This window comes from Podarcis muralis, chromosome 6 (genome assembly GCF_964188315.1).
Source record: "Podarcis muralis chromosome 6, rPodMur119.hap1.1, whole genome shotgun sequence".
Lineage (NCBI taxonomy): Eukaryota > Metazoa > Chordata > Lepidosauria > Squamata > Lacertidae > Podarcis > Podarcis muralis.
This window is the reverse complement of record NC_135660.1, coordinates 67921771-67975427: the sequence shown is the minus strand read 5'-3', so window position 1 is coordinate 67975427 and position 53657 is coordinate 67921771. Positions and strand designations below refer to the sequence as shown.

The following is a 53657-nucleotide window of genomic DNA, read 5'->3' as shown; positions in this document are numbered from 1 at the left end:
CAGCAAGAATGCGGGTGCAAGTGTTTGGATCAATATGCCAGTTGGGTTTTTAAACTTGTTTGTGTTTAAAATAAGGGTTTATTTGATACAATAAAATGAATTTTGAAAACAATCTTAGACAGAAATGACCTTGTTCTGATTTGAATAAAATGAGAGGAAAAAGTGATTTATATCAAACTTGCTAGTTTTATTTTTTCTAAGCAATATAAATAAAAGTATGCATTGTCGGTACGTATAAAAATTGAAAAACACTATTGAAAATCTGTAAGTTCAGTAGTTCTTTAATTACAAGGCTGAAATCAGCAAATATACATGCTTTCTCCAGTGATTACATGCATTTACACACAAAATAAACTTGCAGCCTACATTAAATTTCTATTTCTAATTAGCAACTAGACATTATGAATTTATACAGATCACAGGATCTGCGAAAAGAAAATTTATAAGAGAATGCTTATTTACACATTTATGGAAAAAGCACCTCTTCTCTCGTGATTAATCACTGCTTAAATTCTCTCAATCTTGATTTACTCTACTTACTTGACAGTTTCCAAAATAAGTCTAACCTCTGATTTGGGAGTCTTTCCTTTAATGAATAGACTTCACTTCAGTCTCTTTCCACTTGCAATCAGAAATGATGAAATCCAAGTATTTTCCAACTTACTCCTCAGACTGCCTTGCCTTTACTTTCTTTTTTGCTGCAGCCGAGTCAACTTTGCTTCCCGAAGGCTTCTTTAATGTTTTAGCCCTCTTTTTTGAAGCAACCTTTTTTTCAGTTTTCTTTCTTTTTGATAGTTTCCTTCTGTTTTTAAAACGTATAAGATCTTCACGTCCAATTTCTGCCATTTGCTCCTCCCATGATTTCATTTCATTTTCATAACGGATCTTATCATCCTCAGCAAGTTGCTGATATGTCTGGATATGCACAAAGAAATGGAATTCACATACTGAAAAGTTGTTTGTACTATGGTAATATACTACAGAAATGTCAGGAATTTACTTCCCACTACTAGAGACATCTCTGAAACATTCAAGGACTAATATTTCATGTGAAAAGTATTTACACATGTTTGTTTCATGCAGCAAAACACCACAAGCTGGTTATTATGACCCCTTGTTTTTGCTATGACCCATAATCTTCCTTATGACAAGCACATGCATTTTAAGACACAGTTTCACGTATGGCTTAAAGTGATGCCAGGATGAATCCCTGAAAGCATGATTACTCATACAGTTCCTTCAGGAACACAACCTGAGGCATTTAAACTTTTGGTGGCACAAAGTGCCAAATAGGTAACTGACATTCTGATTTGTATTTCAAATATTACAATTTGAATCAGAATTTGAAACAGTAATTCAGCCATACGTAAGTAAGTATTAAGATTTGGCTTAGATTTCTAAACATATCTACAGCTACACAAACATATTCATACACTGACTTGATTCAGACTTAACAAGTAACAATGGTGTCGTCCTTCAATGTACTGGCTTACATTATTGAGCCAGAGGAGTTTGAGAACTTTGCTTTTTATTTTAAAATGAACTGTTATCTGGACGCAAGTGGTTGGTCTCCACGGCCAGTTCTTACTATAGGCGAATGGCATGTATTGAATTATTTCACACCTGTACTGCACCTTGACTGTCACTACTAGAACACTTGGCTGCACATTTAAGCATGATAGATTCAAATTCCTAAATTTAAATGTCAATTTATTGGAATTCAAAGTCACTTTTATGACAATACCTTCTTTTGGGAACTGCTCATTTTTTGCCATTCTTCAAATAAATTTTTCATCTTTGCCTACAAGAGAAACGAAAACATACAATGATATTTGCTGAAGTTCTGTAGCAGAAATCTCCCTACACCCACCCACCTGCCATATATTTATAATGCAAGATATGCAAAATATGGGTGCTCCCTAAAGTCAGTCTTACTCAGAATAGACCACTCAAAATCTATTATTAAACAATTTAAGTCAATTGAGAAAGACTTAATCCCCCTCCTTACAGCTGCACTTGTTTTATTTTTAAAATACCTGCAAGAGAGCTGGCCATGGATCTCCCATTGTCCCAACGAATTGGGCCCTTACTCACAGGCAACATTTAAAGTTTTCATATCCATTAGCTGCAACTATCAAGCTAGCTTGGAATTTCAGTATATGTAGCCTGATAATGCCAGATCTTTGACAAGCTGTTCAACAGCTATTGTGTGGAAATCTTGGTCAGGGACACTGCTATGAAAACCCATGAGGCACTCAAAATACCGTAAAACTCCAACTGGACCTTCAACAGATTATGGTAATAATGGGAAATAGCCATCAAATCAGTTATAATTTTCATTCTCAATACAAAAGACAGAATCTTCAACCTTGTAGCTGTTAAAATGAACAGCCTCCCTTGGTTTACCTGAATTGAGATTCCTTTAGCTTCTTGAAAGTGTTCAGACATAAAAATGTTGAAGGCACTCCGAGGTCTTTTAGGTTTTCCAAGCATTGTTAGTTGCTAAAATTACAAAAGGATATCAGTGAGCAGTTCTCTCAGGTGTTACTAAGTTCAGCCATAGAAAACACCCCCACACCCCTTTATGTCTAGGATTTAGGGAATGGCAGGCTTGGACATTCAGCAGACCAAGACTTAGACTTGTACCCTATGAAGTGCTGCTCTGAAGGACCCTCTGACCTTTCAGGTGGAAGCTTTTTGAAGGAGGGGTATAAGAGGGCACCACAAGGAAGGGGAGGCTGAAAAGCTCCATGCATGCGAGAACACCAGACACTTCTGAATCCCGTACCAGACATACAATTTCCAAGACAGATAGAATTGAAATCAGAGTTCTTCAAGTCACATTAAAAAGAATATATTGTTAAAATCCAAAGATTCCTATTAAAACTGGATTAAGTTAGAAAACCATTGCCATTTCTGTGTAAAGTGCTGCAGTGCTTTATGTTGAGTCCTGTAAGACAACAGTAGGGAAAGGGAAAGTCCAGCCACACTGCTGACATGATGACACGGAGATCTGTCAGGGATGTTTTAGCTGAGATTCCTGAATTGCAGGGGGTTGGACTAGATGGCCCTTGGGTCCCTTTCCAGCTCTTATTCTATGATTGGAGCACACAGCACCAATTCTGTGCCAACAGCACTGGTGGCTGTGTGTTTCCATGCCCAATTCAAACAGGTAGTTTTAACCTCTAAAGCCCTAAATCAGGGGCCCCCAAAGCTTTTTGAGTCTCTTGAGCACATTTGGAATGCTGTAGGTACCACCTGCTCTGGTTGCTTTTCTACCCACTTCCCTGCTCCAGACAGAAAAAGCACAGGTCCAAAGGTGCTTTTTGTTTTCATTTTGCTTTTCTAGCGGCTTTGGGTAAAATTCAGACCCAGCAGAATTAAAATAGATGTTATAGAATCTGCATGATTTTACACAGATCCCCCCAAAGTCACAATCAAATCAAAGTTTAAATTGGTAGATGTACAGTAAAAAAAAAAATCTGCTCCCTTAGAATTGAAGCAAGTTCAAACACTTAGCTCTTATTCCAATGTTAGTTTTTATGCTTTAATACCATTTTATTATTTGTATTGTTTGAAACTCTGTTTCTGTACACCACTTGTGTACATCCTGAATGTAGAGTAGTTTATAAATTCTGGAATAAAAAATAGAATAATTTAAAGCTTTTCCCTTTATGCTATTCGTAAGCAGCAATCATAAAATATTAGGGACCAGTTGTAAGTATACAAAAGGGAAAAAGTTGTGAGTAGCATCAGAAGACACACCACCTTCATGTGTAACTGGTGTGAGCTTCATGTGTTTTGTACTGAAACCTTAGTATAAGGTGGCAAACGTTCTTCAGGTACTTGGACAATGAGATCATCCTATTTCATGACCTAACCTGTTCCTGTGACTGATTTGTTTTAACTGTTTTTATTTCTGAATTTTAAAATGTAACCTGCCCTGGGACCTACTGGTGAAGGGTCGATAATAAAATTATAAAGATTATTTAGTACTAACCCTCTTTTTTCTTGCTGCTCTTCTTTTTTCCACTCTCCTTCTCTTTTCCTCTTTCAAAGCTGCCTCCTGGGCAGGAGTTAGTTGTGCTTTGTATTTGATCATTTGTTCTTTGTAGATCTGTCTGTCAGTCTTGGCGGCTGCTTCATATGGCTAGAATATGAACAAACAGAATTTTACTAAAACTTGTGAAAAGTATATATATCTGTTTCAGATAACACAGAAGCCTAGGCATTAAGGAGGTCTCTTCAAACCAAGGAAGCAATTTTATTAGTAAAATAGAATAACATTCTGTTCACATGAACACCAAAATCCATGCTTACTTGTTTGTCAGATGCTGGCAGCTCCCTCCAAGCGTGTGCTATCTTTTTTGTGATGTCCACAACACTTACGTCTGCAGAGTAAAAAAACAACAACAAAAGCTACAAGGATGAAGATCCTGTCATACTTGGTGTCAAATTTCAAAAAGAAATTTAAGGAATCAACAAATTCAAATTAACTTCATCACTGATATACAAGTTGGGTTTGACAGACATATATCCAAACTATTTGAAACAAAGCTAAAATTTGGTGTACATTGTACAAAATGCCATTGTTACTCTGAAGTTAAAACACAGGATTTATAAAAATATTTATATAATGCCTTAGAGTTCTCAAAAGTGTGGTTTACAATTATGAACATACATTTTAATACAACAGAAACAGAGCAATAAAAATAGTGAAAACAATACTTTAGAAGACAATCTCAAAAAAGATTAATCAATCAAATACTATCAAAATCTTGGCAAAATAACATCATCTTGGCCACCTACCAAAGCCAGGGGCTGATGAAATCCCCCCAGTAGATACCTTAATAACTGGGCTGTGACCAAAAAAGTCTCACTTCAGCTGAAGCTGGGCAAAAGCACTCTTAGCCACAGCAAGGCTACCTGGATATCCAGCAGCACCCCTAAACTGCTAACCTGGTCCTTTAGAAGGAGTGGAATCACACCTAGAACAGGCCATACTTCCACTCTCAGTGTGTCTACATGCAACACAAAGTCTCATAATATCAGCAGCTAATCAACTCGTGCAAGTTCTCCATACTTCCGGATGCAAGTCTCTGGTTCCCTAAATATATATGTCCATTATATTGCTTATTCCCAGAACTGCTGCACAGTGACACCACTCTATTCCTTCAAACAATTCCTCAAAACCTGCCATTTCTGGGCTGTTTCACCCGAAACTGAAATGAAGCCTAAATAAGTGAGGTGTGTTACTTATTTGCTTGCATTCATTCTCTCCTCTTCTCTACTGATTTACAGGGTAAAATAAAATTTCAGAATTGTTTTTGAGTATATTACTCAGCAAAGTGATATACATACTGATTTTGTGGTATACTTATGATTACCTAGCCAAATTTAGGAACATACCACATCCACTTGGCTCTTTCCTTCCAGCATTCTAAATACAGTAAAACCTATTGGTTTTTGCAGAATGTGGGCTCACAGAATATCTAAATACAAGTGTACACTATACTTAATGTAATGAAAAAAGAAGCTTTGGGGATTAATTTGCTGCACACACAAAACCAACGATTCAAGCACGTTAGGAGAATCCTGGCAAAAAAAATAAAAGGCCAGTCAGTCTTTTAACATATTTTACAAAACAACAAAAACTTATATTACAGTGAAGTCTCATTCTTAGTGAGTTCCTTACCTGGATTTTGTTTCTTATAAAAGGGTTGCTGTTCTTTATAAAAGCGAATGTATGCTGTCAGTGGCTGCTTTGGACGGTTATCTGAACTACTTTGTTTTGAAAACCATTTCTCTACTGAACAAGTCGCACTGCACCTTTAAAAAAGCAAAATTGATACCTATTAATAGAACAGAAGCTTCAGATAAAATCAGACATTACTCCAAGGAAAAAAGAATAGCCTGAAATCTAGTGGAAATGAATAATGCAGCTACATTCACAAATATAAAAAATAACAGCCTGATGTGGTATAGTGGTTAGAGTGTTGGACATGGGAGAGCAGGGTTCAAATCTCCACTTGGGTTGTTGTGATTAAATGAGGTTGAGGAGAACTATGTCACTTTGAATTCATTGGGAGAAAAAGATGGGATATAAATGCAATCAATCTATCTTCTACCCAATCCCACTTTTAGCAGACTTCCAAGGGCACATTTTGAACTTGAACTTTTCCTAGACTCACCTAAGCATTGTATGACCAAGCCCAAATGGGTCAAGTGGACACAAACAGAAAAACCTGACACAAAGTTACCTCTATGATTTTGGTTTCTACAGCAGACCAGCTAATGCTAGCTCTGCTTTCACCTCTATCCTCTGTAACAAATTGTCATAGGATCAAGCTCAGTTTAGAGATCAGATGCAATCACACACACTTAATTTTGTTGTTGTTGTTTAGTCGTTTAGTCATGTCCGACTCTTCGTGACCCCATGGACTAGAGCACGCCAGGCACCTCTGTCCTCCACTACTTCCCGCAGTTTGGTCAAAACACACTTAATTACACCCCCCTACAAGTCCTATGCAACTACAGAGTTAGCTAATGATGATGTAAACCGCTTTGAGGTGTATGTTTTTAAAGCAGTGGATAAATTTTATGAAATAAAATAATTTATTTTTGTTTGGATGCCATTAATTTCAGCAGACCAACGGCTTTGAAGGTGAACAAGAGAAATGTACAGTCTGGACCAGATAAAAAGGTACAGTGGTACCTCGGGTTACAGATGCTTCAGGTTACAGACTCTGTTAACCCAGAAATAGTACCTCGGGTTAAGAACTTTGCTTCAGGATGAGAACAGAAATCGGGCTCCAGCGGCGTGGCAGCAGCGGGAGGCCCCATTAGCTAAAGTGGTGCTTCAGGTTAAGAACAGTTTCAGGTTAAGAACAGACCTCCGGAACGAATTAGGTTCTTAACTTGAGGTACCACTGTATTAACTAAATATAAAACTCTATTACCATGCTCCCTTAATAAAAACCACAGCATTACTTTGTGTTGTTGAAGGCTTCTTTTTCTTAATAAAAGTTAGAACCAACTTACTCAGGTGAAGCATGTTGGTGGAGAATTAAGCTAGAAGAAAATAGGTGAGAAATTCCAGCTGAAATGATGAGGAAAATATGGGTTTCACTTTGATTCCCCTCCAGTCAAGAACCAAGTCTCAAACAAAAATCCTTTCTAAATAAAAAATATAACCATAAGGTGGGCAGTAGCCAATTCTGGCTCATATTCTGAGCAGGGAAATACATTTCTGCTCCATAGCACTCAGAAATGCAAGTCAATTTTCAAATAGGTAAGAGTCATCAAGCCTCTTGAGACTCTGACACTAAAGGCTGAAAACAAATTTATGTGCTGGTTGTGTGGGTTCTTCCCAAGGAGGATGCAATTATACTGAAGGCACGGGATATAGATTATATAAATAGATAAATATATGGATGGTTAGCCAAGATTTATGTTGGGGGGCATGCATAATGTTGGGGGGGGGGGCGGAACTGAGTTATCTGTGACACAATTGGTTATTTTTATTTAATTGATTGGGGGGGAGAGAGCAGCTGCCCCCCACTGGAAATGCCCACGATTGTGTGTATCAGGTCAGAGAATGATTTTTGAAGATCTCATTCATATGCACGTCAAGTACAAAGTTATTCTCTCCCTTGCCTGCCAACTTTCACCAGTGTTTCCAAGACAGGTACTAAGCCTGGTAAGAACACAACGGAGAGAAACAAAGGGTGGTTCAAACTTTTAAAAAATAATTATTTTATTGTACAAGAGCATGTAGACACCCAAAACGAAAACCAGGTAGCAGAGTAATACAGAATTGCCGAATAAAACCGCAACAGCAAACCAGGGTGCCCATGGTGATGATAACGCCAAGGATGCAGGTTCGATCCCCCCCATACGGGGCAGCAGCATTGCAGGGGGCTGGACTAGATGACCCTTTGGAGCCCCTTCCATCTCTAGAGTTCTACGATTCCTTGAATATCAGATTGTATTTTTAAGTATCGTAACTCCGCCTTGAAGAAAGCTGGAAAACAGCTTCCCCTCCTTCCTATTTCAACTCCTTCCCCTGGAAACATCCACAGGGAGACTTCAGTCTCCAGACACCCAGAGCTCGAACCTCGAGATCTGGCAACGGCATGAGATCTGGCAACGGCAGTAGAGAAGGGCACAGATCAATTCTGTGCTCCCTTTACCTCACCGGTCAGCGGGCACCGGGTAGGACCGAAAATGGCTTTTTCTTTCATCGAGAAAAGTGAGGGGGGAGATGCCAGGAGAGGAGGCCGCCCCGCCGCGGGCAGTGTTACCTGAGGAAATAACGCGGTCCAGAGACAGACGACGACCACACGCGGGACAGCAGCGCCGCCGCCATAGTAGCGCCGACTCCGCTCGACTCCCCTCAGCCCTCGAGCCTCAGAACCATCGCGCGCCACTGGCGCGGGGCATTGTGGGCAGCCGAGGAAACGACCCGACGCTCTGCTTATCTGCAATCCGCGCAGTCGCAGCCGGGAGGAGGGAGGGGCGGGGGCTGGGGGGGAGAATGACAGGCACCTGCAAGTGCATGCGCTCGCGAACCTCGAGCAGGAGGGGTGCGACACAACTATACAAGACCTCACTTCCGGTTCTCTATCGGCGCGCCGCCATATGCGGGGACGAGAGCATATATCTATACATAGGGATGGTGTGCTTGGGCATAGCCAGGATTCATGTTAGTGGGGGGCAGGCATTATGTTGGGATGGGGGAGCAGAACAGAGTTATCTGCGACGCAACTGGTTAGTTAGTCAGGGCTTGGAACCTTTGTTCCGCTCAGTTGGGGAATCGCGGGTGTTTTAATTCTCTCGTTACGCCGCTTCTCTTGGGGAAGCGGTAAACCCAGGCGCGTGCGCGTCCATCCCGTCGGCGGGAAGGAATGTTTTGAGGAGCGGAGGGAAGGGCGGGAAATCCGGGTGGGAAGGTAGTTTTTGATTGGAGCGCCGTCGGTGGGCGGAGCCAGCGCGCCCTTCTCCGGCTGTGAGGAAAAGGCGGGTTTAGTTGCGCGCTTTTCCCTAGTTGCGAAGTGAGGAGGGTTTGGTTGGTGGAGTCGGATGAGAGGTTCGGAGAGCTTCTTATCCCTCGCTGCTAATAGGAGGAGGAGGGGAGAAATAAAGGCAGTTTCGATCAATATGGATTCGCGGCAGGGAGAGCAAAAAAGGAGGGAAATCCTGCTTATCTGCAGTAATATAATAACCTGGCTATTCTCTTAAGGTAGGAGACCCTGGGCAGCCAGTACAAAGCAAAGCCGGACAAATGGATGATGTCCCAGGAAGTTTGCTTTTGCAAATTATTAATTATTATTATTAATTGACCCATCACCTCCTGGCAAATAGAAGGAGAAGAAATGGAGGCAGTGAGAGATTTTACTTTCTTGGGCTTCATGATCACTGCAGATGGTGACACCAGCCACGAAATTAAAAGATGCCTGCTTCTTGGGAGAAAAGCAACGAAAAACCTAGACAGCATCTTAAAAAGCAGAGACATCACCTTGCCAACAAAGGTCCGTATAGTTAAAGCTATGGTTTCCCCAGTAGTGATGTATGGAAGTGAGAGCTGGACCATAAAGAAGGCTGATCGCCGAAGAATTGATGCTTTTGAATTGTGGTGCTGGAGGAGACTCTTGAGAGTCCCATGGACTGCAAAAAGATCAAACCTATCCATTCTGAAGGAAATCAGCCCTGAGTGCTCACTGGAAGGACAGATCGTGAAGCTGAGGCTCCAATACTTTGGCCACCTCATGAGAAGAGAAGACTCCCTGGAAAAGACCCTGATGTTGGGAAAGATGGAGGGCACAAGGAGAAGGGGACGACAGAGGACGAGATGGTTGGACAGTGTTCTCGAAGCTACCAGCATGAGTTTGACCAAACTGCGGCAGGCAGCGGAAGACAGGAGAGCCTGGCATGCTCTGGTCCATGGGGTCACGAAGAGTTGGACACGACTAAACAATAACATTATTAATTGAATTTATATTCCACCCTATACCCAGATTTCTCAGGTGGTTTTTAGAAAAGATCAGGGTGGTTCAAAGCTATTCTTTGCATAAGAATGTAAGAAGAGCCTGCTGGATCAGGCCAATGGCCCATTTAGTCCAGCAAGCTGTTTTCAAAGTGACCAGCCAGATGTCTCTGGGAAACTAGCAAGCAGAACATGAGCACACGGGCCCACTCTCCCCCTCCAGTGGTTTCCCGCACTGGTATTGATTGAATTGGCCAAACCAGCTTCTAAAGCCCTGCAAGTTGGTGGCCATCACTGCCTCCTTCTGAGGGAGCAAGTTCCATTGTTGAACTATGCGGTGTGTGAATAAGTACTTAAAAAAAAATCTGTCCTAAATCTTCCAGCATTTCCCTTCATTGGATGTCCACGAGTTCAAGTGTTCTGAGGGAGAGAAAAAATTCTCCATGCCGTGCATAATTTTATAAGCTTCTATCATGTCGCCACTTGCTCTCCTTTACACTAAAATGTCCCAAATGTTGCAACCTTTCTTTGCAGTGAAATCGCTCTACCCCTTGATCACTTTGGTTGCCCTTTTCTAATTTTTTCCAACTCTACAATATCCTTTTTGAGCTGAGGCGACCAGAACTGGGCACAGTACTCCAAATATGGCTGCACCATAGATTTGCATAACAGCATTATTAATGCTGCCTACACATGCACTTTCACATTAAACTAGTAGTGTTCTTATATAGTAGGAAAGGCTTTAATCCCAATTCCACAAGCATGTAACAGGAAGTCTTCTTCCTGTTACATTTAAGATAACTGCATCCAATGTATTAAGCTGTTACTGCCTTAGGTGACACGCTCCTGGTTCATAGCTGTCAACTTTTCCCTTTTCTTGCGAAGAATCCTATTCAAAATAAGGGAATTTCCCTTTTTAAAAGGGCAGTGTTGACAGCTATGTCCTGGTTTGTGTCTGTGAGAACAAGCTATACCCTTAAGGAAAGAACCATGGGAATACAAGAGAGTTCAACACAGCTATTGAGTCACATCTTAAATATTTAGAACCTGGCACTTTCAGTAATGTTTTGTTTTGCCAGCAGTCTAGTACACGGCTCCAAAAGAACTCGGAGCCTCTAACAGCTTGGATAGCAAAACCACACCTACCCTCCACCAGACAACTGTCACTTGCAAGTTTAAAGTGCTACCACTCCTTTTCTCACTCAAAAGGGTGAAGTTAATAATAAAACTTGACACACTCAGATTTCAAATCAAATCTTTATTTTCATTCAAGCCTCAGCTGACATCTTTAGGCAGAAAAAATACCACATCAGAAGTAGCTAGAAAGTACGCCTTATTTAACAACTAGAATGACTAAAGATTACACTTCAAGAATTTCAGTGATACAGAGATCCTTTGCTTTAGTCATGCCAATAGTGCCAAGTGAGGAATATACAGAGAATGAGATGGCTCAGTTAGTGCCCTCGCTAAGGCATTGTACAGTATAAACTGGTATTTGGTGGAGGGGACTGAAGCACAGACAACATTTATGCCACCATAATGGAAGCACCAGGACTGAGCAAATGTTTGATACAAGGAGCGGGGCGGGGAAGGAACCTTCACAATGGATCATTTAAACAGCAAAAGAACATTTACCAGGAAATATAAAAATACTTAAGAGGGAATGCTTAACACCCTCAGAAGCTGTGGTTTAAAGAAAGCCAAGAGAATGGAGTTCTTGTCTTCTTAAAGGCGCTACGATTGGCCTGACAGTATGTAAAATAAGTCTCTGAACTTCAGTTTTAAATGTCACTGAAAAGAGAGACAAGAATGGGCTCAACACATTTGTTCACAAATAACTCTTATGAAGCAAGAATAAGAGGCTTGCTGATCTGCACCTTTTGCTCAGCCTGAAGACTTTGCATTATGGTAAGTAAATTCCTTTTTGTATGATGCATACTTCAAAGCATAGTAACATCTAAACAGTTTCAAACCAGCCTCCATATAATTTTAGCAAAGCAGAAGATTAAATGTTCTTTCACTTAACAGGCATGCAAATCAAACTACCAAATTACACAAGAGTTTATTGTAAGGGATTAAAGGACTATAAATTATTTAATCCGGGACAAGCCTATCATAAACATCTAAGACAGATAGGGGCAAAAAAGTTTGGGAAATCACTCCATCAGAATATTTTACCAAGGGGTAATTTTTTAGTATTCATGTCAAAATATGGTAAATAGTTTTGCTTTTCAAGCTATGGCATCCCCTTTTTCAAGTACATTGAAGCAATCATATACTAAATTGAAACACTTATTGGCTATTTGTAGAAATTGTTTTTTTCACAGCAAGCAAAGTCACTTACAGAATGCAATGAATTTTTTTTCAGTGCTTATTTCAGAAAGCTTCCATCTTACGATTGTACAGATTGAGGTAAACAACTGAAGCCTAGATGACCATTACGGTAAGTAGAGACTTATTTCCTAGGCTGTCAGAACTATCCAAGAGTTTCAAGATTAAAATGCTGCACAGGTTTTTTTATTATTATTTAAGTCCAGTAATACAAAAAATAGCCACTGGGATGCTTGCCACATTTCTACCTATTCCAGTTGTGAGCTTTTTGTTTAATTTTTCCTTGGTGTAGCCAAACACTAGGACTCTATTCCCTTCTCTGAAAGGGGTCAAATGGTGTTTATGGTGGCAAAACCTCCTAGTCAAGTAAGTTGTGTTTAGTTAGAATTGCTACAGCCACAAAATAAATGCATTCAATAAGCATTTACTACCTCAGAAGCAACATACTTTTTTAAAAATTAAAGCACTCTTAGTCCCTAAGGCTGTTTTTCTCCTTACATGCAAGGTGAAGTATACATATAATGGTTTAGAGGCATCAGCTTAGTGTGTGGAAGTATAACATCAATATATCGTTATACATGTGAGGGAGAGAAGAAGCATCAGTGACATTTCAACATTAGTTGTTATCAATTTAAGCAAGATTTGGAGATCAGAGAGAAGATTTTGTAGTGGGTACAAGATCCAGTAACTTAGATCATATACACAACACAATGAATTTGCATGTAAAGTTATGCAACAGCTACCATAATATCAGTTCACAGCAATTTCAAACACACAGGCCAATTCCTCCCAATAGCAATTCACACATTTAACAATAACTTGATCTTTTCAGAGCAAGCACATGTAAAGGATGTGCAAGAGTTAAAGAACAGCCAAGACAAGTAGTAAAAAACACATTTTATTTATATGGAAAAGCTTCAAGTCAATTTTGTTAAAAGGTCAGAGATTATACTGCCCTTATGGGATAAAAAAGTCAGCTGTGAATAGAACAAAATTAGTTACATTTCTTTCTACAGAGTAGTGCAATTAGTTCACATTGCAATAAAATTAAGTATGCAACAGAATCAAAACCAAGTGTTTCTCCATAATCAGTATACTGAGAATTAGAGTGCAAAGTTTGTTTTAAGAAGTTTATCGGTTTATAGAGCATTCCTCTGGGGAGGAATAGTTCACTCATTTAATAGCAGTTGTATTATTTTTTTTCAATACTGTGCAGAAAGTCTAAAGTGAGTTGACTTGCATGGTAAATAAAATATAGTCTATACAGTAAAAAAATACAAATTATACAATGAACTAACAAAGAATGAAATTCAAACACAGACTTACAGGACTGACATCTCAAAGACACACAGAATATCTCTCATGTAACACCTAGTTTTTCAGCAAAAATAATTTGGTTGCTCTACAACTGCATTATGGATCTTGTAGGCTGGAGACAGAGATGTCCACGTATCTTTAAAAAACATAATAAATGTCTTTTGCAAAGCATACAAAAAGGATAAATACTCTCATCACAGTCTTCAGGTTAATTTTCGTAGTTATTTCCTTGTTCCAGAAACACACTTATATGGGTGAAAATCAAAAAGGGCTTCATGGTACACTGAAACAGTAAACTGTGCTCCATTTACTTCTAATTTTGAAAAAACCCTAGAATTTACAGTACTCTGGTATATATGAAAAAGTCTTCAAAGTTTACATTGCATATTTCTGTGTCCATTCTCTTGCATGTCTGTTGTATCTGTAAAAGGAAATAAAAGTGAAAACACACAAGCTTAGGATTCAGTGTTGCCAACAAAGTTATTCAAGGGCTTATTTAACAATCCTATTTGGTTATATGTTACTTATCTTTGCTTAGAAAACAAGGTATAGATTCAAAGCACACTTGGGCAACCTGAGCATTGATAAGTAGCAAGCACCCATGCCCACACTTGGGCAAAAGAGGAGGTGCTGAGCAGAAAGCAAAACAGTCTATGGACGGTGCAAAGTCTTAATCATAGAATCATAGAGTTGGAATAGACCACAAGGGCCATCAAGTCCAACCCCCTGCCAAGCAGGAAACACCATCAGAGCACTCCTGACATATGGTTGTCAAGCCTCTGCTTAAATGTTAATGTTAACACCTAAGAGTAGCAGATGGTTTTGGTGCATTTTAATGGTTCTGCATTTTATAGATACAGTATTTTAAACTGTGTTGGTTACTGTTATGTCTTATTTATTATTTTCTATTTTGTGTTTTAATATTATTATTATTATTATTTGTATATCATTCTGAAGTCTTTGGAAGGAAGGGTGATTTGGAAATGCAGCTAATAATTAATGATTTCCCAAGGCAAGAGAACCCAATGAATGCACACCTATTGCTTCCATTGCATAATATCATGGCTGTCTGCACACAATCAGTGTGTACATTTGCATCCTTCCTGGTCCGTCAGAGCTTAGGATACAAGCTGAATAGAGAGTTTGCTAGCCCAGCTGAAAAGCTGTGTACAGATAAAGTCACGGAATGAACATGGTGATGTGGGATGTTATCCAATGCTAGTGGAGTTTAATGGGTATGACTAATTTAGATTCATTAATTTCAATGGGTCTACTCTGAGTTGGATTTAGTTGACTACAAGACATGAATTGCAACTGATTGGACAGTAACCTGATAATAGGCAGCACCACTATGCAAGACAGGGCTGCACAGAGATTACAACAAGGGATAATTCCGAAGTACAGATTTTGGAGTAGCAATCTGTAACCTTTACAATGCCTTCATATTGCTACACCTCAACATCTTTCCCCCTTTCTCAACCTTACAATTTAAGAGACATACGTTTACAAACTGAATTACAACAAATATTATCTAACACGTGGCAGGATTGTTGCCATCTTCCTGAATCAAACATGTACACGAATTAGCCTAGTTACCTTTTACCTTCATTAGGCTGAGTACGATACTTACAGTCAGTCGAACAAGCACCTACAATAACAACCATCTCAATCTGCTCACAAACTAGGATGCCACACAGGTAAAGACAGTGAACCTCTTAGCTAGTCTAAATTAGCTTAAAGTCTAGCTCAAAGCAAGGGAAGTATGCTGAACCACAGACTAAAGATGATATGACTGAACACAAGGTCAGTTTGATGACACCCCAAAAAGTTCAACGAGGTTCTCTTCCAAACATTTGTAGGGACACAAAGGTGGATGTCCAGAACTTTGCAAAGCAGTTTGTTATCTAGAAATTGGCTCACACATTAAAGCCAAGCTGGCAGATCAGTGAACTTTACGATAAGTAATACATCAGAAAAAAGGAAAGAACAAGGCTGACATGGTATACAAGTTAAATAATTCTACAAACGATAACTGCTACTTCAAACTGAGGAATGCAAATTTAAAATTTTCTACTTCTGTCCTTAGTGGCCCAAATATGCAAGATGTCAAAATGGAACTCTGTAAACATTCTGAAGTAGTACAATTGTTTGTAAGCTTTTTTAAAAAAATCAATTTTTATGTTAAAAAAAACCTTATGGGTGATATCCAACATGAGTCCTATTCAAGAGTACACCCGCTGAAATCAATGCAGCTCCTCTGTTGCATATCACCCTATCAGAGTAGTCAAATCGAAGTGTAGTGAGAGGCTAAGAATATAAAAACCAACTGATTCAGATTTTTTAAAAAAATATATCCATACTTACTTTTCCTTGTCTGACTTGTAGATTTGTGCAATATCTGGTACTAAAGGGTCATCTGGATTAGGATCACAAAGTAAAGAGCATATGGACAAAAGAACTATATTAAAAAGAAAAAAGATCAGTTAAAGAGTATTTATGACATGAATGTGATAGCAAAGGTCAAGAGGTAGATGCAAAGTTTTTCTCCTTTATAGTAATGCAGATTTTCAAACTTTATTGAATGATATGTCTTCCAAATTAGTAGATGATATACATGGTCACACAGCCAACGCATCTGGGTATAAGATCCTGTGGAAAACTTTGAAGATCAAACACCTCTGTCTAGATAATGCCTTCCTTTAAACTAGATGTATTTTCAGCTATAAATCATAATCATAAACAGGGATGGTGGCGTTAAATTGGGCATAGTAATTCTCCAAATAGTTACCTTTAGATACAGTCAGAGCAGGTGACCACTGTGACCTCAGGATATCAAGACAAATACTCCCATTACTATTTATGTTTGGATGGTATATTTTTGTTGTGAATGCAATCTGCAACAGAAGAATGGTTACATATTTTTACAGAGTTCTAATCACACGCACTGTCCTTTTCTCACTCTGTATTTTATTTCTCCATCTGACATCTCTAAAAGCCGAATACCTTGGCTTGATAACAAGTAGTGATACGTTCTGTTACACAATCTGTTACGAATGCACAAGGAGTATTAGCTATAGCTGTTCCCTGGGTAAGATGATATAAAAAGTGCCTTATGGGCTATGTAGAACATGACGATCCAATTCATCTAGCAGCACCTAAATGCAAGCTCCACAGAAAACATACGACCACTTAAGCAGATTTAAGCAGTAATTCCTATTTTAACTTTATATATGCAATTCTAGCAAAGTGAAGACTGTCAGAAATTAAGATTAGCAGTGGGATAGCGCAAAGATGCATTAAAGCAATTTGCTTATTAAAGGACCAATAGTTTTTTAAAATGCATTTGAGGAAAATGGGGTTCGTTGGAAACGTACCAAGATCAATAATGTCAGAGAAGCTCTGCGCAGAGACCAATAGGTTTAGGTTTATTAAATTTATACATCACTTCCAACTAAAAAAACCCCAAAGTGATTTACATCCAAAGTAAAATAAAATAGTAAAATCACAAGCATGGTTAGAAATGTGTTTTAACAGAACAATAGGCCAGATCGGTATTCCGCAAAAACCAACTGTGTGCTTTGTACACTTCACAGAATTTCCTACATCATGGTTACTTTACCTTTTAACTTCCATTGTCAATAAGCTGTGTGTGGAAAGAGTTCCTGGAATAAATAACTCATTTTAAGAGTTTCACAAGGCTCTTGGCTAGGCCCTCTTGCTTCAATAAGTTATCTATGCTATTCTATACTGATCCTTCTAATGTATTTAGCCTCAAAACAACGAATACATCAAAACAGATGTCAAGCCCTATTCTAAAAAGCGCATGCTACATTTAATTTTCATTTATATTTGCACATTACACTTAATTCTGAAAAGCACATATCACATTTAAAAGATTACCTTTGGTGGTTTGAATGGGTAGTCTGTTGGAAAATGTACTGTGAGAAAAAAGACTCCCCCTTGATATGCACTATCAGGCTGGAAAGCAAGCAAATTAACAGGGTAATGCTTTCATTCTTCACCAGTTTCTCCCTAGTACACTTTGCCCAAGTTCAAAGCCTTAGTCCTCCTCTTCATCAACAGACATAATCTGTGGCCGCCACACTCTATGTTACAGGAACCCACACCATGCAGGGCATGATGCAAAACCTAAAATGTAGTATTAGGTCATCATGGATTTTTTGCAAATTCTGCTAATTTTTATTTTTTTTTAAGAAAGTGTTTGCAGGCTCAGATCTACTGTGTATAGAAGCATAACCCAGAAGAGGTTTCAAAGTATATTCTGCAGAAATCCCCCCTACCTGAGAAAAACAAGTTAAAGAAGTTCAAAAGGCAGAGCATTGAACACATAGAAACTGGAGAATACCACAATGTGATGCACCTTTGAGGGGCAGATTTAAAGTATCTTTCCCCACTTCCTTTTGATCAGGGGGATGCAGCTCAAATTACTGAAGAGTGTGTGTGTGTGTGTGTGTGTGTGTGTGTGTGTGTGTGTGATGAACTCAATGGCCATATCACTTTTAACCATAGAGAAACAAGTGTATCACTTAAAAAAACAACTCCTCAGTATGTTCTTTTTAGGCCACTTCCTTCTCTGCACACCTTAGACCACACACAAATTTCTGACTATATGCATCTTTTTAACTTGAGGTTTTTAAAAGCAAATAGGAATAACAGCCCATTTTATTATGAAGGCACATACCAGAAAGTATATATTAATTAGCAAATTAGGTTTTGAAAACATGCCTATGTAATTCCTATCCAGATATGGCTCTATTTGTTCATATTTGACCTATCATGATATCAACACTATTTTTGTTGAAGATAATACAATAAAATGCAAGCTTAATCAAAATGAACTGTAACAAAGCTGAAACTTGAAAGAGAAAGGTTATAATGATTAGAAATATACTGTACTTCTTGCTACAAAGGAATATAGAAAGGGCAAATTAATTATTTCTATAAGCCATAATTATAAGCCTTGCTATTAAAATATAACCAATGTTATGATACTATGTGATTATGTACCAACTCTATTCTGTATCCTACTCATTAATTTTTACCCCCCTAATTGTCTTATATGCATTTTGATTGCAAATGGCTCTGTTGTCAATACAAATACGAGTGGGGCTAGAGGATAATCATTTCTAGCTCTGTGTGAAAAACTGAGTATTTTTGAAGCAGTCTCATTTATATAGACTTTTGCTTTCAGATTTCTGTATATAACTTGCACTCATGTCATAGATATTTCTCCAAAACAGAAGGTGTTCAAAAGTTTGAAATAGGAAAGACCTTTCAATTTTATCAAAAGCTTTTCAGTGTTGAGAAATAACAGAGCTGTTTCTTGCTCAGCAATAGAAATAAAATCTATAATATGTGGTTATATGTATTCCATAACTAAAATAACCTTTCATCAGTCTGATTTTATAAATTCATTTTTATGCATAATTTCTGCATGCCTTATGCTTTACTAAAATAACACTTGTCTGAAGGCAGCTGCTGGACTCGGATAGTAGTACATTTACGTAAAACAATGTATGACTTCATAGTACAGGAATGTGAATTAGGGAATTCTGAAATAGGGATTACTCTGCCACAGCTGGATATAAACCTAGTAGTAGATTGATCACAAATAGAAACACCAGTGGTCCTTGAACCCATCTTTGTTAGCTCACTTGTTATTTCACATAGCTCTCCACTACCATAGGTCTCTGCAATCCCATCTGTTGGTCCTATTTATTACAGTCTTTGGACTTATCTCTTATATGAAAAACATGATTCAGGCTTTAAAAGCAAACAGTACCTTGGCTCAGAGTTCTTGAATGGCTTAATCTCCAGCCCAGCTCTGGAGTTTATTTTTTAATTCCCTATGTTGGCCAACGTGTATAAAGTGTGATAGTGTCTCTCTCGTTGTGTATAAAGTACATCTCTGGTCCACAAATAATCACAGTCTATTTCCTCCTCACATATGATTCTACGATCTAGAAAACATTGACATCTATTGTCTAGAATACAGAAATCCATTAAAGCTTGTTACAGAAGAGGAATCAGAAGATCAGTTATGTATAAATTGCATACTTACAGGTCCCATAATTGTTGCTTGCCAATGGAACACTGAAAAACACAAAATATTATTCACCTTATTAAGTGTTTAAGCATAACAAAATAGGCAAAAGTATCTTGCCATCAACTATAAAGATCTTACAGTCATCTCCAACAGGTCCTGCTGAACAGTGTGCAGGTGGGTCACGTTGCAGATCACTTAGCTCCTACAGGAAACATGAAAACATTTGCAATGTTACTTAAACAAACCCAAGATTAATTATCCAAATGTGGATCCTCTTTAGGTTTGATCAAGTGCTCCCACAATTTACAACAAAAAGGAAAGAAAAATTTCAATGAAGACAGAGTTTTCCAAATACAATGACAACCAATTCAGCATGAAGCGCTACAATTAAATTAGGCAGCTGATCACCATACTTTACTGCATATAATTTACACTTCATTTCCATTAACATGTTATTCAACAAGAAAGTATGCATTCCACAATATTTTAGTTCTCAAATGGGAAAAACCTGATGTAGGACATTGGTAAGTGGACTTGAAACTCAAGTTGACCACAATATTGTAGCTTGATCTAGTCTGTGACTTGCAAACAGGAACACACAATGCATCATTACTAAAGCATTTTTATTCTGCTATTCAGCCAAAAAGATTCCCAGAATAGCTTGCAATAAATGGTGCCGAATGCCAGACAGAATGATCCCTCCTCTCCTTCCTTCATGTGCTGTTCTGGGGGTTCCTTCTCCGTGTGTAATGTATCATTCCATTCCAAAGCCCAAACAATAACCTCCATTTCTTTTCCACAATATGAATTTCCCCTTTCAAACTTCTGCTTAATTACGATTTACCAAATGAAGCTTGAAACACTGTGGTTCAGCTCTCTCCTCACTAACCATGACTGTTGAGGTCTAATGTGGGTGCCCTTCTAACTACCATCAGCACCAGGCACCATGATCAAGGATGATGGCAGTTGTTGTCCAGCAACATCTGGAGGGCACCACACTGATGAGCCCTGGTCTAGCACAAACATGGGGAACCTCAGGCCCAGAGGCCAAATGCAAACCTCCAGGCACCTATATCTGAGCGCACACCCTCTCCTCAGGCCACATCTCTCTCTGGCCCTCCATTGCACCCACAGGTACTTTCCCCTGGTTGGAGTATGTCCTTTAACTACATCTTGCTAGCCTAGAGAAAGAAGTGTGGTTTTTGTGTGTGTGTTTGTTTGCTTGCTTGCATGTGTGCGCATCTGCAGAAACCTCCAGTTTTTGCACAAATGTAGCCTACTGTATGAAGGATAGGCTACAAGAGTCAAATTAACTGCTCTGCTCACTTTTGCTTCCACAAGGAATTCAGTGTTTGGATTGAAAGATTCCTCACCCCAACCTAGTTAGGGCCATTGGCAAATGTCTGCCCTCATAGATATTCAAAAGAGGACCAATCAGGTTTTTGTGTTCTCAGCGAAATATAGGGAAGAGGCAGTTTCTTGAGTACATTTAGCCTCATCACTTTAGGTTTTTAAGTTCTCAAAGTTACTTGCTGATCACCTAGATGGGCAATTTTCAATTAGCTGAATTCTCTGCACATCATTTTTGAAGGTGCCATTCATAGGGATGTTGCAGCTGACTTCAGTTCTCCAGAATACTGCTCTGGACATTTTGCTCACCCACTGCAAACGTAAGTTTAATGAGTTACTGGTGGCATGCAAAATAGTTAGTTTGGATATGTGGTTCACCAACCAGCGGTAGATGAGCAGCAGGAAGGTGAGCAAACATAACACCATGCCATCCAGGGGTTCATCTTTATTGGTACAAAATAGATTTCCAGCTATGCTTGAGGAAAAATCACAGTTCAGGATTATTCACATGAACATTTCTTCTGGGAATATTCATTCAAGCAGAGCATATAGAAGGCATGGATGGGAGTGGTAACTCAGTATCCTGGAACTGTTTACATTGGCCTCACTGGCATATGTAGGACTCACATGGGACTGAATAAGTAATGGTATAATGTGGAACATGCAGGATTTGGAGTAGAGAACCCCATAGGAGTGGGAGCTTTTCGTAGCGTTGCTTGCACAGGTATTGAGCACCAGCAGGTAAAAAGAATCTTGCCACCCCTGAATAACTGAGATGTTTCTGGGCTTCAACCAAGTACAGTAAGTTTTTAGAGAAGTGAACAATTTTAGGGATGTCTGGTTTCATCTGAAGCTGGAAACTGTAAAGATGTCTTCCTCTGCCTCGAGTTCTGCTGCTTTGTTTAAGAGCTTGCTGGCTTCAATGTTCATGACTCATGGTGCTTGGAAATCTGACACTTGTGGATCCTCTCTTGAACTGGTAATATCTGGCTTTGCACATATAACTGGTTCTCCCCTCTCAGTGAAACCTGAGCCACTTAGATTAAAAAGGGAACTGCACTTCCAAAAGATTTTGCCATTGGTTTATTCGGACAAGTGTACACTTGAATGACCTCACTGGACTGGCATGCAACTCGTTTCTCTGAATAAAATTAGTTGCAAGTAGATAGGTGAGAGCTCTTTTCTGAAGGTCAAGGAAATTATTAAGTGAGAGTAACACGCCAGCTACTATATTCAGATAACAGAGCCAATAGTTTCCCCAAGATTGTTTGGAGAAGGGCAAACTGATGTTTTGCTGGCTGCCATTTGGAAAAACAGGATTCTTCAAAATAATTTAAATAAGTATGCGAGAAGTGCAAATTTTGTCAGGCTTATACATGTCCTGCTCACCTATGGTAATTAAACATCATTCCCAGGTGACCAAATAGGGGAGCTTTTACAAACTGGGTATAGCCGAAGCTGAGTACTTTATTTTCTTTTATTCCAATGATAGTCTCTAGTTTAAATCAACAGAAATACTTAACTTTCGTTCACTGTAATTGCTGAATGTGCCTTGTGATAGCAAATGTACTGCCTTTTGAACTGAAGCTGACTAGAAGGGGAGGAAGGGAGAATTAGGGGGTTGGGAAACCTTTAAAATAGTTTAAATAAGTATTCACTAATGTTGCTGGCGATGACAGCGCTGTTATCTTTTGTAATTATAGAACTGCATGAAACTCAGTCTTGATGCTGTTTGTTACAAATTATGCTCATCTTCTAAACTCTAGTCATGACTTTTGGTTCCAAATTTAGCACTGCCTTTCAGGCAAGAAAGGCTTTAACTACTGGCAGTACAGCTCTTTAAATGGGTTCTGTTAATTAAAAAAATAATTCCAAGCTGCTGCCATATTGGGACATAGCAAAGAGGAAACTAGTTTGCATCAAGGCGAGTACAGAGACAATAAATAAAAACTGATGGATCATATCATTTTCCATTTAACATTATGAACAGTAAATTTGGAAAAAGGGCTTGTTAAACATTTTTGTTGTGACCCTTTTCAGAAGCGCAGGTACATAAAGCTTGCACCAAGTAACAACAAAACTATTTTTTAGCCTAACAGACAAAAGGTGGTATCCTACTAAGTTCTACTTAAAGTAGGCTCGTAGACTTTAGTTGTGCATAAACCATTGATTTCAATGGTCCTCCTCTGAGTAGGATACCACACAGATTGTGGGGAAATGTAATGCTAAACAGTGAAGATGTAAATTTTGACTAATACACTGCTAGGAGAAATTGCTCCTTTTTAGAATTATAGAAAAGTAGTGCTCATTCATAATGGTACACGAACTTGAAAAGACTATATACAAAGGCAACTGGCCAATTCTAATTGAAACCTGAATAAGCTCGTAATTTTTTTCTGCATTGAGCTTTACAGTTAATATACACTCAGAAGCGCCTTTCAGCCGAGGACTGATTTGTACATCGAAATTAGCCATTTATTTTTGAGTAGCCGATGGGCATGAACAATTTGTCATGAGGGAAAGTAATGGATTTTGAGAATCAAAATGCCTATTCAAGGAAATAGCTCCTGTGATGTTTCATGAGCTTAGAGATGCGAGCGGAAAGGAGGCAGCTAGCAGAGTTAGGAAGAGGCACAGAGTCTGCCAGTAGGCTCCCTACAGAAGCAGCTGGTTCCAAGAGGCAAGAGGCTATTGTTCTGGGAGGATAAGGCCTTGTTGAGGCTTTCTACCACCTGCCGGAGTGCCTGCAGCTGCTCAGGGCACCACCTGAATGCCGGTGCAGGCTGCCCTGAAGGGGTGATACAAAAGCACTTCCCCCCCCTCTTTGGATTGCATCTTTAGGATATGTTGAGGGCAAGGGTTCACCCTCTTTTAATCATTTTATAGGTTTTATGTGCTGTATTTGTCTTCTCCTCTGGGGGGGTTGTCATGTTCCCTCCTTAAGGCCAGATGGTACTTCCCCCTTTTCCAGGGAATCATTCATCACTCCCTAAGACCCACCCAATCAGCTCTCTATGGTTAGCTTTAAGAAGCCAAGGCAGGCAAGGCTCAAGGGGGCAGGCGGTTAGCTGCACTTCTTCAAGCAGCTTGCTCAGATCCTCAGGCTGCAATAATCCAAGCTGATCCAGTACAAATGGAAGAGACAAGGCTCTGGATGCCTTGATTAGACGTGCTCTAACTGTGGCACTCAAAACTATCAAAAAATCTGAGCCACCTTGTCCCTTGATTGTTGTTAGCCGCCCTGAGCCCGGCTTCGGCTGGGGAGGGCGGGGTATAAAAATTTATTATTATTATTATTATTATTATTATTATTAAGCACCCTGCAAAGTTGCCCCAGGCACCTTTCCAGATTGTAGCCACGGAAGACGGTTTTGTATGATGAGAGCTGTCTTGTGTCACCCATGCTACATCTAGGCAAAGTTGCTGGGAGTTGTCATCAGATTTCGAATGAAGTGCCAACAATATGCAGATGACGCTCAGCTCTGTCTCTGTGTTCCATCTGAAGCGGGAGAGGTGGTTGATAAGCTGTATATGGGACAATAAACTGAAGTGGAATCCTGAGAAGACCGAAGTGTTGTGTGTCCCAAGTTCTCACGTCCGGGAGGTGGGGAGACAGCCTATTCTGGCCAGGCCTGCACTCCCCTGGAGTACAGCATCGCAAATACTCCTGAATTCAACACTGCCAATGGATGCTCAGGTAGTCTTGATGGCTAGGAGTGCTTTTTTTGAACTCCAACCAGATCGCCAGCTACGGCTCCTTTCGGAGAGGAATGGCTTGCTTACTGTACTCCATGCTCAGGTATCTTCCAGGCTGAATTACTGTAATGCACTCTCTATGTGGCCGTCCTTGAAGAACATTCAGAAACTTCAATTGGCCCAAAATGCAGCAGCCAGATTTAGGTATCACATAACCCGTGTTTTAAAACAGCTGTGTTGGCTGCCAGTTTGTTTTGGGCCAAATTCAAGGTGCTCACATTATTGTTTAAAGCCCTAAATCGCTTAGGCCCCAAATGGAGGAAAGACCACCTCCTTCCCTACAGATGCTCTCTGGTGTTAAGATCAGCAGAAGAAGGCCTCTTCGTAGTTCAAGCCCCCTCAGAAGCATTGTCTAGGACTAGGTCATATGCCTCCCTCTCCCCTGAGGTGCATCTGACAACTCCAGTATAAAGCTTTCTGCAAATGCTGAAGACACACCTCTTTCCCCTGGCCTTTGACTCCTCAGATGTATATTGTTGGAACCCACCCTATTTTTGTGACTGTAAGTTGTTTAAATTGTTGAAACCTGCCTTGGCACCTAAGCACACCTAACTTTGGATTCAACCTCATAATCAAACCAATGAACTGAGATCAGCACTGATACAGTATCCTGGAACTTAAGAAGACAAACTCTACATTCCATTCTATTGGTCGTACGATCTGTTTATGCCAACTAACCTACGGGTTTTCTAAACTGAATATTCAGTTTTTCCAAGGTTTCAGGTGCTCTTGCAAAACGGTCACTAGGGGATTCACTGGGAAATTGTGGCCTAACGCTGCAAAGTGGTACTTGTTTATTTTTCTTTATCATGATTCCTGTTTCAGTTATGCTTTCAAAGCCATTGAGTGGTTCACAATGAAGAAATAAGCCACATTGAAAAGATGTTCTCTGCTTAACGAATCACCAGATAATTTTCTTATATACTTTCATAGAAGAGCACTGGTGGGATCTTCTTATGCTTTCACAGACGGAGGATGAGTTTGTCTAGTTTCATAATGCTTGAGAGTCTGTTTTTTTTAAAGGATGACACAGCAGCTGATTTAGATGACTTATCATGAGTAGGATCATTCTTGCAAAAATATGAGTGTGTTCTGGTCCTTGCCTGCTTCTAACCATTCACAATATGAAAAACAGTATTTAAAAATTGTTCTAGGTCTATACATATCACTTCTTTGCTCCCTTCCCATACTACAGCTGTCTTCTTGACCCACATTTGAATCCAAACTGGATGCTTTCTTTGGAGGAAATGGTGTAACACTTTCAGCTGAATTCTCATCACCAAGGGCTTCAGTTTCTATCTCCCCATGCACACACTTTTGATAAAAATGACAGCAGTGGTGTTTGTCTTGTCACCATGTTAGTGCTGCTACTTGTGCCTGGGTTAGCTATAATTCCTGCTCAGAATCCTCTTATCTGACACTGGAGTCGGTCTGTCTGACACAAGCAAGGAGCCCTCTCTGCAGTGCCCTGAAAACAAGTAATGGCTATTTTGCTCCTACAAGCTGAAGTAATGGACATCACCTTGGATGGCGCTAAAAGAGAATTAGACAAATTCATGGAGGATGAGGCTATCAATCTCCATGTTGTACAGAATGCCTCTGTATGCCAGTTGTTGGGAATCACAAGCAGGGAGAGTGATCCTGCACTTAGGTGCTGCTTAGGGGCTTCCCATAGGCATCTGACTGGCAACCATGAGAAAAGGATAATAGACTACAGTGGTGCCTCGCAAGACGAAATTAATTCGTTCCGCAAGTCTCTTCGTCTTGCGGTTTTTTCGTCTTGCGATGCACGGTTTCCCATAGGAATGCATTGAAAATCAATTAATGCGTTCCTAGGGAAACCGCCTTCAGACCAGGTCCGGGGACAGACTGTCCCCGGACCTCTTCTGAAGGCTGGGGGAGGGGGGGACAAGGGCTTTTCTTCCCACCCCCAGCATTTTAAAAAACCCTGGGACAGCGGAGGACTTCTCCGCTGTCCGGGCGATCTTAAAATGCTGGCGGGCGGCATTTTAAAATCGCCCCGGGACAGCGGAGGACTTCTCCACTGTCCGGGGCGATTTAAAAGCCCCTGGGAAGGCAGGCAGGGGGGACAAAGACTTTCGCCCCCCGCCCGCCTTCAGAAGGTGTTCCCGCCCCCCACCCGGCTTCGCAGCAGCGCTACGAAGCCCGGCGGCTGGGGCAAGTGTTCCCGCCCCCCCCCCCGCTTCGGAGCAGCGTTCCGAAGCGGGGTGGCTGGGGCAGGTGTTCCCGCCCCCCGCCCGGCTTCGCAGCAGCGCTACGAAGCCCGGCGGCTGGGGCAGGTGTTCCCGCCCCCCCACCCCGCTTCGGAGCAGCGTTCCGAAGCGGGGTGGCTGGGGCAGGTGTTCCCGCCCCCCGCCCGGCTTCGCAGCAGCGCTACGAAGCCCGGTGGCTGGGGCAAGTGTTCCCGCCCCCCCACCCCGCTTCGGAGCAGCGTTCCGAAGCGGGGTGGCTGGGGCAGGTGTTCCCGCCCCCCGCCCGGCTTCGCAGCAGCGCTACGAAGCCCGGCGGCTGGGGCAGGTGTTCCCGCCCCCCCCCCAGCTTCGGAGCACCGGGAGAAGCGATCTCCCCGCAGCCCCTTGCTTCAAAAGCGGTCCGGGGGCAGACCTCTTTTGAAGCAAGGGGCGGTGGGGAGAAGCGATCTCCCCGCCGCCCCTTGCTTCAAAAGAGAAGACCCGCTGTCCCCGGGGCAAGCTTCGTTTTGCGAAGCAAGCCCATAGGGAAATTCGTCTTGCGAGGCAACTCGAAAACGAAAAAACCTTTCGTTTTGCGAGTTTTTCGTCTCGCGAGGCGTTCGTCTTGCGGGGTACCACTGTAGATGGGCCTTTGGCCGTATCCAGCTGGGTTCTTCTTATGTCATCATCTGTGTTATCTGCAAACCTCAAAACCTATGCCAAAGTTTTGTGCTGGTTTTGTGTCACAAGAATGGGATTTTGTGTTGCAAATGATGTACCCAGTGGTGGGTCCTAAGAAAGAAAATCAGGACTATTTCACACCTAAGAATCAAATGCATTTCTCTACAATAAGTGACTTCCAGCATGAATAATTATTTGCAAATATACTTTCCAGAAATATTTCATGGATTCAAATATTCCCCCATAATCCTGATAAGAGTAGCTAGAATGAAATTTTCAAAGAAGTATTTCTGAGTAAAATTTGAGCTATGAGCAAATTAATTCCAGCAGAAAGGAAATAACTCCTTATGGCCAAAGCATCTTCTCTGCTGTAGCATTTTCAACAAGAGAAGTTGTAATAGAAATGTGGATGTGTACTGCCCACCGAGTCCTAGACAGTGGTTCTGCAGATGAGCTGTGTGAATGATTCACTGAGTTGCCAACCACAAATAGAGCCTGCAGAGTTTAAAATTAGCACCCTAATAACCTCTCCAAAGTTCTCAGAGGTTTACTGAACAACATGGCACTTCAGTACAGTTGAGAAAACACAACAGCACTTTTTCAATTTACACCACAAAAATACTTCCAGTGTACCCAAGGTAGGGAGATGGGACTGAGAACATATATGGTACTGCCGGGCTGCAAATTGTTAAGACAGATTCTGCTTCAATAATGTTATAGTTCCTTCCTTTTAAACCATTTTCCTTGCCACTCCCCCAAACCTCCAATGTAGATTCAACACATCAAATTCCCAGCCACTGGACACTCGTGAACAAACTACACCTTCCTCTCTTACCAGATACAGACCTATGGAAAATATTGGTCAAAGCAAAGTGCTTCGACTACTTGAGGGATGTTATAGAAAAGCTTAATGTTGTTATTAATTGGCATGAACAATTCATCCATGTGTAAGAATGATGCATGGAATCCATGGGATGTACCCTTTTCACACACTTTTCCGGTGTATTTTGGTGTATTTAATGTGTAGCTTATATTTTAACAACAGCCACAAGCAGGGGGGAAGCAGGACTGGGGCATGCAGAGACAGGGTGCAATGCTCCCCTCTGACATGTCCCTTAAGCTGCTATTAACTTTAGGAGGAAAGCTACCATTGGTGGCAGTGGAAAGCATTACTTCCATGGCTAACAGGATCTTGGGCAGGCAAGAGATTTTTCAATCAAATCACAGTATACGTGTAGTTAAACCAGTAATCCCTGCAGTTCTGATTGTGACTGGGGACCCTAGGGATGTTGTCATAGGAAAACACATACTTGTTCAATGTATTCATGTATTTAACATCAAATCATCTTTGGCCCTCAAGACTCTGCAATAGCGACATCAGTAAACGTTTATTTAACTGGCCAAGCAATAGGCTTCCATGAAGACCTGCATTCTAAAATCAATTAAGCTAGCTGGTCTAAATCCAAGATCCTGGTTTCACACACTCTTTACCTATGTTAGATAGCAAGGAGAAACCAGTCTAGAATACAACTGCCAGAAGCACGTTAAGTTAGAGGGCATTAGCTTTGCTAGGCCTCCCAATTTGGATGCCGTATGGCATCTGGCATGGGCAAGGTAAAAGCCACAGCTGGAAAGCACCAACTGAGAGTTTAAAACTGCGCTCTTGATTGTTCCTTTGTAAGCTTGACTTCCATTGGGCATTGTTTAAATTTGGTGCCAAATGCAAGCTGTGCTGTTTTCGGTCTGCCTTGGTTCCACGCAGGAGCTTCCAATTTATAGTCACAACAAGTCCCATCATTCCTGACTCATAGCCATGCTTGCAGAGGCTGATGGGAGTTGGGAGTCCCACCTCTGTAGGCCATCATGCTGATTACAATGCCCTGCTCTATCTAGTGCATTCATTTGCTGACAAGTCTACTTCATTTCCTCATCAAGTCAGTCACCAGCTGCCAGTTGCACAGGGTCCTTTCAAATTATCAGCACACCTTCTCTCACATATTAGCTCACTCTTCTAAATAATGACTTTCCTGAATACACCATATATCACTAGGTGGATCAAATTAGTATTAAAGCTGTGCTTTTATGACAGAAAACCTATTTCTGGAAAAGGACCTCATACAGGGCAATCTGAGATAGAAACCTATAATACAATTTTTGAAAGTATTCTGACAATACTCATTAAACATAAAAAACTTACTATAATGCAATCTCACACAAAACACAATATGAAAGATTAACGTTCAGCATAACTTTGCAGCTTTACCTCTCAGCAGGCACTTCACGTTAAGACGTGTACATTAGTAGAAATATTAATCTCAGCAGGGACTTGAGCTCCATGTACTCTATAATGCCCCCAGCTATTTTTAAAATACAGAACTCCTCCAAGATTAATTGTTTTTATAACTCTGAGATGGAACATGTTGAGCAGAGTTGCATATACATTTTCAGTAACAAGTGCCAGAGGGCAGCTGCTAATCTGCAGAGGTTTGGTGAATAACCATAATATGCATTGTGGTTTTTTTAAACGAAGCAGATGCCAAACCGCACTTGTTAGTCATGTTCAGCTATTTTACATATTACTCAAAATCGTTCACTTCCAGCATATATTTTTTTACCATGGCTTGAAAAACTTCTCGTTATTTGAGCTTTTTGAGTTGTCCTTTCTTACCCTCTGATTATGAGATCCTTTAGTATTTTAGCATTATGTTTTTCAGTTTAGTCTCCATGACTAGAAGCTGTTTATTTGGCAGTTTTGTTACACCAGAATTCTACAAATGTTTCCCCATAGAACGTAAATACAAATTGTGAATGGACATCTCTTTAACAGTGAGACCTTCGAGGAGCCACAGTTATACTTTAAAATTGTATGTCACCGTTCCTCCAAGGAACCCAGGAGAGTATATAAATAGTTATCTAATTTTACCCTCACCACCACCTTGTTAGACCAAGACACAGTGGCTTGCCTAAGGTTGCTTAGTGAACAGCTGAGCAAAGATTTGAACCTGGCTCTCCTCAGTCCAAATCCAATACACTGTCCGTGACATCTCAACTGGCTACATCTCCCTGCTACATCTCTTCCCTTCTTAATTAAAAATATTTGCAACCAACACTGGTGTAAGTCATTATTTAACTTGGTTCCAGTAATTTCACAAGATGGAATTTGGAACTATTAGATTCTGTGCTTGTTAAACACTTCAATCCAGACTTAACATGGATCTATACATTCTTTCCAACCACCTTGTTTTTAAAAGCCACGTGCTTTATTTAGAAACCCAAGTATTATTCTGACTTGTATGCAATCATTCAAAGTCATTTTGTTTGGCTATATACTTCACACAACTTACATGTTTGCTTATCGTACGCTGCCCTTGCAAATGTGGCCCATACTTTGATAACCACGTGCTCAGTTTCTCTTAAACCTCTTGTTAAAAAGGAACTTTCTGCATGTACAATTTGATGGTGAGGCCAACTGGCTTGGCCAATGCCTTTCTGAAAGTGCACCCTAAAACATGGTTCTGGTATCCTCTGCACTGCAGAAGAGGTTCTATACCTTTCACATTGGCATTCCTCATCAGATAGGGAAAGGCTTCGTGGAAGATAGAAAGCACTGGTTCAAGACAAATGTATTTCTATTAAACTTACCGCAAATTCCTTATGATGGCTGCCTTTAAGGCAGCAGATAAGAGAACATAAGCCTGCTTTTTTGGTTATCAAGCAGATATTCCAACCCCTCCTGATATTCCAACCCTTATCCTTATGGCTGTGCTGAGACACCTCCCACTTTCACAAATCCTACCACTTCATTTTAAGTTGACAGGCACCTTAATGTGGAACGTACCTTCAGATATAACTCATTCCCCACATGTTTTTAAGGATTCACTGTCAAATTACTCTTTGGTATAGCTCCCCTTCCCATCCCTTGTAAAAGTGTGTTTTAATTTGTAATTAGTTTATGTAGGCGCAGAGGGTACCGAGTGTATTTTGTTTTGCAAAGCTTCTCAAGCACCAGCTGACAGCTGGGTGGAGGGTGAAGTGCGCTAATTATTATATTACTTCCAGCTCTAGAACATAACCATAGTTAAGCATTGGAGGCTGAACACAAGCCGCATTTCCCATTTATGATAGCAGCATGTCAGCCTTACTGCATAACGTCATCTACAATTAGTAGGGATCCTTGTGCTGCCTTGTAAGATTCTGTCCCGGAAAGTGTAAAATTCCGTAACCCTGAAGGGCAGCTGCATCGACAATAGCTCTCCAAATCTCTCCCCCCCCCCCCCATTTTACAACCTTTGTCTAAATCACTGCTCTTTTACAGCCAGATTTACTGCATTCCTCATTAGTATTTTATCACTTGGGAGTCTGGCTTGCAGTCACTTGCCCTGCCTGTTTAGGAGGGCTTTGGGGGTGAGAAAAGAATGGAAGTCAAGATGACGCTTAGCAACAGTGTTTTCAGAGTAGGTTCTTCTGTTACCCGGAGCCAGTGAATCACAGAGCCTTCCTCTACTGCTTAGGTAAATGTCTGGTCCTGGTCCACAGGTGAGAAGCTTACCCTGCAACAACCTGCCCATGCCATAGTCAGTCCTTCTGAAAGTGGGCCAGACCTCGAAAAAGAAGACCTGCAACATGGGACTTCTCACCTTACAGCATGGTGAATAAAGGAGAAGTGCTGCAGCAGCTCCCTCACCACTGGGGATGCTGGCTGATGAGAGGCAGAAAGGGGCCCATTTTTGGTCCTGATGATGTCATTCACTATCTATTCCAGTCATCTCCCTCCCTGCTTTAGCAGGACACTTATTTATTTAACATTGCTGACACGGCGGTAACTGCCATGGTCTTACAAGCAACAGAGTGAACAGAAATGATTTGCCCTGCCATTTGTCATTCAAGCTGCAGACTGTGCAAGATTTTTATATTATCCATCTTGTTTATTTCAGCACTAAAGAAGCTAGCCGGTGGTTCCTTTGCTGTACTGAAGAACACCATTCAGAATATGCTTGTTCTTCACAGACCATCACATTTTCTTACCTTCTAGCTATGTCATGGGGAGATAACTGAAAAGCTTTCAAAGTGAAACTTAACTACTATATTTCTGGTCACACAATGCAGTGAAGTTCTGCATGCAATTGGGGGGCAAGCAAGGCACACAATGGTAGTTTTGCTGAAGCTTCCTCTTCAGGTACCTGCACTACTCAAAAAGCAACCTTCTCTTAAGCTACAACTGTATTCATTATTATTTCGACTATGCTATTAGCACACACGGCGCCTTAGAGAGCAACGTAGGCAAAAACTGATAGGCACCCACCCCAAAGAAGAATACAACTAGAAAAACAGAGGGACAAGAGGATGAGCAGGAATAGATGCTTACCAAAGAATGTGGGTGATGCATATTCAAAACGGAAATTGAACTTTAAATATATATTAATTCAAAAGAGTTGCCTCTTCAGCAGAGAGGCCATTTCAAAGAAAGCTTCCAAAATCTTACTCTATTCTGGTATTTTCAAGGACAACTAAAGAAGCACAAGGAACTACTCACACTTCCCAGACCACAGTTTAAGAACCAATACATTAACCAAACCCTGTAATCTAGCTTAATAGCGTAAAAGGCATAGGGCCAACAGCGAAGCAGCTTAAAAGATGCAACTTTTAATACAAATCCATTTAAATACATGCTTGTAAGATTCCTACTCTACTTTTCCACTATGAAAAAGCCTCAGGGCTATTTACAACCAGCATTGCAATAAAAACATGTCAGATATCAAAATGCAGCATACTATTTTACAAAACCCTTTATATTATAGTAAAAAAATATTGCTTTTAATTAAAGGCTTGGGTAGCTAAGATAGTCTTGCAGCACAGTCCTATGCATAGTACTCAGAAGTAAGTCCCAATTAGACTTACCCTGAGGTTGTGTAAAAAATGACAGCCATAGCCTATCACTGAAATTATAATGGAGAGTTCCAGCCACATATAGTTTGCTTCTTATCACTGACCGGGTAGTAGGATTGAAGTCTGACTGATCAAGTGTCATCAGTTATTGGTCAAATACAAATCTATCAGAAGTGTAACAAGAGAAAGTATTTTACAATGACAAAGACTTCTGTCTCAGGTCCTAAAGTTCCCAAGATAGGAAAAATGCTGAGAATACAACAGAAGAGAATACTACAGACCAATCATGAATAATCTTATGATACTGACTAAAACTATCCAGGCTCATTCCAGAATACAGGGAAGCAAAGGGTAGTGTTTGCCTCCCTCGTCATGAACATTTCAAATCCAGCATAGGGTGAAAATACTATTCCTTTGTTGATCAGATGCCTTGGAATAAGAGCTGCTCCATCTGTGCTAGACACACATGATGGATGCCCCTCAATCCAGTGTTGGTTGGTATTTACCTTGGCTAATCTCTTAAGGGAGAGTCTGAAAGGCAATGAGACTAGTATACACAGCACCCCTCAATATAGGTGAACTGCAGAAATCATACCAGCACCCAAAATTTACTCTTAAGTTGTGGTTGAGCAGAACCAGGTAGTTCTGCTCATCCCTTGTTAAAATGTGCAACTGAATTAAAAATACCTATTTCACTCTCTATGCCAGTGGTTCAAAACTTTTCTCCCATGGACTACTTGAAAATTGTTAAAGGTCTTGGTGGACCACTTAATTTTTTTCCTGCCTATCATAGCAATTGTAGTGCATTGTGCTAGATATTGTTGTGCAAGTTTAAATTGTATTTTTACAGACATGCTGCAGACCACCTGAATGAAGCTCGTCTGCAGACCACAGTTTGGGAACTCCTGCTCTATGCATTAAGAACATCTGCAAGGGAATATTTCCTATACCCAAAGTGCCTTTGAAGCGAGTCCTGATTTCAGTGGGGCTTACTTCCAAGTAAATGTAGTTAGGATTGCAGCCTTGGCACATTTGTAAAATGCCCTAAGCAGTAAGCTGCTCCCAGAACAACAAAGTAAAGCTGAAGATCAAGCCAAGCCCTATCCTGTTTCCCACAGTGGCCAGCTAGAAGCCTGTAGGATGCCCACAAACAGGGCAAAAGGCGTCTCGCACTGTTGTTCCCCAGCAACTCTTATCCAGAGGCCTATTACATCTGATCCTAGAAACAGCATATAGCCTTCATAACTAGGTGCCATTGATAGCCATACATTTGTCTCTAATCTCTTTTGACAGCTATCTAAGTTGGTGGTCATCAGCACATCTTATGGCAGTGAATTCCACAAATTAGCTATGCAATGTATGACAAAGTACTTTTTCCTGTCCTAGATCTCCTGTCAAAGAGAGTCTCCCAAAAGTCAACTGACTGCATCTGTTGCAATGAGACATCACCTTGGGTAGACAATGAGTCAGAGATGTCAATTCTTCTTGCAGGTTGAACATAATTTCAGAAATGGTGTTAAGTAGTTCCCCCTTATCTACATTCACAAAGAAACTGTGTTAAGTGACACCAATTACTGATAGCTGTAACATCTATAGAGCTTGCCTCCTTTTTGGCAAACCTTCAATTTCTCAGTCCTTCACCTTCCCTAGCTTTTCACTATTAACATTCACTTGACGAGGACAACATTTGAATATCCCTTTCTTTTTTTAGACTATTAGCAAGTACTGAAGCATATCATTCATGTGGAAAACAAGTTAGAAACAAGAAATCCTCCCTTCATAAATGGCAATAGCAGCAATGGGAAATCAGCCCACAGGTAGAACACAGGGACATTTCAAAGCAAATGGACCACAGAATGCTCTTTCAGTGAGGCAGGTTCTAGACCCCTAATATTTGGGGGCAGAGATGGAGCAACCTGTGGCCCTCCGGATTATGTTAGACTCCCAACTCTCATCAGTCCCAGCCAGTATGGCCAATGGTCAGGATGATGGGAACTGTCATCTGTCCCCATCCATTTTAGGGGAATACACAAAGTTACACCCTGTTATCCCAAGCCACAAGTCTCTCTCTGCCCTCATTACATCAACCAGAAAGCATTGCCGGCACGGTATCCATGTACACTCCCAATTGCTACTAACAAACCTACAAGCTAAATGGTAGAGCAGGAGCCCACCCACTTAACACATTTTTAATTAATGTGTGGATTGTGTCATTATATGGTCTACTCACTAGGTGGCACTGAACTTAGTTATGTTTGGGGGAAATCTGGAGCTTCTTGTTTTGGAGACAAATGAGTTCTTATCTAGTTTCCTCACTGGTGTGAGTCCTCCAAACCTTCCAGGACAATTGGCTTGAATGTGAACTAGTTAGGTTTAAATATCATACTGTGCTAGCTGCATACTAACTACTGCATTAATACTTATTCCTGCTTTGTAATGGAAGAAGTCCAGAACATGGCTGGAAGAACTCACACTGAACTCCCCTTGCCAGCATTGGCCCAATTTCCCAAATGCTGACCATGGTGTGGGGAGAAGCTGCAGAATGAACTTCTCACACTATCCCAGCCACACACACAAAAATCTATCCCATGCCTGTGGAGCAACATAACGACATCTCAGTATGCATTTCCCCAAGCATTCTTTTGCACCCGTTTCCACACTTGGCAGACTGGAATAAGACAATTCACTAAGACCTTACTTCTTGTTCCTGGGCTACATTACTTCAGATTGCTGGTGGGTCAGGAGCCTCTGTATGTGCAAATGCTCTCCTGGGGATTTATTATTATTTGTTGAATTCATATCTCACCTTTCCACTAACTGGTGGCACAAGGCGGCTGATTATGACTATACCATAAACGCAAATGCAAAGAGCAATCCTGGATGCTAAACCATGTCGATGGCCTAACTAGATACGATAACCCTTGTCTTCCTGTTCTGATGTGATGCGTGCGTGTTGTGTGCGGAGGGTGAGTAATAAAATAAGCACACGCTGTACCCCTCCCATCCAAAGTGGTACAGTCCAGGAAAAAAAGCTGCTATACCATTGTATTGGTACAAACGCGAATATATAAGGCTTGCCTATTTGGGGGGGGGGGCGGCGGCCTGTCAGCTTAACGAAGGATTTTTCAGTGACCCCCAAGCGCTTGTTAAACCATTGCAGAAACAAGACGGGGCCCTTACGGCTTCCCTGAAGGTGTCCGTGAAAATATACATGCCATCTTCTATATATAAAAAAGGGGGGCGGAGGGTGGTCTCAACCGAGCCCCCCCCCCGCCCTTAAGCCCCTCCATACAGGCCCACATCCCCCCCCTCAGCCATCACTCCTCCGGCCCCTCGCGAGACCTGCGCATCCCCTCAGCCCCAAAGCGCGCTCCTCGCCTGTCTATTACTAACCCCCCGAGGCCCGGGCGGCTCGAAGCTCACCCAGTTCCCAACGGACGGCGAGCAGCCCAGCCCGGCCCACTCGGGTGCTCTCACCTTCTGTATCCGTTTCAGCGCCATGGGGAGCCGGGGATGCGGGCGGGCCGGTCTGGGGAAGCTGCGAGAGGGGGGAAGAGAGAGGAGGAGGAGGCGGCGACGGCGTTGGCTGCTCCAGGAGGGGGCCGGGCTCTCACGGGGCGTGTTAAGGCCGAGGCCGAGGTGCCTCTCCGCTCCCAATCGAAGGGTCTTTTGTTTCCGCTTCTACTAATAGACTTCCACGCCCCGCCCACCGCCTCCTGACGCCCCCGCGCTGCATTCTGGGGCGTGTAGTTCCAGAGGCGCCCCGGCGGCTGCGGCGACCCCCGCGGGTCTGCTCCGGGGAGGTGGGTGATGACGACAGGACCCGGAATTGGTCGGGAGCAGCCCCCCACGCGGCAAAATACTGGGTTGGGGGGGGGGGAGGATGACATTAAAGGTTAAGAGCATTAGGGCTGACTTGCTGCTACATGGCATCCTAGGCATCCCTCCTCCGCAAAATATGATTTGAAGCTCCATAAGTAATTATTGTATATATTCCGAGAAGAGGTAGGTCAGCAGGGAAACACGGTGGAAGCCATTAGATGGGGCTTGAATTTTGTTGTGCTTCATGAGAGAAACCAGCAACTGGTAAAGAGCAAGGCACAATTCTTTTGGTCTTAAAAGACAGAGGCCTCAGAGACAAAGAGAGCTGTGTGATACTTTTATTTAAAAGTTGATGTTGGCTTAGAAAATAGTTTGTTTGACACTGTGTAAGTAACTCAGTTGTCTTGAAGCAAGCAGTACAGTGAGTGGAAATGCACCTATGGGTTCTGAAATTGCACCCTTGAATCTCTGAAAGCAATATTTACTTATTTTTCCTGCTAGACTTTCTTTACCTTTAAATAGGTGCCTAATAATCAGCAGTATTGCATGGCAGACAATCAACATCTCCATTAAGCAGCCTTTCCCATCCTGGTACTATCCAGATGTTTTGGACTTGATAACTCATCAGCACCAGCCAGCATAGCTTGTTGGTGAGGGATGATGGGAGTAGTAATCCAAAAATCTGGAAGACACAAGGCTGAGGAAGTCTGCTATGGAATTTCTGTGTGCCATGTATCTGTAAAGCAGAACCTTTTACAAGAAAGAGGTAGCAGGGCTACTTGGAACATGCTGTGAAGACAAAATAATAAATATGAGCTTTCATTCTGAATATATGCAAATTGCCATTAGGTCACCACAACAATGAAACCATAGATACCACTATCCTGCACACTACACAACTGGTATTGGAAGACTGCATAGGCTAGTCTACTGATTTTATTATTATTTTTTTGCTGCATGTGTGTGAAAGTTGGGGTTGTTCAGCCCATCCTCACCACTTACATAATAGTAGATCTACTTTCCCAAATAAGCTGGGTATACTAACAACTAAGTATTTTTTAGGATTGCAGCCCAATATCCTATGCATGTGTATGTGGAAGCAGCACTGAATTCAATAAGGCTTACTCCCAGGCAAGTGTTTCTGATGTTGCATCTTAAAGGCACAGGCGACTATAAGTTAGGGATCTGGAACTGATTTTCTTTCTTTCTTTTACACTTTTATATACCTTATGGTAAATTGTGGGTAAGAAATCTAAGTCAATAAAATAAAACGTATGGCGCATCAAAGGCCCCCATCCCTGTTGTAAGTAAAGCATGGAAACCTGTCAGCAGCAGAGGACCTTCTTGATGACGAAGCAATAGGCAAGCCAGGTGAAAAAGAGGAAAAATTAAGGGAAGGGGCTGTAGCCAAAGTGGTAGCCCATCTGTTTTGCTTGCGGAAGTTCTCGGGCATCTCCAGGAGAGCCCCACCTGAAAGGAAATTCCAACATGTTTGCCTTTCTGGATGACAACCTACGCCTGTTGGAATCATCTCTCCTCTCAACTTCTTAAAGGATTCGAGGATCAGTGGCAGCAGGTGCCCCTCAAGACTGGTAGGGTGTAGGTGGACCTGGAAGCAACTCTGCAAGAGCAACACCGAGACTAAGCAGGAGGAGGAGGAGGAGCTGGCAGGCAGCGCCATCCCATGGACTGGTTGCAAGCAGGAAGGCAGGCGCTTCGGTTGGTGGGGCAGCGCCCTCTTAGCCCTCCGCTGAGGGGCCCTGTCCCCTTTGGCACCTGTCTCCCAAATCTTTCCCGGCTCATTTATTCAGCAGCTTCTCGCATTTGCAGCATTTATGCTCAGGGTGGCATTGACTGTTCTTCCTCCTCCCCTTCTCCTTTAATCTTCCCGGCGACCCCAGAGGTCTCTAAGTCTCCAGCCGCCGGCGATCTCACCCCCGACCCCTGACCTCCCTCCACCCACCGCAGCCGCCCTTCCCGCTAGAGCCGCGCTGGGCGGTTTTGCAGCGCTTGCCCCGCCCCTTGAAGCAGAGAGGCCGCCCCCGGCCGGCGCCATGTTAAAAGCCCTGGCGCGCAGGCGCGTCGCCGCCGGGTGTCACTTCCCTCGCCCCGCCTCGCGCGCCCTTCGCCGGAGCCTCAGAGGGTGGCCGCGCGGCGTGCGTCCGGGGCTGCAGTCATGGGGCTCGGGTCGAATTCTTCCGTGCGGGGTAAGAGCCTGCAAGGTCGCGGGATTGCAGCGGCGCCCTTGCAAGGGGGGGGGCGGCGGGTTATGTGGGGTTTCTCCGTGGTCCCCGAGCAATTCTTTCCTCCCTTTGACCCGCGTTGCCAACCGAGAGAGAGAGACCTGTTACCTTCGCGCGGGGCCCTGTGTGCCATGCAGTTCTCTCCCCCCCCCCCCTAAAAACAGTCATCTTCACGAAAGAGAGAAAAGGCTCCGGGAATGCGGCTCCTGCAACGAGGCGGGCGGGGCATAGTCTCTTTTTTAATAAAGTGGCCCCAGCCTGACTGCAATAGGGGGCGAGCAGTTTTGCACCTGCGACCTCTGCAGCTCCCCTGGGCTTTTTTTTTTTTTTTTTTTTTTTTGCAGTGACCTTCAGCAGTTCTTTCCCCTCCAGGGCTCCGGTCGCCGCTGTGGAGCGTTGCGCTGCGCAGCAAGAGCAGCAGCGATGCCCCGAGGCTGCTTCTTCCTCCTTCCCTCCTTGACTCATCTTAGGGGGCGTTGGCTAAGCGCTCGCCTTTCACCCCGCACCTGTTTGCTCCGCGGGAGCCCTCGGGCGCCGCGCACTTCCGACAGTCGGGCTTCCCTGCCTGACCTCTGCCTCTCCCTCTCGCTTCTGCGCCGAGAACAAAGGAACTCGTGACTGCGCTGCAAATGCCAAGCATTTCGGCTGCTGGAATTGTTGTCTCGGGTCTTTAAGCTGAGGCACCGCGTTCCTAGCCGGAATTTGGCTCTTTTGAGAAGGGGGCGTGGTGAACCTCGGCCTCTGAACTGCTCGTGGTGGACGCCCTTGAAGTTCTTGCGCGGAAACCAGCGTCTTTAACTAATACCTTTGGGGATTAGTGGGGTAGTTTAGTGCTCCTGCTGGGGGAAATGTAACTAGGTGTGGGTTTGAGAAAGGTTGCATTCAGGCTCCTGCTCCTAAGGGGAGAGGCTTCAGGGCTTCGTTTGCCTAAAAGTCGCACTTTGATTTGAGGGCCGGCTTTTTGGTCAATAGTCAGCAGAGGGCACTTGGCACATAATCAGAGACTGGCTGGGATTCTCCCCTGTTTTTACTTGTAAGATTTAGCAAACCAACATCAACTAAGGGTGCGGATTGCTAATTCATATTTTGAAGAACTATTGCCCAGCTTTGAAAAGATTCTAAAGCAGGATTCCTCAAACTCTGCCCTCCAGCTGTTTTTGGCCTACAACTCCCATGATCCCTAGTTAGCAGGGCCAGTGGTCAGGGATGATGGGAATTGTAGTCTCAAAACATATGGAGGGCTGAGTTTGAGGAAGCTTGTTCAGAATCTAAAGGGACCTAACTGTTCTTTGATCCTGGATAAGTAACAATCTTTCAAGTTCCAGCATCTGTAGAGCAGAACTGTCATCTTGTGATGAAAAACAGGATAAAGCAGTCAGGTGCTGTACAGCCACACTAAATAAAGCACTATTGCTGTAAGAGCTGTTCTCAGTATTTGTGTTATTCCCTACTCCATGTCAAGTCTCTCAATTTCAGGCCTTAGTTTCTGGGCATTCACATCTCTAAGGACACCTGATGCACGCCCAGAGTTGTAATTTTTTGTAGGTGTCTCTGTCCAGCATTTTAGGCAGGTGCCTGTAGGGATCATATGTTATATAGCTCATTCCTTCTGTATATGATATTCTGTACATTCACCATAGTTCCCAATCACCCATTTTTCTTGCACCCTATAGTGCTCTTGGTGGCAACACTCCATCCTCCACTTATGTTACTTAAGTTAAATAGTTGGAATCAGAAATCTCTTGCCATATTTAATTTATCTTGGTCTGCATGATCTGTTCCCTACTATGGTTTATATGTGCCTATGACATATAACGTCATATATGACGGGTGGCGCTGTGGGTAAAAGCCTCAGCGCCTAGGGCTTGCCGATCGAAAGGTCGGCGGTTCGAATCCCCGCGGCAGGGTGCGCTCCCGTTGTTCGGTCCCAGCGCCTGCCAACCTAGCAGTTCGAAAGCACTCCCGGGTGCAAGTAGATAAATAGGGACCGCTTTATAGCGGGAAGGTAAACAGTGTTTCCGTGTGCGGCTCTGGCTCGCCAGAGCAGCGATGTCACGCTGGCCACGTGACCCGGAAGTGTCTCCGGACAGCGCTGGCCCCCGGCCTCTTGAGTGAGATGGGCGCACAACCCTAGAGTCTGGCAAGACTGGCCCGTACGGGCAGGGGTACCTTTACCTTTTATGACACAGGTGCAGCCTTGCAGGTACAGTATGTAGTTAGACCCCCTAACTTTCAACAAGTGCAGGGCATCTGAAAGTTGCAAGCTTCTTTTTGTGATGTGTTGGTCCATGCTTTCCTGTGTTCTGTCTGACATGAGCTGGTTGGATTTCATGAGTGTGTAGTTATATACTGTATAGCTTTTGTTGTATTGACATGTGTGGGTATGGAGTTTGTGAGCTGTTTGTCTTACTGAACTTGGAAGTAAAACTCGGCACCAAGGACTTTCGCCTATCTACAAAAAGATTCAGTGGCAGCTGTGTTGCTCCACTATAGTTGGTTAAATTGAGAGTATAGTACAGGGGTCTGCAACCTTTAAGACAAAAAGAGCCACTTGGACCCGTTTCCGAAGGGGGAAAAAACTGGGAGCCACAAAACCATTGTGACATTTAAAACCAATATATCTCCGGAGCCGCGATCTGACAGCGGGCGGGAAGGTGACGTCGGGACGGTGCATGACTAATGCACGCACCGCCCCCATGCGACGTCACAGCCAGTACAACGCCTGCCACAGTGGGGAGTGTCGGGGCGCACAATGCGCCTCCTCCCCTCGCTGGTATCTGCCCCGGAGCCACGGCAAAGGTGTAAAAGAGCCACATGCGGCTCCGGAGCCGCGGGTTGCAGACCCCTGGTATAGTACAACAGTTTTATGAGGCTTGTTAGATATTGACGGTAAGAACTTTACAGTTTCACAGAACTCTAGGCAGGCAGAGATAAAGAAGAGGGAGTAAATAAAATACTTTTGGTGCAGATGGAGTTTCTGCCATGCCCTCCAATATGTTGCAGTTTCCAAGATGGTTGTCCAGGAAGCCTTTTGCAGAGCTTTGTCTTATTCTCTGCTCAGCATAAAATATCTCTGGTTGTGTGATACATTTTTCCAGACAATTTTTATAGGGAAAATTCTTCTGTAAATTAGGGTAATTTGCAAATGAGAAAATCTTCCATTTGTTTTAGTAAATTTTCTGATATCCCAGATCTAGAGAATAACCTAATTCAACATGCTTATTTTACTTTAGCAGACAAAGCTAAAAACTCCGAAACTTCCAAGTTTGGCTAATGGCATCTATTCTTTATTACTAATGAGCTTCTGGAATGGAACATTTTCTGCAGAAAAATAACTGGGTGTTCTCAAAACATTTTGGTTCTAACTGTAACCAGTCTTCTTAAAACACTGCCTTCTTACTGCGATCACACATTGTAAACACAACTTTCTACTATGTCTTCACTAACAACTTTATCTCTTCCCATCTCCCCTCATTTAATACTGAGCTTGAGAAAAATTCTGTGATTCTGCAAAAGCAGCCCACTGCTGTTTTTTGTTCTTAAGCTGGTCCTGTTAAGTGTTATGGACTTGCATATAGGTGATAGGGACAAGTTGGTGGAGCTCAAGCTTCCTACCCTCTGGTATATTTTTTGGTCTGCCTGGAAGCTCTGCTAAAGCTTCTAGGGTAAATATTTTGGTTGTGTTGACTGCAACCCTTGCTTTAGTGCCGGGTGGAGAACTTCCAGCTGGCAGGCCTGATTAGGACTACCAGGCACCCTCATTTGGCCTATGAGACTGTTTTGGCCAAGCTGCAGCAACTTTCTCTGTACCTGATACTGTGCATGAGGTCAGGGCAGGTATATCCCTGGTTTAGCTGAAAGTGTGTTTATTTGCACTGCTGACCAGCACTTTGAAAAGAACTTCTGAAGATCCAATAATTGGCTGATTGTCAGAAGCCCCTTTCAAAGCCCTGCACAAAATAGTGTTTCGAGAAAGGGTTCTGAAGACCACCTCTGAGCAAAAAAGGTCAATGGACCTCATTGTGACATCAACTGATTGACAGATAGGGGAAGATAACAATCTGGCCTGCTGGGCTAAATTTTTTTCCTACTCCTACTTTAGTGGAACTCCTGATTCAACATAATGCCTTCTGTTGAAATAATAGTGTGGACAAGGTATAAAGTATTATTGCACAAGATTGCATCTTCAGGGTTGCTAATCCAAACACATAAATCCCAATGTGGTCAGTGGGAGTTTTAGAATTTTTAATTGGGAAATATTTGTTTGTTTGCAAAGTTAATCACCTCTGGTTAGCCTGGAAGCTAGTAACCTGTATTGTGTCAATGATTGTGATTGATGAATAGGTTGACTTCTCTTTCCTCAACAGAGTACTAGATTAATAATAAATACATGTACTGATGACCTTTTTTTTACCTGCCAGATAATATTGGAATTCCTTCTCTTCATTTACCTGCTGGATAATATTGGAATTCCTTCTCTTCCTATGAGAACCCTTTCCAGGTTATCTCGTCTCAATATGTAGTTCTATGTAACTCTTTAGATCTAACTTACTTGTTTCTCATTTTGGCATTCCTTAAAGTCATGTGTTAGCTACATTTTTGACCTTTTGAAAATAGTACTTACCCGTACTTGGAAATGGTTGTGCCCTAAGTTGCATAGGGAGGGGGAAGAATTATTGAGGGTTAATCATTTCCTTGAGAAGGGAAACACGATTTCTAGTATTCCAAAGTTTATTTACCCCTTCTACTGGGTCTACACAAAAGAAATGAAGTGGTTCCTTTCCATGAGTGTCAGAACAAAAACTAGAATCGTATATTTGAACTTGATCAAACTCACCACTTGGTATAGGGGTTGAATCCAACTAGGTTATACTTGGAGGTAGACCCACTGAAATCAATGGACCCATGTTAATTATGTCCATTAATTTCAATGTCTGTATTCAGAATAGGTCTAACATTAGATGTAACCCTAAGGCGCTCAGCCTGTGCACACTTTGGAATCAAAATCTTTCTGTGTTTAGTGAGTAGACATGCATGGGAAAGAGTGCTTTCAGTTTATATTCTGGCAGTTTGGGAACGCAGATTAAGCCCTACTAAATGCTATGAAGTGTGTATGAGGAGAAAATGAAAATTCTGTCAGACGGTAACTTCTCAGCACCAGTTCGCACAAAAGGCCTTAGTGAGTGCTCTTTAACAATTTCTCCATATTTCTGTTTCAGTTGAATGGATTGCAGCTGTTACGTTTGCTGCTGGAGCGGCAGCCATTGGTTATCTTGCTTACAAAAAATTTATCAGCAAGGACAGATGCTGTAATGGGATGGTAAATCTCCATATCCAGAAAGATAACCCAAAGGTAGTTCATGCATTTGATATGGAAGATTTGGGGGAGAAAGCTGTGTACTGCCGGTGTTGGAGGTCAAAGAAGGTAAGAGAAGAAAACGGCAAATATCTTGTAACTTTTAAATTACAAATTAGCTGAACCCTCCACAGCCAAAGTGCTTACCATATTTTTCGCTCTATAAGCGGCACTTTTCCCTTCCCAAAAAGTAAGGGGAAATATGTGTGCGTCTTATGGAGCGAATGCAGGCGGGAGGCTCTGCTCAGTGCTCCCTTTAAAGAGCTGTGTGGAGCGTGTGTTGAGGCTCTTCAGGGTTTTTCCACGAGGAGAGAGAAGGGCTGCCCTTCTCCCTCCTCAGGGAAAAGCCCCCAAGCAGGGCACACTCCGCACGCTCTTTAAAGGGAGCACAGCTCTTGGGGAAGCCTTTAGCTGCGTGCAGCCTCTCCTGGGCAGGGGGATGAAGGCTACCCCTGCCTGGAAGAGGCTGTGCGCGGCTATCCCATAAGCCAGGACAGCAAGCGGGATTGCTGCGCAACAATCCCGCTTGCTGTCCTGGCTTCTGGGATTCAGAATATTTTTTCCCCTTGTTTTCCTCTTCCAAAAACCAGGTGCGTCTTATGGTCTGGTGCATCTTATAGAGCAAAAAATGTGGTACTTTTAGTTCATCACGAAGAATCAGAAGGAATAACTGAAAGTCCAATAATCGGCTATTTCTAGAATCAAAGCAATTTTCCATACGAGGAAGGTTTCCTCCTGAGAGCATGTAACATAAGAGTAAACGCCATTGAATATTGATGTTTAAGCATTCATATTTTAAAAGACAACTGAGAGGGGTAGGTTATAGTGGGGGGAAAAATATTGCAACAGGAGAATAGGTTGTTCAATGTTCGAAGCAAAAAAGCAATTATTCTAGTGTAAATTGTAACAGTGGTTGGATAATAAAGCAGTTGATCAAATATGTTGAAATACTTTGATCCTGTCCTTGTTTTCAAGGCCAAATGCTGATACTAGTCCTCAGACAAATGTATTTTATTTATAATGGCAGGAATTGAAAATTGCACTTTTTTGATGGTCCTGTGAATGCAAGCATTTTTGCAAGCCAGGCAGAATGACCCTGCTCTCCTGCCCGCCCCCCCAACATGCTGTTTTGGGGATTCTCCTGACTCTCCAGAATGGATTTTGGGGGAGGGGGAGGAGAGGAGAGGAGAGGAGAGGGTAGAAGCCCCATTGCTGGCTTCTGCTAGTGCAGTGGGTTAGTTGAATCTAGGTCTAAGTTTAGTACGGACAAGTCTTCTGTCATATCAGCACATGAACTGTGATACCTTCTGATGGCCTACTAAATTACTAGATGGTAGCATAGCCAAATTTCTTCAGCATTGGCTGTAAACAGCATTTAACTCTCGACCATGGTTTGTATTAATCATGGTTTGCTTAGCCAACCATGTGTTGGTTTCACACTTAATACACTGTGAGTTGGTTCTCCAAAGTGCAACTTGTTTTCCACCTGTGCTGATCTTGTGGCCCTGTAGTTTGGCAGGTACCTGGGAAGGAATAGTCAAACAAACCATGGTTAAGCAAGGCCATTGGGTTGAGAAATAATGCCAACCGTAGGTTTTTAAAACAGTGATTCATAAGCCAACTACAGACCATAGCATTACATTCTGAGTTTCTTGCCAGAAAATAAATTATGGCTATCCACTGGGCTGCATTCATATTTTCAAGTCAACCACACTTAGGCTAAACAAACCATGACTTGGTATAAATCAGGCCACTTTTAGGTTTCCTTGTTGTTTGTGAATTGCTATTTGCTATATATATAAAAAAGTAAATTTAAGGCATTTTTTTCCTCCCTAGTTTCCATTATGCGATGGGTCTCATACAAACCATAATGATGAAACGGGAGACAATGTGGGACCTCTGATCATCAAGAGAAAAGATGCATAAATGAGGAATGATCTGGACACCGCACAAACAACCATATTGCAGTGTTTTCGGCTCACTTGTAATTGGTGTAAAAATGAGGTCTTAAGTCATTTCACTGAAGATTTTTAGATGTGTGGTATATAGTATGCTGCAACTGATGTAATTCATGGTGTTTGCCTTGCTTAAACACTACAATGTATGTTAGGAATGAATACTTGTGACCTTGCTTTTGTTTTGTCTTGTAAAATGTACATTCTCATTAAGTGTATTAAAAAAGAAAAGACCTTTAGAATGTACTCCGAACTATGTATGGGAAGATAATACATTAAATTATTTTCAAATAAACTGTTGTAAGCTGTCTTTATTGTTCACATCCACAAGCAATATAACAATGAAATGACTCATTTTAGTTATTTTTTAACCAAGTGGCATATTTCTTCACCTACTTCAAACATGGTGCGCTAGGAATAAGGCTTCAAAATGTAATGAAAGCATTTTAAAAAATGACTGAATTTATTTTAAGGAAGCATTTTTGACCTACTAATAGTTGGTATAATTACCGTATTTTTCGCCCTATAGGACACACTTTTTCCCCTCCAAAAATGAAGGGGAAATGTGTGTGCGTCCTATGGCGCGACTGCAGCGTGCCATCCCGCTATCCCCCGACCTGGTTTGAAGGCTGGTGGCGGGGAGAAGCCCGCTTCTCCCCGCCGCCAGCCCCACAAGCTCGGGGGACAGCGGGGAGGCGCAGCGCACCCAGGCTTAGCTTCGCGCAGCTCTCCGCAAGCCGTGGGAGCCCGGCGCTGGGCTCCCACAGCTTGCGGAGAGCTGCCTGTTCTGGGGGCTGGGGTCGGGGGAAGCTCGGGCTTCCCCCGCCCCAGCCCTGTGCCTGGGGGGGGAATAAATTTTTTCGCCTTTATTTCCTGCCCCCGCCCCCCCCCCAAAAAATTAGGTGCGTCCTATGGGCCTGTGCGTCCTATAGGGCGAAAAATACGGTACTTATGAATGCTTTTGTGTAAGACATAAATAATATGAGAGCATTTTTTTCCATGCAAAGTTATATCATCTTAAAGCATAATCCTATACACATATACTCAGAAGTTCATTGATTAATTGCATCTTACTTCCCAGTAGGGTGGGTATAACATTGGATCCATAATGCAGAGTAATCCTACAGTGGTAGTGGTGGGAAGTTGCATGGCAGAAGAACGACCATTTCAAAGCCCTGCTGTTTGCTTTTACAGCAGAAGGTGAAAGAGGTATTTTTCCTGTGTCCCCCAGGTTGTTGTTTTTCAACAGGAAGGGAAATTACACTGGCTCCAGGGCTGGCATAGATTTTGCCCCCTTTCAGGGGTGTGTTGGGGAAATGAAGTGGCTTTTCATTCTGCCCCGGCACACTTGATTTTTGGCCTCTTTGCCAACAAAAGATATTTCCTCTGCCAAACTGCAGAAGCCTCTACTTAGGGAGCATATACCAGGTTGAGGAATAGCGGGGTGACGGTGCTGCGCCTCCCCGCTGTCCCCCAAGCTTTTGGGCTGCAGGCTGCTGCCCGCAAGCCTTGCGAGCCCGCAGGACCTCCCGCCGGGCTTGCAAGACTTGCGGATAGCTTCCTGAAGCCTGGAGAGCGAGAGGGGTTGGTGCGCACCGACTCCTCTCGCTCTCCAGGCTTCAGCGAATGCCTGCATTCGCCCCATAGGACGCACACACATTTCCCCTTCATTTTTGGAGGGGGGAAAGTGCGTCCTATAGGGCGAAAAATACTGTAATGCCAATCCTGGCCTGACTGCACTGACTGCCAATTTCTGGGCCCAATTCAAAATGCTGGTTTTGACCTATAAAGCCTTAAATGGCCCAGGAATGCAATACCCCAAGAACGGCCTCTCCCCATATGAACTGACCCCACAATCATCATCTGAGACCCTTCTTCATGTTTCACCTACATAAGATGTCTGGAGGGTGGCAACAAGAGAATGGGTTTTATCTGTAGTGGCTCCCCACTTGTGGAATGCTCTCCCCAGGGAGGCTCACGTGGCATTTTCATTATATATGAAAAGCATTCCTCTTTACCCAGGTCTTTGGCTAATTAAACAATCTATGGCCTTTGAAATGTGTGTGTGTGGCCGGGGAATTGTTTTTGGTTGTTGCTATGGTATGCATAGAGGGCAATGTAGAAATTTAATAAAAATGAATAAACTGATAACTGTACCCCTAGGCAGAGGTCAATTAAATGTACTACACAAGAATGACGATGATGTACTGATGTATTACAAAAAGCAGGTTGAGTAAAACAAGGTCGCTTTCAGGATTTTTACATTTAAGTCTAGAAAAGTTGCAGACCATTCCAGGCGAGAGAATTCTATTTGCACAAGGTGGCATTATTTGGTATGCAGTTTTTAAAGTTATCCGCATTGAGAAGGTGGCTAGCCAGCCTAATGGGAAACACCCACTTCCCATTTCCCTAACAGTTGCTCTAGGGCTCCAGCCAGATTCCTTGGACTCTGAACTATTGCTCTCAGTCCTACCTGTGACTATTAGGTTTCAACAGCAAGAAAGCTTCACTCCCAACATACAGCAGACCATTAACAAAAAGTATTCTGTTTAGTAAAAAAATTTTTTTCTGGGATTGAGCTCTTGTTTTGCCCTCACTCTAACCCTTTATTTAGTTGTGGGCCCCTCTATGCTCTGGAGGAAATAATAATAATAATAATAATAATAATAATAATAATAATAATAATAATTTTATTTATTTATACCCCGCCCTCCCCAGCCAAGGCCGGGCTCAGAGCGGCTTACAAGCAATAATAAAAACAAGATGAATGATTACAACTTAAAAACAAAAATAAAATACAACATTAAAATAATGGAACATTAAAATATTAAAATGTAGCCTCATTGCAGGAGGAGAAGGAAAAGAAAAAAGAAAAAGAGGGAGGGAGGGAATCAAATTGGCTCCAAGCCAAAGGCCAGGCGGAACAACTCTGTCTTACAGGCCCTGCGGAAAGAAATCAGATCCTGCAGGGCCCTGGTCTCATGAGGCAGAGCGTTCCACCAGGCCGGAGCCAGAGTTGAAAAGGCCCTGGCTCTGGTTGAAGCCAATCTAACTTCCTTAGGGCCTGGGACCACTAGGGTGTTGTTATTTATGGACCTTGAGGCTCTTCGTGGGGCATACCAGGAGAGGCGGTCCTGTAGGTACGAGGGTCCTAGGCTGTGAAGGGCTTTAAAGGTCAAAAGCAGCACCTTAAATCTGACTCTGTACTCCACTGGGAGCCAGTGCAGCTTGAAAAGCACTGGGTGAATATGCTCCCATGGCAAAGACCCCGTGAGGAGCCTCGCTGCAGCATTCTGTACCCGCTGGAGTTTCTGGGACAGCTTCAAGGGCAGCCCCGCGTAGAGCGAATTACTGTAGTCAAGCCTGGAGATGACCGTCGCATGGATCACTGTGGCCAGGTCGGGGCAGGAAAGGTAAGGGACCAACTGCTTGATGCGGCGAAGGTGGAAAAATGTCGCTTTGGCTGTTGCTGTAACTTGCGCCTCCATGGAAAAGGAGGCGTCAAGGATTACACCCAAACTCTTAACGGAAGGCAATGGCACTAATTGGGCCCCCGCAAGAGAAGGGAGTTGGTCCCTCATCCCCATGCCATCCCGACCTAGCCATAGGACCTCTGTCTTCGAAGGATTTAGTTTCAATCGGCTCCCACGAAACCATCCAGCCACAGCTTCCAAGCATCTGGTCAGTGTGTTCGGGGCCGAGTCGGTGTGGCCATCCATCAGCAGTTAGAGCTGAGTGTCATCAGCATATTGGTGACAGCCCAGCCCAAAGCTCCGGATAATCTGGGCAAGGGGGTGCATAAAGATGTTAAAAAGCATCGGGGAGAGAATTTCGCCCTGCGGCACTCCGCACACCAAGGAGTGGCGCGATGACATTTCCCTCCCTAGTGCCACACTCTGTCGCCGACCAGAGATAAAAGAGCACAACCAGTTACGGGCTATGCCCTGTATCCCCACGTCTGCGAGGCGGTGGTCCAGAAGATCATGATCGACCATGTCAAAGGCTGCTGACAAATCTAAAAGGATCAGCAGTCCCGACCCGCCACGATCCAGTTGTCTACAGAGATCATCTGTTAAGGCAACCAGAGCTGTCTCCGTCCCAAAACCAGGACGGAAACCGGACTGAAATGGATCTAATGCCGATGTTTCCTCCAGAAACCTACCAAGCTGTTCAGCAACCGCTCTCTCAATTACCTTACCCAGGTATGGAAGATTTGAAACTGGGCGGTAATTGGATAGGTCTAAGGGATCTAATGAAGTTTTCATTAGTAAATAGTAAAGGCATTAAAAAAAAAAATTAGAGTGCATAAGAGGAAGGCATTAAACACTGAGAACTCTGAGTACCACAGATAGCGTGCGTCAGTATGAGACTGCTGAGTCTACAGCACAATTTGTTCACTGCTATTGGGCAGATATTACATGTAGCCTTTTCTTGCCAGTGTGTGACTCCTTTAACAACCTTGAGTTAAATTTATGAAGCTGAATAATTAAATCACTTCTAGTACTGCAAACCTTGTGAATAAATGGCTGCAGGCAGTCATTACTATTTGGCAGCAGCCAGGGTTTCAGCATTGTAGCAACTTATGTTTGTGATAGTCCTTGTTGTCTGTTAGGAACGCTGCAGCTTCTACTGTATTTCAGATATTTTACATGCAGAAGCATTTGTCTCCTGTCTTTTTGTTATGTAGCATCCTGGGGCGCTTACAGAAAATTTTAAAAAGATATTGAAACTGTTATTATACAAATTCAATCAAATAAAAAAGTTGAGAGAGAATCAAGAAAAGAGCAAAAAGTAAAAATTGGTTTACCTAACAAAACAATTGCCTAAACAAGGCTTGGGGCACAATTCTAAGGCTAGATCTACCAGGATGAGTGGAGTTAGGATCCTGCTGATCAGCTTAACTCCCTTAACCTGGCTCAGCCAGACATAGGCTAGCATATCTCCTCCATCCTGGCTCAGCAGACCCTATTGGATCTTAAAAGATAAAGGTAAAGGGACCCCTGACCATTAGGTCCAGTCGTGACCGACTCTGGGGTTGCAGCGCTCATCTTGCTTTATTGGCCGAGGGAGCCGGCGTACAGCTTACGGGTCATGTGGCCGGCATGACTAAGCCACTTCTGGCGAACCAGAGCAGCGCACGTAAATGCTGTTTACCTTCCCGCTGGAGCGGTACCTATTTATCTACTTGCACTTTGATGTGCTTTCAAACTGCAAGTTGGCAGGAGCAGGGTGCTCACCCCGTCGCGGGGATTCGAACCGCCAACCTTCTGATCGGCAAGCCCTAGGCTCTGTGGTTTAACCCACAGCACCACCCGCGTCCCTTCTATTGGATCTTAAGCCCATGTAAAATCTGAAAAACGAGTGTGGCGGGGGCAGGACAGAAGGGAGTGAAACCTAGGCTGAATCCTTATCACATGCATGTTGGTTATGTGACCTAGGAACCTGGAGTAAATTAAGGCAACGAAAAGAGTAGTGTAACTTAATTTAAAGGCTCGTTTTCCCTCTTCCAGGTTAGAGCAGTTCAGCCTGGTCCTGAATGGCATTTGGATCCGGTGTACTTCTGCTGACTTAGTTTATGTTGGTTCAATTTATACCAGCTTCTTGTGTTTTAAGATTGCTCTCAGTGGTGAAAAGATGGTAAGGTGGAGTCCAGGCAGGGAGTTCCACAGCTTGGGTGCTGTTAAAGGGAAGGGCAGTATTCCTGTCAAATACACCTCCTTAAAAGCCATTTATGGTTTTAAACAATATATAGCGTGTTGACTTACGCAAATAAACTAATCGGTAGTCATTGCAACTGGAGCAACAAAGTTATTGACATTAACCCTATAAAGATCCTGCTGGGCCAAGCCTCCCACAAAACAGGAAATTGTTGATTAGGAAAATATGAAGATTTTAATCTGTTCCAGTTGACAGACAAGTTTTTTTGGGGGGAGTGGTTCCTTCTCAAACTGAGAGGAGATAATGCCCTTTTCTCTTCCTGTCTTCTGCTCGGGGTGTCCTGTTCAGTTTCCTAGCTACAAAGTCTCTGAATTTTATAGTGTCAGACTTGAGAACTGAACTCTTTATTAGGAAATGGAGATATATTACACATATGGAGCAAAAGCTGGTGGAAGAAACTATCCATACTTCAATTGCCATATCTTAAATGCATACTTGTGGCATAGTTTCACATGTCATTCAAACTGATTTTACTTGCCATATTTCTGTCCCTGTTCCTCCAAGGAGCTAAGTGAAACACACAGTTCCCCCTCCCCTTTATCAGATCAACAACTTTGCGAAGGAGATTAGATGGAGATGAAGTGATTGGCCCAAGGTTATCTATTGAGTTTCAAAGCTGAGTGGGGATTTTAATCACTCCTAGTTCAACACTCTTAACTATTCTCCCAGAGTGTCCTTTGGTCTGTTGTGTGAACCTTTCCTCCATCTTGCCATCCCACCTGCAGAATCCCTGCTCTCTTGCAATATCAAGGTGCTTAATGGGTCAAGTAGGAAATGGTGAATTCAGGGCTGTGACTTGGATGCTCTGTGTTACTAAACATATTTACTCAAATTAAGTCCAATGGGGCATTTACAGCTTGGTAAGTGTGCTTACCAGAAATGTATCCTCTAGCTGTCTAGCAGAAGTCTAAAGGCTAAAAAAAGGCTACCAGTGTGAGGAGAGCAACTTTGCTCAAAGTGAGACTTCACTCATGGCCTTCACTTTGAGCCTTATTTAA

General features: G+C 42.6%; 3 protein-coding genes across 6 annotated transcripts; 1 reads left to right on the top strand and 2 right to left on the bottom strand.

Annotated features, from left to right (window-relative positions):
* Positions 1–265: 265 nt before the first annotated feature.
* Positions 266–8492, bottom strand: TFAM (transcription factor A, mitochondrial). Of its 2 annotated transcripts, XM_028729630.2 has the most exons (7): positions 8304–8486; positions 5696–5829; positions 4321–4391; positions 4001–4150; positions 2407–2502; positions 1745–1801; positions 266–915 (listed from the first exon to the last, which is right to left on the bottom strand). In XM_028729630.2, the coding sequence occupies exons 1-7, from the start codon at positions 8366–8368 to the stop codon at positions 661–663; spliced, it is 828 nt and encodes a 275-aa protein (XP_028585463.2). In that variant the 5' UTR covers positions 8369–8486; the 3' UTR covers positions 266–660. The 2 variants fall into 2 exon arrangements, with proteins under 2 accessions (XP_028585463.2, XP_077786624.1); XM_077930498.1 differs by lacking the exon at positions 2407–2502 and having other exon boundaries at positions 8304–8492.
* A 2736-nt stretch (positions 8493–11228) lies between these two features.
* Positions 11229–37254, bottom strand: UBE2D1 (ubiquitin conjugating enzyme E2 D1). 3 transcript variants are annotated; one of them, XM_028729631.2, is made up of 7 exons: positions 36989–37254; positions 19839–19902; positions 19716–19747; positions 17534–17611; positions 16422–16527; positions 15998–16091; positions 11229–14054 (listed from the first exon to the last, which is right to left on the bottom strand). In XM_028729631.2, the coding sequence occupies exons 1-7, from the start codon at positions 37064–37066 to the stop codon at positions 14009–14011; spliced, it is 498 nt and encodes a 165-aa protein (XP_028585464.1). In that variant the 5' UTR covers positions 37067–37254; the 3' UTR covers positions 11229–14008. The 3 variants fall into 3 exon arrangements, with proteins under 3 accessions (XP_028585464.1, XP_028585465.1, XP_028585466.1); XM_028729632.2 differs by having other exon boundaries at positions 37043–37251; XM_028729633.2 differs by lacking the exon at positions 19839–19902 and having other exon boundaries at positions 37043–37251.
* A 2183-nt stretch (positions 37255–39437) lies between these two features.
* On the top strand, positions 39438–47236 carry CISD1 (CDGSH iron sulfur domain 1). The gene is made up of 3 exons (XM_028729634.2): positions 39438–39594; positions 44850–45055; positions 46823–47236. Exons 1-3 carry the CDS (start codon positions 39564–39566, stop codon positions 46910–46912), a joined length of 327 nt encoding a protein of 108 aa, XP_028585467.1. The 5' UTR covers positions 39438–39563; the 3' UTR covers positions 46913–47236.
* The last annotated feature ends 6421 nt before the right edge of the window (positions 47237–53657 follow it).

Bases quoted from the DNA above. Each gene is read 5' to 3' on its own strand.
- TFAM (XM_028729630.2), bottom strand. From the start codon at position 8,368: ATGGCGGCGGCGCTGCTGTCCCGCGTGTGGTCGTCGTCTGTCTCTGGA. The intron at 4,151-4,320 runs GTAAGCATGGAT...TTCATATTCTAG, and splicing joins TGCCAGCATCTGACAAACAA to CCATATGAAGCAGCCGCCAA. The intron at 2,503-4,000 runs GTTAGTACTAAA...TTGTAATTTTAG, and splicing joins GAGCAGCAAGAAAAAAGAGG to CAACTAACAATGCTTGGAAA.
- UBE2D1 (XM_028729631.2), bottom strand. From the start codon at position 37,066: ATGGCGCTGAAACGGATACAGAAGGTGAGAGCACCCGAGTGGGCCGGG. The intron at 19,903-36,988 runs GTGAGCTTCGAG...TGTTTCCTGTAG, and splicing joins CGCCGTCCGTTGGGAACTGG to GAGCTAAGTGATCTGCAACG. The intron at 16,528-17,533 runs GTAATCTTTTAA...CTTCTGTTGCAG, and splicing joins ACCCATTCAAACCACCAAAG to ATTGCATTCACAACAAAAAT.
- CISD1 (XM_028729634.2), top strand. From the start codon at position 39,564: ATGGGGCTCGGGTCGAATTCTTCCGTGCGGG. The intron at 39,595-44,849 runs GTAAGAGCCTGC...TTTCTGTTTCAG, and splicing joins GTCGAATTCTTCCGTGCGGG to TTGAATGGATTGCAGCTGTT. The intron at 45,056-46,822 runs GTAAGAGAAGAA...TTTCCTCCCTAG, and splicing joins GGTGTTGGAGGTCAAAGAAG to TTTCCATTATGCGATGGGTC.